A 72,089-nucleotide genomic window follows, 5' to 3' on the forward strand; every position below is an offset into this window, starting at 1 on the left:
GCCCTTCTTTAGAGTGTCCTCTAACCCTCTGGAGTAATGTGTGGGGTGCACAGGTGAGCTGCAGTGGGTAGGGGAAATGTTTACAGCCATCTGTTTTAGTTCCACCTGCAAACAGCTAGCACTGGATCCATCCTTATAACACCAAGAGTCACAAATCAGAACAAAGCAGCAGACCAAGAAATATAATTTACACAGCAGCAATAAAACTTAAAAAGCATAATATTCAAAAACATTAGAAACCTTCAATGGAGCAACCTAGGCCAGTGGTGAGGTCATTCCAAACAGAAGGTTATTTAAAACACACCCACCCACCCACCCACACGGAGAGGAAGACCAGTAAAGGGGGAGCAACACAGATCTTCTTAGGAAGGTTTTTCCAATGGATGGACATGGGACAACAAAGAAGATACTCTTATTTTTAAACATTTTAACACATATTTAAAACCCATAAAATAACACCCATATTTCCTTTTAAAGTTCCGTTCCCATAATGTCCCACCTCTTCCAGGTTAAGGGGGTGTACTCAGGGTGCTACCTGAAGAGCCCCCCTCCCCCCCCCAATCCTGGAGCCAATACTGTCTCTGTGCAATATCAATTCATATGATTTCCTAGGCCTGCAGACAAGAGAGTAGTAAAAAGGGCTTTAAACAGTCCTTAAAATGTATCTTCAGCAAAGGGCTAAATATTAGCTTCCCTTGACAACTGGCATGTTAAAAGACTTCACAGCACACAAGCCCTTTATTTATCAGCAAGTGTAAATGGGTCAGCATGTGCCGATGTTGACAGGTATTTGGGTCATTGCCCTCAGCCTGAACTGCACCTGCTTGGTGATGCCTTCAAACAGCAGCAAATGTAATTCCCAAATTCACTTTCAACAAAAACAAAATGTGCTGCTATATAAACTGGAGTCAGGACAAGAAGAGGCTTAAACTTGCTCTCAAAAATGCTCTGACTTGAAAGCCCCTCCCTCATGTCCCTTCTATAAGGCAGAAGCAATTCATTTTTAATGACTCTGTTTTAGGTTCTGCAAACGTTACTAAATTTCTTGATGCTTCGTAAAAGTGTTGACAGTCTAATGGGCTGTGGACACAACTAATTATCCTGATTTTGCTAGGGGCAGATTAATTGCTTTCAATTTAGTCTCCAATTGCTCTAGGTGCTCCAAAGGTAAGTCTGAGGTAGAAGCCATCTGAATATGAGTCAGATTAGCAATTCCCGACTCAGCTCTTTTTCATCCTGGAATTCATGAACATATACATGGTCCCAGCTTTACTGTGTGTGGCAACATAAAGCAATACCTAGAAACTAGGGCTGTGCACCACCTCAGGCCAAGGCCCTGAATCCGAGGCAAGAAGGGCTGATTCGGCCTACCTCACCTCGGTTCCGGCTCAGCCCAAGGCACCCCGAAGCCAAAACCGATCAGCAACGAAGCTTCAGGGCGTCTTGGGCTGGTACAGAGTAGCACTGGGCGGTTCTTATCTGCTGCCATCATCGCCGCTGCCTCCTCGCTCCTGCCGGCTTCCAGCGCATGTGAAAATATTTTTCAGCAATTTTCAGCTATTGCAGGGGCTCTGAATGATTAGTACTTCTATGGCCACTGTAGTTTGTGGCCATAGAGGTACTAAACTGTTTAGTACCTCTATGACCTACTATCAGCTTCGGCTGTTGCACCAGCTCCGACCTTTTCTAGAGCTGGAAGACCTAGACAGTAGTGCATGCACTGGTAACCTCAAGGCTTGACTTCTGCAATGCGCTGTACATAGGGCTACCATTGTACCTAATTCAGAAACTTCAACTAGATCAAAATATGGCAGCCAGGTTGGTTACCAGTACATCTAGGGGAGAGCATATTACTCCAACATTAAAATCACTCCACTACTTACAAATTAGTTTCCGGGCAAAGTACAAAGTGTTGGTCATTACTTTTAAAGTCCTACATGGTTTGGGACCAGGTTACCTGCAGGATCGCCTTCTCCCATACAGTCCTCCCCGCGCACTCAGGCCTTCTGGGGTGAACTTACTTCAGTCAGCCAAAACTAGACTGACATCTGTTACCCAGAGGACCTTTTCTTCTGTCGTCCCCCAGATTGTGGAACGTCCTGCCAGAGGAGATTCGTAAAATTAACTCTCTCTGTGATTTTAAGACCGTTTTGAAAACTAGCCTTTTCCGGCAGGCCTACCCAGATGAATGTGAAATCAAGAATTTTTAAGATATATTGATTCTTGTACTAATGTTGTTCCCCGCCTCGATCCAAAGGGAGAGGCGGGTAAGAAATTATTATTATTATTATTATTATTATTATTATTATTATTATTATTATTATTATTGCATATACAACTCAGGACCAGGCTACCTGAATATGTTCTCCCACATGATCCTGCCCTTAAAATCTTTGGGAGAGGCCCTATTTTCGAGACAGCCACCTTCAGAAGCATGTTTGGTGACAACATGAAAAAGGGCCTTTTTAATGGCCGCTCCCAGGCTGTGGAAGTCCCTGCCAAGAGAGGGGCTCCCTCATTGCTGTCCTTCTGCTGGCGGGCAAAGACCACTTTATTCAAGCAGGCCTTTAGTATGTAAGTGGGTCTGTTGGGTTCTATGCTGTTTTTATTCTGTTATTGCTGTGTTTCTATTGTGTTTTAATGCATTGTTTTATTGTTTTAATCAAGTTTAATTTATGATTTTAAGCCAGTTTGGGTACCATTTTTCTTGGTAGAAAGGCAGGGAACAAATCAAATCAATCAATAAAATTATGTTAACATGTGAGATGGCCCTTAAGCTCAGGTGGAACTCTATTGCCAGATGCATACCAATATTATTAGTGGATACAGGAATATGCCACTGTAGTCTTCCTTTTGGTTGTATAGGCAAACAAAGAGTTTCATCAGACAAGTGTTTTATAGCATGCTTGTTGCTGGGCACTCTTGGATTTTCGCAGGTCCTTTTCATGATACCATCTGCCTTCCGCACCTTCTTCTCATTTTCCCATCGCAAAGAAAGACCCCGAAAATCTGACTTTTTTCGGCTATAGTAAAACATGCTTCCATTTCCTGCTGTGTGCAGGAGAAGCAGCAGGATAAAAACTCCCACTGAATGGGCCACATGGTCGTTGTTTGCTTCCTATTTCTTCCCCGTGAGAAGGAAGAGGAAGCTGCGTCCCTACTGTGGGACAGCCATCTGATGAAACTCAAGAACAAAGGCCACAGTATAAAGGCATGTTGTAATAGTACAATCCATCCTCCAACCGACCCTGTTAAAAAAAAAGCCCTGCTCTTATTTTATTCCCAAAGACTATGCCAATTTCACTAGAAAAAAAAGTATGTTTAGTTTTTAATCTGCACCACACAATCGCTTCAAGAGATCAAGTGCTCTGCTTTCAAACTTTCCTGAAATGTTCTATTTTCTTCAAAGGCTTTTATGCCCACTCTCTTAGGACACGGGCTTTTATAGGCATACAAGTTTCTTCTACTGCTCTTTTTCCTTCGCCTTTCCTTTTTCGTAACTGCAAATACAACCTTAAATGCACATCTTCCACCTATTCTTGGGAAGATTCCAAGGAGGATCATACACTTGAGGTCAAGCAGTAACTTGACAGCCCCATGGAGCAAATTCTATATCTGCAATGTAAAATTCTATTTTTCCCTTAATGGAGCAGAGGTTTTGCACAATCCATGTCATGTTCAATGCAATCATACATAATATAAGGAGATACATGTCAGTGATGCTTAGGTCTTGTGAGATTCTCCTGATGCAAACCCAACTAAATGCAACTTTTGCTCAGATTTTGCTCATGCCCTGACATCAGATTTCTAATAAAGTTAAAGTACTGGACACTTTCAGCTGCAAACTCGCATACTCACAACATATTTTCACACTGATCAGCTAGTAATTCAACAGATTTATAATGTGGCTTTTGAGTTAACTAAATTGCCTGTGGTGCATTCTGTCTCACATTAAGAGCACAATCCTATGTATGTTTAGACGGATGGGTGGGAAATACTGGGAATTCAGGAGTTTTTTGTGTTTTTTTTTTACGTCTAAACATGCATAGGATTGCACTTTAAGAATATTAATTCTGCAGGAGATCCCCAGATCGTTGTTTAGGCAGCAATCCTGAAGGTAATAGCTTGGAAGTAAGTTCCCATGACATTAACAAGACTACTTTGGATGAAGAGTGCAGTGTGTAAACGGGCTGAGCAACTTATGAGAATATCCAAAGGTGTGTCTTAGTATTTTTGCAGCATGCACCTGAACTGCCTTTGCTTCACTGAGTTCATATTTAAAATGAAACTTTTCTTTATACACGTAATAGATTTTAAGAACAAACAGCAAAGCAAGAATTCAGTACGGGGTGGGAGGAAATATCATGTGCAGCTGACAATGTTTTAATAAATCAAAAATAAATCTTCTCCCAGGCTTACTAGAACGCTTGCGAGTATTATGTAAGGTACAGTCACATATGTAAGTGGGTGTTTGGACAGCTTAGTCGCTAAACTGCCAAAGAACCCGTCCTTTTCAGTTACTACAAGATCGAGAAATACGCAGCACAGAGCATCTGTCAGAAGTCCTGTAACCAGCTTTTGTCCGAAAAGCAAGGGTTTTTTTCCGCTCAGCCAGCGAGGCGTGGGGGAAGCCTGCTTAAATCCCAAAGGAGACGTCTGATCCTTGCAGCCTGCAGGAAGAGACTGCTTCATTATGTATTGCAAGGCAGGCAGGGCTCCTTCTGTTTCCTTCCTAAGAGGCCGTCCCATATTTGGAAACGCTCCTTCGACCCCCAGCTCCCGTGCAATGTCAGCAACAAGGGATCACTAAAAAGAACTCTTTGTCAGTGGAAGAAGCTTGAATCACCGGTGGCGGAGCAGAACAACAAGCAAAACAAACAAACAGCAGTGTTTGTTTTATTCGCTGGCGCGCTTCACCCGAGACAAAATAAATGGCAAAGCCTCTTTTCCAGAAGAAAGGGACGCTTGCAGATTCAATAGAGAAGAAGCGACAAAAGAGGGTTAGTTGAAAGAGGAAAAATAAACAGCTCGGGTCTCTCTGTCTTTCTGCTGCGCCCTGGTTCAGAAGGCAGAACGTCGCCGCCGCCACCACACGCACACACACAAAGTTCAGTCGGCTGCTGCTGCTGTCACTTTTTGCAAAAGCAATGAATGCCAAGCCGTTTGCTTCTGATCTCCATTCTTTCCATCCTGTTCTCCTTACGCATATGCAGACCAACCCACCGACAAACTTGTCTAACTTTTTTCTCGGGGTGCGGGGGAAGGTGGTGAAGTAGCAGAAAGCAGGAAATCTCCCACCCAACCTTATCTACCCTACCTGGAAGCATATGACACAGAAGCAAATCCGGAGTACAAAACCAGCATTGAAGGATTGCTCACCTTTGCAACTCGGGGGGCGAAGGACCCACAATCGACAAACCAAACAAACGCCAACTTTGAGTCTTTCGGTAGGATTCTGGGAAAGCGTCACTTCCTAGAGGGGTAAATAGAAGACGGGTGGATTCCGAAACAGTTCCTTTAAAACTCAGCTCCGCCTCCTTCAATCTCTGGGCTGCTTGTGCTTCTGATGCAGCAGCCCTAAAAAAACTAATCCAGAGTGTTGCTCTAATCCCAAATCCATTTCCTCCCTGTACCATTTGAGACTTTTTCTTTTCTGACGTTCAAGGCTAGCTCCTTGTTTCTAACTAAGGATTAAAAACAATAAGATATTTTTTATTCATATAGTAAACATTTGTTGTAAAAAAAAGCATGCAAGTAATGGTGATAATAAATTATCCTGCTCTGGATACTTCTTCAGTTAAAAAATATACTAAGGATCCATCTATTGCCAGCAGCTTTCCCACTAGTGGTAAACAACAACGAAAGAGAAGTTACAGGAGCAGGGCAGAAATAGCCTTATATCAGATCCCACACTATTTCCTTGGGAAGCCCTCAGACTGGCCTAGGTATTTTCTCTTTTGATGGAACCAACTGGAGGGAAAATGTTAAGAAAAAAGCTATTCCCCCCCCTTACCACCATTGCCCACTCTGGGTGGCATGAGCCAGGAGGGCTTTGGAAGTGGTTGATGATCCACTTTGCTTTGCTATCCACCCCATTTATGATTGTTCTCTTAAGTTCACAAGCAACAGCATGATGGAAAAGATGCCTTTTCAGTGTGCCCCCCTGGCACTGTCTTGTCACCCACCTATAGATGGCCACGAAAGTAGTCCTCAAGCTTTTTCAGAACTGAAAGCCACCTTTAGCCCAAAATTATTTTTATTTTTAAGTGCATTTATTTTAAAACTGTGTATACCTGTCTCTCATAAATGCATCTATTATTTTTAGAGTATTTCTGTGGAGTAATGCATATAGACCAGCCATTTCCAATCTGGTACCCTCCAAATGAATTGGACTGCATGCTGGCTGGGAATAATGGGAGTTGTAGCCCATCTTGAGGGCACACGATTGGGGAAGGCTGATACAGGCCATAGTATCTGAAGAACTATATGAGTGTGTCCCCCAGCTTATATAACGATTGGGCTAACAATAGAAATGTCATGTTTAAAATGGCCATGAATTTGATATTATCCCCAGAAACAGACAGTTTTTGTATTTGCATTTTACTTCTTTTGTGGTTTAATTTTTAATGTAAAGTCTCCTTTATTATAAGGCGGCCTACAAAACTTATACATAAATAATCAAACAAACATTATGATGAGATAACTTTTCTAAAAGTGCCACAGAGTTGTTAAGTTTAGTCAAAGATGCTAATTAATATGGAAAAAACCCTGAATTAAACTTGCCACATAGCAAAAGAGTGATACCTTTGGGAATGCACGAGAACACAGCTCGCCTCCTAACAAGATTAAATAGTTAGCACTTCCTTTACTTGGCTTCTAGAAGTGAAATATTTGTGTTCTGCATGCTGTGATGCAAACTGCAGGAGTGTGATATGGAAATAACATCAAGACTGATATATTCTGCTCCTGTCTTGCTAATTTCAGATATTGGGAGGACTAGAAATGCGTTTTCCCCTTCTTCTCTGCAGACATTTTGTTGCAGGAACTGTTTACTGCCCATCCATGCCAATATGGAGATTCTTAAAACACATACCTACATACCTGACTCACACTACCTATACTTAAAGGATTTGGGAATTGATGTAGATGCTATCAGCATAGTACTTCCACAATGAACATTGTGTTCCCTGCTGAAAGAGTGTCAAATGTTAATGCAACATGCAAACACAAACATAATCATATGCACCAGTGAAATTCTTATGAATCGAATCTTGAATCTTTGGGCCTGTGGGCAGAACACATTGGCCATGTTCTAAAGTATTCTGACTTATTGTGATATAGCTAATGTGCTGGTGCATGCTGCTTGATTGCTCCTGCTTGATTGCTCCTGCTTGGCTCCTTCTGCAAGTGGGAGTGGCTAAACAAACTGTGGGCCTTTAGTCTATGGTTTGTGTATCATATTGTTTGAGTCTGGAATTCTGGCTTGTCCCAACCCAGACAAGCCAGAATCATAAGCCATGGTTTGTTCTTATTGTGATGTGTAAACATGGCCGTTGTGTCTGTGAGCTCTCTGTTGCCTGGCTGGGGATGATTTTATTAGTTATTTGTTTTATATCACCTTTCAGCAGAGTTTCCAGAGAGATTTACAAAGAAACAATATGCAAATAAAATCTAACATATTAAATAAGAAAAAGAAATTAAAATACATTAAAAAGGACCTGGGAGAACAAAATGTATTTGGTGTTAAAAGACCAATAATATTACTACCAAGTGAATCTCTCTAGGGAGGATGTTCTACAAATGGGATCCCACCACTGAGAGGGCACTCTGGTCTCCACCCATCTTACTTCAGGGAGCACCTGGAGGAGAGACTCCAAAGATTATTTCAATACACAGGCAAGTTGATATGGGAACAGTAATTCCTCCTAAGTTGTATAGTACTTCAAAGGGAAGCACCTGCACTATGAATTGTGCTTGGAAACGGACAATTCAATACTAGAAAGATATCATCCCACAAACTAGTCCCAGGAATGAGCCTGGCAAATATGGTTAAAGGCAGCTCCACATACAATGGATTACTGTAGTCTATCCTAGATCATACCAGAGCCTGGGTAACTCTGTCCAGCCTATTTCTGTCCAGGAGAGGCAACAAATGACTCAGCATCCTATGCTGATGAAAAGCACTTGTTGCCACAGAGGCTAACTGGATCTCAAAGCTGGATCCAGGAGGACCGCAGACTATGGACTTGATTCTGTAGTGGGAATGCAACCCAATCCAGAACAGGTTGAACACCATCTCTCTGAACAGTTGTACCACTTACTTACAGAACCTCTGTCTTGTTGGGACTGAGTTTGATTTTCTAGGCCCTCCCCCTAAACCTTTATTGACTCCAGGCTTCTCTTGCTTTATTTGTTCACCACAATTGAGCTATTCCTCTATTTCATAACCGTAAGAGATACTTTAAAAGTAAATAATCAAATATGAGAAGCTGACAGGCAACTACACCTCACTATGCCTTTGTACACCAGTTGCTGGTGGGGAACACTGGCAGAAAGGTGCTGTTGCACTCATGTCCTGCTTGTGAGTTCCTGGTTGACAGCTGGCTGGCCAGTGAGTGAACAGAATGTTGGGCTAGATAGATCCTTCCTCTGATCCATCATGGCTCTTCTTATGTTCTTAGGTTCATCCTGCCCTGGGCTCCTTGTGAGGAAGGGCAGAATATTTATCATCATGTCAGTATACACTGACGCATGACGATGTGCATGAGAAGCTTGCGCAGGAAAGAAACAAATGGTGAAAAAGGAACGGACAACAAATTATGCCAGTAAAGCAATGTGACCTATCAGCAATGTGACTGGTACTAGTTACCACCAATGGAGTATGAACTATGACATCTTCTGATCAGAGGTAAGATAGCATAAATAAATATTAGTTTAAAAATAGCTTAATCTAACCCTATTCTGAAAGTGCCAATTAAATGGAGTCAGAACTTGCATCTACATGATGTTCCTTACTGAAAATAACTACTGCACTGCTATACTTATTCTTAAATATTTATTATTTAAGAGATAAATGGAATACTTTACTACTTACTGTAAATCATGTTGCTGGCACTGATTCTTGCATAGCACCCATGCTGACAGTCTGTCCATTCCTTACATTTTCTCCCTCTAAACCCATGTCTGATTTTTCTTTTCATTGCAGCAGCTGTTGTTGCCATGCTGTTCATCCTGTTGCTATGATTTGCAAGGTTTGTGTATTTGCCAGACTGTGATTGTCTCAAATGAACAGTAATAACGTTCATTGCACATGTACCCCTCCCTCAGGTAACATATTCCATTTTCTAAATAAACAAGAGCAATTTAGCCAACAAAAACACAGAATACTCTCTTGTAGAAACTATGATTTGCACGATAGGCAAAGTAAAATATTATGATATTTTGCTACCTCACCTAACCTCATCTCGAAAATGGGAAACGGTACCTTTCCACAGAGGATTGAAATATTCTATACAATTCCATATTGTACGGAATGGAGGGATTCTATACATTCTATATTTTATAATGCAACAATAGTTACAGCCATTTGAGAAAGACATGGGTAATGCTGAGAATCTGAGTGCAGTCAGTGGTACTCCTCCCTGCAATGTTACACTCTGCTAGAGTGACCAAATACAAAAGAGGGCAGGGCTCCTGCAGCTTTAACTGTTGCGATGAAGAGGGAATTTCACCAGGTGCTGTATGCATACAAATGAAATTCCTTTTTCTATACAACTGTTAAAGATACAGGAGCCCTGTCCGCCTTTCCATTGTAAATTGTATGCACAGTTGCCATCTATGATTATGCAGGTATATTTGTAAATAAATAAGGTTAATGATCACTATTTATCCCTGTATATATATTGTGTAGTAGTGTGCGTTGGGCACTTTGGAACATTAGATTATTTATACTACTGCCTTCCTTCTTTTTGCATGTTTTGCTCCTTTCCATATGGTCACCCTACACCCTGCTTCACAAACCCTAAACCCTAAACCACTCAGCGTAGCCCAGCACCCCTCTTCAGTTATCGGACCGGCCCTGCTCTCACGTACTGTGACAAGAATTGCAGTCTTAAAAACAAACAAATAAATAAATAAACCAGTATCTCCGCCCTACAGCAATGAAAGGCTGCATTCCCAGGCACACTTGCTTGAGAGTAAGCTCCGCTGAAGACACTGGGCCTCACTTCTGAAGAAACATGTCTACGTTTCAGCGGAAAGCCCTTCCCTGCATTTCCCTTTTAAGTGGCTCCACAAACTCCGTGTTACCCTTTTAAGGCGCATGCCGTGGGAGCCTCTGGAGTCCTTTTGTTACTCTGTAACTTTTGCACGGCCCGGAGAGCCAAGGACGTACTGCGAGACTCGGGCCTGGGTGCGTATTGGTGAGGTGAACGGCAGATTTCTGTTCAATCGGGGGAGGAGAGAGGAAGAAACCCACTTGAGGCGACCCTCCATATGCTCCGCTTTAGCAGGAGTAATTGCCCTGCGGGGACGGGGTAGTTAATAGCGCCCCTTGCGAGAGAGGCAATCGCAAAACGACCCCACCTCCGCCCTCCCGAGCTCCTGTGTATACTATTGAACTTTGCCCTGTACCTGCTTTGTTGCTTGCTGGAGTCTCAGGCATGCACGGGCCCTTGTAGAGAGCAGTGGCAGGGTCTCCCCCGAACCACCCACGCCCCAGATCCCTTCAGTGTGGTTGGAACGTTTTCTGCAGAACAACATTCCATTCAGTTTACCTGAGATTCTTCTCTACCTCTTGGTTCCTTGCTGCTCTCTTCTACCACTGGAGAGTTGTGCCTCCAAAAATGCTGGTTTTCAACTCTGTTATCTAAAAAGCCTTCAGGGAAAAGGACGCCAAGTTGCAGTTTCTCATACTAATTCGAAATGTAATTACAATGAGATCTCTGCAAGTATTATTTCCATGGTTGTTTTTGATGGGGTATTTGGTGTCCTGCATGTTCTCTGAAAGGAGGCACTCCAGTTTTGAAGCATGGATAAAGAAGTTAATTTCCCAATGGGAGAAAAAGCATACTTGAAATTGCCAGTTGAAGGTCTTTCCAAGACGTGCCTCTTGTTTTAAAGTATTGTTATTTTATTAAGATATTGTTATTTCTTGTTCTTAGAGGAACAGACCAGGAGGGTCATGAGTAGAAGACATCACTGTCCAGACCCCCCTGTAAAATTCTGTGAATTAGGCAGGGAGATAAAGCCTAATCTGAAAACACCTGGCAAAGTTCTTTAACATCTTTGCAAGCTTTCAAAATTCCAGATTCAACACACTGGCTTTAATTAACGAATCAAGTAAAATATATGTTGCTAAGCTCAGCATGTTTGAATGCTCTGTATTTCTTTCTCAGAACTTGTGAAAACTGCTATTAGAAATGCCATACATTTCAATGCAAGGGGTAGCATCTATGCTGTGTAGTTCTAATTTTAGCATCATTTCTCAGTAAAAATAGAACTTGCATAATCCCAAAATGAGCGCCTAATCCTTACATAGCAACATATTGCTTTCAAAGGTTGTGTGGTCTTAATGCTACGTGACACTTTATATTACTAATGGACCAGACTTTGGCTTTCCAGTCACCTCTGCTCCTCTTTCAAGCTAGATGGTAGGATTGCAAACATTTGGAAGGGTATACTTGCTGTGCAGCTATACAAATATATTAAATTTATTTTCCTTAACCTAAACACTTCTGTTACACTGTTGTTTTCAAAATATCAGCTCTACAGTCCAGAATGTCATGTAAATGTCATATTTACCTGGAATAGCATGATTAATCAAACCCATCCAGGTAAATTCTTTATAAGTTAGGAGAATTCCATTCTATTTGAATCACCAGCACAATGCAGCAAGAACAGATTGGGCTGTTAATGGTACAGGCCATATGAAAGAAGTTATTCCCATTCTCGGATGTTTGAAGAAGCAGTGCATCAATCTTATTTATATTGGAAGAGCTAGTTATGTTAATGGAATGTATTGTATCTCTAGCGAAATCCATTAAGGATTGTCAATCTACCACCAACATAATCTCATCACTGACATTGGTGTTGGAATATGAATCCCTTTTAGCAGAACCTTTGTGTAGAGTAGTGCCAACTGAAGTCCACCTCCATAATAGAGGAGATAGGTTGCAAATGCTTTTTAGCACAGAGGCAGTTGAGGCTTGGCTTCCTGTGCATTGCCAGAACAGTCTCTGAAGCATATTAAAGGAGAGTGCTAATATTTGTTATGTTTGTTTGCATGATTCTTAGTTATATATTTTAGCACTTCTGGCTTTCCCCACTTTCTTCTACACTCTGTGCTTTTCCAATCTGTTCTTTACTTCTGTGTCTGCCAACTTGTGTTCCATAGTTGCAAGTACTAGAGGCAGAGAGAAAGCACCATGCTGTGCTGGATTTTCCTACCTATTTATTTATTTATTACATTTCTATACTGCCCAATAGCCGGAGCTCTCTGGGCGGTTCACAAAAATTAAAAACATTCAAAGTATAAAACAACAGTATAAAACCATAATGTAAAATAAAATATAAAAGCTCAACCAGATAAAAACAGCAGCAATGCAAAATTACAAATTTAAAACACCAAGTTAAAATTTGTTTATAGACTGTTAAAATGCTAAACCATGCCTAAAGCTCCAAGAATTAAGATGTCTGTATTTTCAAAGTTTTACAGCCATGGAGCATCCGTCACTGCTAAGTGCTTAATTTCCCCCGCACCCTCTTTGATTTCTTACATTGAATTCCTCTCATTTCACCCAATTGTTATCTTAAAACTAAAAGCATGTAAGTTTGAACACCTTCTGCTTTACAGGATAATTGATTTCCACCTGTGCAGGATTTCAACTGGTGGGCTGATGAATATACAAAGAGTGGTGCTGAATTCACGCCCTGGTATGTTTCCACTTGTTGGGGACAGTAGTAAGTTTAGTGTGTGTTGTGTTTGCATAATATGGAAGATGGGAAGGGAAAATGCAGAAAGGAGCCAAATTTCTGCAGGTATTTTTTGATGGTAAAATTAAAAGGCTTGTGGTGAAACCTTTTATGCATATCTTCACCAAGACATACACAGCAGGCATACCAGATGTGTTGATGAGAATTACTTTTTTTGCCTGTAAGAACAAAACTGTGTAAGAACAGTTTTAATTGTAAGCAGTAGCTTTACTAAGAATTATATAATCTGGAAAGCATTATGTAAAGAAGCTGTTGAAAGAATACATGGATGTTGTAAGTGGCGTCTGTTGTACGTGCATTTGATTCATAGCAATAAGAATAGGTAATGATTTAGTACCAAGTTTGAAGTATGGACTCTGAAAAGATCGCATATTTCATTCCGGTCAGTAATTTCTCTTTCCTCTGAGGTTTCTAGAGCAGGTGGACATCCTTGCTCTAAAGCTGATGGTTACATTTCCTCAGCTTTTTATATGTATGTTGTTGAGGGTGTTGAAAGAGATGTTTAAATAATTCTCAAGCCCATATCATAAATCCAATTATGTCCCAACGTTTTTCTTGGAGCTTTGTTTCATGTAAGCCTGATTAGAAAATTAGCATATTAGATTCATTTGTCAGGCCTGGCACCAAATGGATGAGCAGGTACCAGAGCCCAGGAGATGCTGACACCTCTTTATAGTTGTAATTTCAAAAACAACTAGGGAGAAGGAGAAGTGCTAGGCTTGGTGGCTATAGCTGCCATGTTCCTTCCCCCAGTGCCTTGGGGCTAGAGGCTTTCTGGGAATAAAGCGGATGTGGCTGCAGCCCCCTGGTCCAGTGCTACTCCAGTGCAGCCCATTGTGTTGTAGGTGGTGCGGAGAGGTGTACTGGACATAGTTCAATGTGATGGTTCAGTCCTAAGCATTTTACTGAGAAATAAGTTCTACTGAGTTCAGTGACAAGGATATATACCCTTTCTGGATCTAAAGTGGCTTCACAAATCAAAATCTAACATGGAGCTTGTCTGCAAGAAAGAGTGAAGTCATTCTAGTACTGAATCTTAAATAGAGGCTCTTGACTGAAGAATGTATCTAGACCCATAACCCAGTGTCAGGGCAAGAAGATGGCAGATAGTTTATGTTGAGCCCAAAGACCTGAACTATTCCTAGAAGCTGAAGATTGAAAGTGGGGGGTGGGGGGGATGCAGCACATGTCTGGAATGGGCAACAGACCAGGCAAGGTTGTAGTAAAACGAAGGAACATGCTGGATGGATAGAAGGTACTATGAAGCAGAAGGAGGCAGGGAGGAATTGGATGGGTAGGCCCAAGGATGTAAAATTTCTACAAAGGTGATACTGGCCTGGTTCAGACAATGCATTAAACCATGCTGCTTAACCACAAAATGGTTAAGGGAATGCAGTGCATTCCCTTAATCATTTTGTGGTTAAGCAGCATGGTTTCGCGCGTTGTCTGAACGAGGCCAATGAAAGAAGGAACTTGATACTTCTGCAGAGATTCAATTATTGGTCTGTTGTGAGCCATCTGAGTTCAGATGTGTCAAATCAAAACCCCTGTTTTGTACTGTTTTGCTACTGTACTCTAAGGTTGAGAGAAAGAAAGCATCATCCGATAGGGGGAAATCACATTTCCTTACTATCGCTTTCCCCCCACTTTTGTCCCACGATACCTTACTGTTGCTTTCCCCCCACTTCTGTCCCATGAAGTAAACAATGACCATGTGGCCCATTCAGTGGCTATTTTTATCGTGCTGCTTTTCCTTCACACAGCAAGAAATGGTAGCACATTTCATTAAAAAAATAACACAGGTTTACTGGGGTCTGTTTTGTGATGGAAAGAAGGCCAGAAGGAGCAGGAGATGCATTGGAGGTGGGCAGTAATGAGCGTGCAATAAAATGTTCATCTGATGATGCTCAGAGAGACCATTGCATTTAAACCTGTCATCTGACTAATTCTAGGCAACAATGGAGTGCCAGTTGCAGAAAACTTCCGTATGGAGGAGGCTACCCTACCAGATAAAATCACCGAGGGTCAAGTCAAAGTTCGTACACTCTATCTGTCTGTGGACCCCTATATGGTAAGTAGATGTACATTTGCAATAAAACCTGGAGAGTCACTAAGAATAGTTGGCCAGCCATACCTTTTAATGTCAACTGAATGATGATGTGTTACCCATTTCAGTTTGGGATTAGGGCTTGTGTACTGTTTATATTTGGGTTTTTTTTTAGCCTACCTAAATGTCATTGGCCATGATCCGAAGTCTTGAGCCTGTGTGTACAAGAAACTTGTGCATATACTTGTGCATATTCTTGGGACTTTTCTTTTTAATTTCTTTGGTGTGGTTCATTCAGGCTTCCAAACTGAGGATAAAAAACAGTTTGGTGATCACAGCAGCCATTTCTGAAACCAATATATGTCTGAAATCAGAACAATCGTATGTGGCTGCGGGTGAAATTCTGGATCACACGCTGCTTCTGTCATGAGAACGTAGGCAAGCATTTACTATTGGAGCATTCTGTATTAGGAATTTGGTGGCATTTCTTCAGGCTTTGCTGCAGATTTTGAGTTTTTAGTTTACCCCAGATTGTACTTTATGACCCAGAAGAAGAAAAAAGCAATTCGAGAGGTTTAGCTATTGTAACAAAAACAAGTAAGTCTTGTGGCACCTTTTAAAAGTCTAACAGATTTGTTATGGCATAGACTTCCACGGACTTGAGTCCGTTTGGATGAACTGAAGCCTTAGTTTACGTGTGTGTGTGTATTTTGTGTGTGTGTGTGTGTATTTTTGTATGTACACAACAGATGCACAATTGAAAAATATAAACATTGGGGCCACAAGGTTATAAAATGGAAGACATACTGTCTGCAATATTTCTATGCAAAGCTCAAATATAGGTACAGTGTCACATGAAATGTGCTTTCTCCAATACATGTGATAAAGTTACAGGGAATATTTTAGAGCCTCACAGGTTCTATCTCTCCTATAAGTGAAGGCTTATGCTTGTATGTGCTAATTTTGTAAAAGAAATGCACAGAAGCTTATCTGTTCTATAATAAGTACTGAATTCTGACATTCTGCTTGGTTATAGGTGAGTCTCAGAACAGGATTGCTGAATGAACTTATTTGTAAATAATCCCTCAGAGTAGAGAAATCCAAATTATTCTATTACTCATTTATTAAAGAAATAGCTGTTTAGTTAAGAAGGATGGTATAGAATTTTCTTCAGTGTTATAAAACTGAGCCTTGAAGGTGTGTGTGTTTTATGTTGTTAATATAGATAAATTAAAATATCCCTGTTGTGGAGAGAAATAAATGAAGAGAGAATCAAATATCTCTACAAATGAAACAGGCTTGTGGTTGTTATTAACAGATGTTCAGAGTAAGTAGTGTTTCAAAGGAAAGTGTTATCTTACAGCGGTGTCGTATGAATGAAGGCACTGGTGCTGACTACATCGAGGCTTGGAAGTTGTCTGAAGTTGCCAATGGTGGAGGAATTGGTTCTGTGGAGGAAAGCAAAGATGTGAATTTTGCTGCAGGAGACTTTGTAACTTCCTTTACTTGGCCCTGGCAGACCAAGGCTATTCTAGATGGAAAACAACTTGAGAAGGTATCACTCTTGCATGTTAACAGAAAGATCCAGTTAATTGTTCCATTTCATCTTGGAGTAAAATAAAGATGGTTTATACTTTGTGGCCTTCCAGATATTTGGTCTTACAGTTCCCATCATCCATCACCATTGGCTGTGTTGGCTGGAGCTGATGGGAGTTGTAGGCCAAAACATCCGAACGGTCACAGGTTGCCCACTCCTGATTCTTAGGAAGAGAGGAAGCTGCCTTTCCATGTCAGACTATTGGTTCCTTTTTTATGAGGTGTTTTAAGCAAATCATTCCCTCCCTGAAAATGCTTGTCCACCTGGTTGGAACTTACTGTACAGTGCCTTGGGAGGGTACTACCCTTCAAGGTGGCCTAAAAATAATGTTACATAAAACAAAGAAGTAATATATAAGGGATGAAATCTTGCAGGAGGTCTGTTTGCACAGAGTAGTGTGGGGAGTTGCCCTATAGGAGTCAGCAGAACACTCCCTTTTCTCATAGGGCTGCTGCCAGGCATCATATCCAGGCCATTTATTCCATAGCAGGCTTTTCCATCTTTCCCTTAGAAGTACTTACAAGCTTGATCTCCTGCACTCCTCTGCACTACTGCTTTTCCAGAACACGAGGGACCTGGGGGAAGCTTCTGGATGTTTGTAGGGGAAGGGTAATATGGCCTGACTCCTACGAGGCAGCTTTGCATGCTGCTCTGTGCGAGCCCTGAAGGAATTCACCCTAAGGATGTACATACTTTCAAGGTGCTTCTTGATTTAAAAATGACTAATAAATCAAAAGGCCTGGGCCAATGCAAGATTTCCAAAAGTGAGAAATTGGACCTACCAGGGACAAGGTTGTAGCAAGGGGAGGGATATAGTGGAGGCAAGTTGGAGGCAATTGCTTGGTCTTCTTGCGCTGCCATAAATCTGCCTGAAATTATGTAGATGCGACAGGCAAGTGATCTGATTGGATTCTGAAGGGGGGGGTGTCCATGTTTATTGCAAGGGGTATTGGTAGCTTTTAAAACAATTTGTCTCTGTTCAGATTGACCCACAGCTTGTAGATGGACATCTTTCAAATTTTCTGGGTGCAGCTGGCTTGACTGGTCTGACAGCTTTGCTAGGAATAAGAGAGAAAGGACATGTGTCTCCGGGTGCTAACCAAACCCTGGTGGTCAGTGGGGCTGCAGGGGCCTGTGGCTCACTGGCTGGGCAGGTAAGCAGGTTGAAGACGAGCCAATGAAGGTACCTTAAGATGTGCCTTTTGAGATGAGTCATATTAGCTGCAGGCATAATTGTTTTATCACTCTGATCTCCACAGCCCAGAATTCCTGTGATGTGGTAGCTCCATGCTTCTACAGTGTTTTTCCTCCAAGAACCTCCGTATCATGCAGAAGGATGCCATACTAAGGCCTCTTTCTATGCCAGTGTCAACCATTGGGAAATGGAATTGGTGCTGGTGTTGAGAAGAGCTGCAGCATAGGCTCACCCCATGTAGCCTCAGGCTTCTCATATTACCCCAGTAGTGCAGGATGGGGAAGTGCTGCAGTGGCTCTCACAGTGCTGGAGTCACATAAAAACCCAGCCTAACGTTCAGAATTAATAAAGTATGTGTTGAAATCAGTTTTAGTTTTATCAAAATCTTGTTTGGCCTTGGTGAGCAACCAAACACCAGTGATTGTCAGATCCATGCCCCTTCACCAAGCAGTGAGATTGTGTCCATAACCCCATGGTGTGCATCTGAAACACAATGCAAGGTCAAGCTCAGTCCCTTCTTAGGCCTAATTTGTGTGTGTGCTTGCTGTGCCTAGCAAGTGCAAAGCTAAGCCAACATACCTTTGCCTCCCTTCTTTAACTCAGAACTGGAAAAAAGAGACAGAGCCTTGCTTTGGCTCTGTGCTTGCCAGGAGCTCTGAGTACCTGCCAAGTGTGGAACCAAAACAAATCTCAGGCTTTTTCCCAACTTTGGGATTGTGGGTATAATTTCCCCCTTCCCCTGCTCCAGGGTTTGGAGGAAATCTATGGCGGGTCACGCTCACCAGAGGCTGGTTGAGCACTTTCCATAGTGACCTTGGTCAATGAAACTGAGTACCCTTGGTTTAAATCCATCTTGCAGATAAGGCGAGATATCCATGGCCGGGTGAGATATCCATGGGAGTGAATGGTGCTGCAGGCTCATAACTTGGTTGGTATTGTATGGAAGGGCTGATCTATGTGATTTGCAGCAGCCCTTTCTGAAGCCAATCACAGCTGCTGTGTGTCTGTCCCCATGAGGCATTGGTTTAAGCACTCAGTGTCTCCATGTGACGACAGCTGGGTCACAGCCCTGCCAGTGACCCGGCACACTCCTAGAGCTGATCTGTGGGAGGGCTAAGATGATGTGCTCTTGTACAACTTACGTGTCCAGGCCACGTCAATCAGTGACCTGAAGCAAGGTGCAGATTCCAGGGCCCCATTTTTCCAGCTGTACTGATTTCAGTGTGAATAGTTGGGACAAACCCAAGCTCCCCACTCCCACCCCACCCATTTCTAGTATACGTCTCTTAATAAAGGTCATATTTAGGCATGGTAGACCTCTGTAGGAATTATTCCACATCTGAGGCTTGGCTCCTACCACCCTATAAACATAGCCAGTTGATTCTGGCATGTACATTCCTAAGGGTCTATGGACAGCAGGAGGTGGCTGTTGGAGGACAATTTGAAGGTGTTCCCTAATTCAGGGGTCGGAAGAAAGTAGATCTTCAGATGTTTTGGACTTCAACTCTCAGAAGCCCCTGTCAGCATGGCTAAAGATCATGACTGCTGGCAGTTGGGGTCCAAAACATATGGAGATCTACCTTCTGCTCACCCTTGAATTAGAGGACACTTTCAGTAGAGGATTGTCCTCCGAAAGCTCTCCAAAATAAAGGACTGTCCTCTGTAAAGTAAGATGACTTGCCACTCTATTTCTTTCAGAAATAACCAGTGTGGAATGTGGGGGGAGGGGAGCTGCATGGGTAAAGAGGGGCTTTAGCCTTTGCCCTATCATCATCCTGATTAGAATCAGCCCCCACTGCACCTGCTATTTGCAATGGGAGGAAAGCTCCCATTGACACTTTACTCTCATGGCAAATAGCAGGCACAAAGGTGAATGGGTGGGGAATTCCAGTTAGGACTGTGATAGGGATAAGGGGTTTAAAAAACTCTTTCTCCAGCTCCACAGTTCTGACCTAGCTCAACCACCCCACCACACCTGTACTGGCTAGTTATGGAAGAAAAATCAACTATGTAAAAGTGAACTATGCAACATGTCTAGTTTGGCCCAGAAGGAGAAGGAAGGACATACCATGATTATTTTGTTACTTAAAGAACAATGAAGGCAAACTAGATTTTTCTTTAACCTGATCGTGCTGCAAGACAAGTTATTCTATAGTGCTAAAGTTTACCAACTCTGATGGTCATATGCTTTCAAAGATAGGTTTCCTGGAGGGCTGTTCTAAAGTGATCGGTATTTGTGGCACAGATGAAAAATGCACCATTTTGGTCTCAGAAATGGGGTTTGATGCTGCTATCAACTATAAGAAAGAGAATGTGGCACAACGGCTGCATGAGCTCTGCCCAGCTGGAGTGGATGTGTACTTTGACAATGTTGGTGGAGACATCAGTGATGCAGTGATAGGTCAAGTGAGTACACATTATCCTGTTTGTCTGTACCGTTCATTACTCCAGATTCTGCACAAACTGGTAGATTTTACTGTTAATCTGTCTGGTTGATGAAAGGTATGATGAGTCTGGGGTTAGTAGCCAAAACTTTCATCTGGTAGCCAGCAAAAATACAGTAAGAGTGCTTCTGAACACGTGCAGAGTGCCTTTTCCATTCCACCCAGCAAGTGGCAGCCTGACCTCAAACAGGATAAAGTAATACTTGGAAGAGCAATGATTGCCCAGGGCTTTTGTTGAAACATTTGCTTTAAATTTATTTAATTCTTTGGAGACTATGTGTTGTCCTCTTGTTCAGTGGTACATATCTGGGTTTCCAGATTTAGAGTACATTCTAGCTGTGTTCACAGAGTAATGCTGGCTTCCAGTTAGTTTATGGACTCACTTGGAAAGGGTATTATTAACCTTTAAAGCTGGATATAAGGTATCTGAAGGAACACCTCCTCCCATATGCATCTCTCCAGATGTTAAGATCTTCAGTTGGGGCCTAGTCCCAAGTGCCATTGCCATCCAAGGCAAAGCAGGTGGTGACATGCAGCAGAGTGTTTCAGGAAATCTCTGCCTCTGAAGTCTACTAGGCAGCTGGTAAACCCATGTTAATAAGGAGGGCATTTTTTTTTTACCAGCAGTGATTTTTTTACAGGCTATTTACAGTTCTTGGTATTAGCTGGATTATTTCATGTCATTGCTTTAACGATTTTTTTTTACTGTAGTTCTAGAAGGAGCTGTAAAACCCACCTTTTAAGGAAAGCTTTCATGAAATGAAGGTGTCAGAAGCTGGAGGGAGGAAATTGCTCCAGCTGTAGTAAAACGTACTTAATAGTAAATGTCCTATTTTCTGTATTGTGAACTGTCTCAAGTGCAGTCCCAAATAAAAATGCATTGATTTTTAACTACCACAAGAGCAAGCTGGCAAGTTCCAAATTTTAGAATAACTAAATCTAAATAGCAGTATGCCTATACTCACATCCAGCATTATTCTAATATTTCACTATTAGTAAAGAAGTCTCCTGTAGAAACACCCAGTTACAGCTTGAAGTGTTCTTGTGGCACATTTTCCCTAATTGGAAAGAAGCTTTCTTCCATTTGGGGGTTGTTGGTTGGGCTGGTGAGATGTATTAGCTTCACTGCAGTTAACAAGTCACTGAGATAGAGGGAGCGTTGAGATATATATGTTGCTTTTGTTTTTTTTCATTTAGAAAAGAACACATTTCTGGTTTTTGTAACAGAATGTAGGGCAGATGAACTGAATGTTCTTTAGCTCTGTTTCATAACACATAATAAACACACACTGTTCCTTTGGACTGTTCTCTTAATTGGTATGATTAACTATTTGCCATTTAATGTTCTATCACATGGTTTTTCAAACTGTGTTCTGGGGAATCCTGGGGTCTCCTGGAAGCCCATCAGGGTTCCTCATTGAGAAGATCGGTAGTGGTGGACACATTTCTCTGCAAAACAGATTGCTTTGCTGCTAGGTTCCTTTAAGCATAGCTTAAAGCAGCATTGTAACCATGGCTCTGTATTTCCCCTTGCCATCCTGCAGTGACTGCCCCATAGCGAAGGCCAGGGCTGGCCCACCCATGAAACAAGGTGAGGCACCTGCATCAGGCAGCGGAGTGATTTGCACCATGCCCTCCCTTGCCATGTTAGGAGAGCCTGCTGCCACTCTTAAATGGATACTCTGGAGAGCCCCACCAGCCACTCCCCAACCATGGCATTGCTGCAGCGACAGAGCAGCCAGTGGGCTTCTCTAGAGCAGCTGCCCAACCTCTGTTCCCCTTGCTGCACCCCATTCCCTTATGTTTTCCACCACTGCATCGAATGTATGGAGGGATGCGCGGCGGGAAAAAGTGCTGGTGGGGCTCTTGCAGCAAGTGCAAGGAGAAGGGAGGTGCGCAACACTGTAAGGGCATGGTTGCATGTCCTTTCCTGCCACAGTGCTGGCCTAAGGTTTACAGTCTTACAGTGGCCCCATTCAGAAGACACTTTAAACCACGGCTTTAACCATGGTGGTTATTTAACCAAGGTGAATAAGGCTTTCTGGCTTAACCACCATGGTTAAAGCCATGGTTTAAGGTGTCTTCTGAACACAGTCCGGCTTTCTGGCTTAACTACCATGGTTAAAGCTGTGGTTTAAGGTGTCCTCTGAATGGGGCCATAGAGTTCCTATGTATATTTACTCAGAAGTAAATCTCAATTGGCACAGTGGGACTAAGCAGAGTGTAAATATGGATTTCAGTCTTCTCTTAGCCATTGACAATATTAAAACCTTCCTGAAATCAAATACAACTTCAAAGCACTGTTTTGATAGGATTGTGCCCTTAACATTTTAAAATATTAGAGTGTCTCAGAGCCCAGTAGGAAGAGGAGGTGGTGGTAGCAGCCTTGACACTCAAATAAATACGCAGACCAGAGATATAGGTGCCTTAGGGCTGCCGTTCTGTGCACAGTTACTAAAAAATGTTTTGGGACCTCTAAGTAAATAAAGCATGGATAGGATCAGGCTGTAAATCCTTTGCAGTAAACTAGCTGAATCCTTTTCAGATAAGAATGTCTTGCAGACCAATCTTCTGCGTGTTTACTTGGATGTAAGAGCCATGATTCAGTGAAGCTTACTCTCAAGTCAGGGTGCATCAGATCTCAGCCACTGCAACTCGCTCACTTCTTGCAACACCTTCGGGCCGAGTTTGTTGGTGCAACTGAAATTCTAACTCCTAAATTGGTGCCTGCTTTGGTTGGGACTTGGCAGCAGCAGTAGCAGCAGCAACAACATTTTGGCATGGCTGATCCCTGCGGGAAAAGTTTGCAAGGATCAGAGGCTGAAAGAAGTTGTCCAGCCCAGCCCAGCCCTTTCTGGAGTGTGGCTCCTTCTTGCCAGGGACAGTACTTGACAGAGCATTCAGCTCCCATCTGCAAAGAGGCAGGAGGCTAACCAACTTCAGCTTTGTCCAAAAAAAAAGAAAAAAAAAAGGCAGAGGCTTTAGCAATATGTGCTGTACCACCATCAAGGCTACCCGTTAAATAAACCCTTTATTTGGTTTGTAGTACCCTTCCTCCCCCTGTAATTATGTTATTGTGTACAAACAAGATTTAAAAATAAACAAACAAACAAATGAACCATGGCTGGTTTAAAGTTAATTTGCAGGCGTGAACTTTGCTCAGTCAATCACTGACTTCCCCATTGCTTCTTTTGGAGCCCCATGAGACTGTAGATCAAATCATGTGGAGGGAGGGGAACTTCCACTGCCTACTCTTTACTTTTATTACCCTAGCTGAGGCTCCACCAGTATTTCTACCATCTCCTGCCTGCAGGATCCAAGGTGGTCCCTGGTTCCTCATTGGAAATCAAGTGCTGGTGGAAGGCATTTCATTGACAGTGCAAGCCTCACAGATCCCTCCTCTGAGAGGTGCATTGATAGTAGTATTTTGACGGTTCACACTGGACTGGTGGGGAATTGTGCTGAAACACAGAAAAACAGCCTGGAATCAGATAATGATAAAAATAAAAGATTAACTCAGAAAATACTGATATGTGATGAGTTAGCAATGATGTCATCTGGATTCTCCATAAAAGGTAAGTGAAAAAGGGATGCAAATGTGGAAGCAAGCATTAGAAAACATTTGGTTTCCTAATGTTTGATGACCACTCTCAAACTGACCCTGCAATGCACAACTACAAGGGCACTTGGGTCCTGCACTAGGGCACCGGTTAGGTCCCCATGTAACCAGAATGTGTACCCTAGGACACCTCCCAGGATTCTTTGTAAGATGCAGAAGTTGTTTTGCAGGAAACACTACATGGAAAGGGTTTCTTGAAGATAAGGTTTGAAGAATCATGCCTTTGTTTAAACTATAAAGTTTGTTCTTTTGAGCCATCCCATCTCTCAAACCAGTTACAAGTTGAGTGTGGGCTCTCCCACCCTAGAGGCCTTCAAGAGGCAGCTGGGCAGCCATCTGTCAGGAATGCTTTAAGGTGGATTCCTGCATTGAGCAGGGGGTTGGACTCGATGGCCTTTTAGGCCCCTTCTAACTCTACTGTTCTATGAATTACCAAGTCTGTTTTCCATCCATCAAATTTTCTAAGAAAACTATCTTAAATGGTTTCACATTTTTAGGAATGAAATATAGATTATAGATTAGAAATGTACTAAATATAAATATAAGGTATCATAATACATATTTCTACATTCATGCTGGGAAAGTATCATCTTTCATTCTATTTTGTCTCCAACAGATGAATCCAAATAGCCATATCATTTTATGTGGCCAGATCTCCCAGTACAATAAGGATGTGCCTTATCCTCCTCCTTTACCTCCTGCAACAGAAGAAATAATAAAAACACAGAATATCACTAGGTATTTCTCCTTAATCAGCCTAGTCTCCACCTGAATAGCGATATCACATCAACTGAGAGGTACTGCTAATGCTTTTTGTTAGAGAGAAAACTTTTAAGAACCTTGTGATGAAACATCTTTATGGATTGAGGTCAGCTAAATATTTATTTGAAAACAAAGGTCAATATTTTTAGAAGCCAATACCCAGGCAGCTAATAGATGAAGAAGCTGTTTGATCAAATGGAGAAAAATATCTTCCATGCCCTCTGAGGGAAACATGTCTAGGACATATATGCAGCAGCTAATATGCAACTTTTGTCAGTATGTGAAGCTGACACTTCTAGCATTTGGTGTGCTAAGTGTTAATTTCAGGTATATGCAGAACAAAAAAATAAGGTAGCCGAACTCTGCTTCATTTGTGACTATGTTAGAATACTGGTCTGCTGTCCAGAGGAGCTCAGTGTGTGTAACTAATAACTGAGCAGGAATGTTTTAGGGGGTGGGGGAGAAAACAGCAAGATAAGAACAAAAGTGAGGCAAGTAGGAGGAATGCAGCCCAATCTATTGCAACAGTAAGGCGAGTCTTTCCTGCTCAGAGTCCTCTGCTTTAGAGTTGGTGATGGGAATGCAAAGGATAGGAATCACAAATCACAGTAGAAGTTAAGATGAATGCAAATCCTTTTGTGCTTTCTTGAGTGGCACAGAGGTTCAAGCCTTGCTTAGCTACTCCATAGTCACATATATATTCTTGTAGAGCCCCTGTTTGAGCACATGCTGCTATATAATTTTAGATGCATCAGCAACATGATTTTTAAATTCTTTTGATCAATTGGATCAGTATTCCTTGATCCTTTAAATTAAAGTTCTTGCCCATTTGTGCACTTATATCTACCTGCAAGTATGCTGTGCTCTTGTTTCAATCCACTACAAAGATGGTGGACTCATATTTTCTGTCTCTTGCAATTATTTCTTAACATCGGCAGTTGTGTGGTACCCTAAGACTGCAATCTTATGCACACTTACTTGGGAGTAAACCCCACTGAACTCAGTGATACTTACCTTTGAGTAGGCATGCCTAGTATTGTTCTATAAAGGATGGATAGTACATTGGGCTAGAAAATCTAAGTACTGTCTTAGATTGGTAATTATCGTAGTGTTTCCCTTTTGTATGCTAAATTGAATCTGAAATGGCCCTTCTGGAATGTTTTCACAACTTCATCACACTCCATCAAATTTGCTACTCCACTCTGTGTCTGAAAGCTTCAGTTGGTGCAAAATGCGGCAGCTAGGCTGCTAATCAGTATGATATTGAGATGATAGTACCCCAATAGTCAAAGATCTCTGCATTGGTTACTATTGCTTTCCAGGCTTAATTCAAGGTCTTGGTTTCTAAGTCCTAAATGGTGTAGGGCCCTGCTATCTAAAGGACTACCTGTCTTACTATGAACCTATCTGGTTATAAAGATCTGCAGGGGAAGTTTTTTGAGGATGCTGTCACTTGAAAAGGCCCATTTGTTGGACAGATATGAAAGGGCTTTCTCCTGTGTCCCTCCGAAACTCTGGAATACTCTCCCTTCACAGTTCTGATCAGGTCACTCGGTTTTTCAAAAAGTTCTTAACAAAGACACATCTTTTAAAATTGCTTTTAGTGGTTTTAGTGTTATTTTTTATGTTTTAAAATAGTTTTATTGTTGATCTTTATGTTTTATGTTCTTACTGTTTTATTTTGATTTGCTGTATACTGTCTTAGTGATTTTTGTGGAAAGTTGGTATACACATTAACAACTATAATAATAATAATAATAATAATAATAATAATATGTCCATTCCACTCTTTCACAGGGAAAGATATATAGTTTTGAACTACATGGACAAATGGGCTGCTGGTACAATGCAGCTTTGTCAGTGGATCAAAGAGGGAAAATTGAAGGTATGATACAAACCTGAAGGTAAATGCTTGCTTGTGGTTTGCAGCAATGAGCTTGTTTCATAAAAAATCTCTTTTCTCATTTGTTCTGGTTACTGTATACCATCATGTACAAGTTATTTCATCCTCTGTGCAAAGAACACAGAACCCCTTTCAAAAATCACCTGTTTAGGCTATACAACCATTTCATCCAGAAAATTAATGTGGTTAAGAGAACGTCTTTTGATATTTCATTCCCCCAACACACCTTATACACCTTTTCTATCTTTCTTTCTTTTTTTGGTGAAAAAAAAAACAGGTTAAAGAGACTATGGTTGAAGGCTTGGAAAACATTGGAGGTAAGGAATCATCTGTTTCTCACAGTAATCTGTCCTCTACTACAGGACAGGGAGGGATCATAACTTAATGGTAGAGCACATTGGTTGTCCTTTTGCCAGTGGAATGGATACTGCTAGTGGATCAAATTCCTCCTCCTTCCCCCTACAGCCTCCAGATGGTAGAGGATCATCTGGAGCAGATTTGGCAGGAGGATGGAGGTGGACAGAATCTCCCATTTTGCAAGTGGAAGTCCAATTCATGTAACATTGGCCATGGTTTGCACTTAGAAGGTCCCAAGTTCAGTCTCCAGTTGAAAGATTGGGTAACAGGTAATGTGAAGGCCTTCTGCCTGACGCTCTGTAGAGCCATTGCCAGTCATGGGAAGTAATGCTGGGCTAGATGAACACAGAATCTGTTTCCTATGTACAACAACGCTATGCAATGTACCCATTTCTTAATCAATATAGGGGTTTCAATTTGCTCTGGTTGAAAACCCCTGCATATAAATCTATGGGAATGACTAGTCAACTAGAAATCCATTAGAAAGCTCCAAGCAGGTAGTAGCCATTGCAATCATTTCAGCAAGCAGTTCAGCTTAACTTTAGTTTTCAGAAGTCCAAAAATAAAGAATAGTCTGGCAGAGTTTCTAATTTGTTTTGTTCATTTTTAGTTTTTTTGTGTTGTGGGTTAATGTGTATCAACTTCTGCTACAATCCGTCTGTTTTGGCTTGTCCTGTTTGTAGACTAGTGTGCCAGTCTTCTACCTGATCTGGTCATATTAGCATTTTTTTTTTGCAAAAGAATATGAAGGATTGTTAGTTTTTTGGCATTTATTTTGTCTGGGATTGTGCCATGTTATCAGTTGAAAATACTGAAGTATATATGTACAATATTTATACTTATTTTCACATGTTCAAGGCAGCTAGAGTAAAATACAAAAACCCATATCAAACTTATAGATAAGCTGAAAACACAACAGATAAAATATAGTAATTCACAGGACTCCATCAGACTGGTCTCCAAAAGCCACCCAAGATAGGTGGTCCTTTTGGAAACCCAGAAGGAGCAAGGCCCGACTTCTATAGACAAGTCATTCCAGAGCCTTAAGGCATCTGAAGTGTAGGTCCTGATTTTAACTGTTGATTTTGCCTCATGTAATTAAATTAAACTGCTATAAGGGTTCATTTAGGCCCTAAAGGGAGAGGCAGTCTCTAAAGTATATACGGGACCCAGGGCATGAAGGGCTTTAAAAGTATGCAGAAGTGTCTTAAATTTGTCCCAGAGGAGCACAGGTAACCAATGCAGTTGCCATAAAAGTATTTGAATTTGTTCTTGCTTCCTCATATTCATCAGGCAGTGAGCTGTATGTAGTGTTTTTCACCAGCCTCCAAGTAGTCTTCCAAGGGGATTACAGTTCTCAAAATTACAGAGCAATCTGTCTGCTCCAGAAAGGGTTGGAGCCGGCAGCACAGGGGAGCTGATAAAAGGCACGAATTCCTGGGCCCTGCTGCTGATTTTTCAAGGAACAGAGCAGAATTCCAGAGGGTCCAAATCTGCTCCAAGTACCCCTATGCTCAAAGCAGGTGTAACAACTCAAGAGTATTAGAACTACCAACCTGCTTCATCTCTAGCAGTTTATCTAACTTAGTATTCCCCATCTGTTTTGGACTTTAACTCCAATGAGACCCAGCCAGCATGTTGGGAGTTACAGTCCAAAACATCCAGAGGGTACCAGGCTGGTGAAGGCTGGTTTAGCCTCATCTTGTCACCTACAAATCCCAGGCACAAGTTTAGGGCTCAGATAAATAAATATTTAGCTGGGAATCATCAGTGTATTGATGATACACACTCAAAGCTCTGGATAATCACGCTTAGCAGCTTCATAGAGATGCTGAATAGCATTTGCAATACTATCCAACCTGGAAAAATTCCCATGCTACTGAACTTAACAATTTTTTAAAAGGTAACGGTCTTCTATTTATAAAACCCTACCAAAGCTGAAATTATTCTGTAGGTAAACTACTAAAAAATTAAAAAAATATTTCTCAAGAAACTGAAACTGCTGGGAAGAGAACTGACCTTGAAGATTATAATCCAGGACTGTGTCTCAGCAGTTGCACTGGTGTAGGAGCTATTATTCAACAGGAAATAGGTATGCTCTCCAGTCTAATTGCAGAGTAGGTGGATGTGGGTTAGAATTTGGACATGGAGTAGATCCTACAGATCTGATAAATATGAAATATTTTTGAGCTACTGTAGACTAAATTGCTGTGCTTTGAAGTTTATAAGGGGGACTGGAATAGGAGGTGGTAGAGAATGGGATGGTAGGAGTAAAGGCAGCCATAAAAAAAAGCCAAGGATGAGCAGAGGAGAGAGGGGAGACAAGATGGGCAATTTATTTATTTACTGTATTTCTATACTGCCCAATAGCCAAAGCTCTCTGGCAAGAAGTAGAAATATGAAGAGGGATATATTGCTAAAGGATGGGAAAGACTACAGAGTAGAAGCAGGGAGTTATTACACCATTTTGAGCAACATAGTACTTGCACCATCCTGCTGTAAAAGTTGCACAAAAGATGAGAATGCAGCATCAGCTGGTAGTATTGCTACTACATGCCTGGTCTTAGGCTAGGACATCTGGGGGTCATGCCTGGGGCTACAACGCAGCCACATAAAAGAAATACATGCACACACATGTACTGATGAAACATTTGTGGATGTGAAATGTTTCTATAGATACTCACTGTTTTAAGACAATTGGACTTTCAGTTAGCAACATAGGAAGCTGCCTTGTACTGAGTCAGACCATTGGTCCATCTAGCCCAGTATTGTTGGCACTGACTGGCAGTGGCTCTCTGGGTTTTCAGGTTGGATCCTTTGTCTCGCCCTACCTTGAGAAGCCAGGGATCAAATCTGGGTCCCTCTGCATTAAAAACAGAAGCTCTACCACTGAGCCATGGCTATTCCCATTGTTAAACCTGGCACCAACATTGTTATCTTTTCGGCGCCAGGTCAAGACCTTTCTCTTCTCCCAGGCATTTAATAGCATTTAACAACATATGCTAAGTTTGTTTGTTTTTTAATGGACCCCAGAACTGTTGTTGTTTAAAATGGATACTGTTTTATATTGTTTTTATATTTTTGATGGTTTTAAATTTTGTATACTTTTTAATGTTCACTGTTTTTAACTTTTGTAAACCGCCCAGAGAGCTTCAGCTATGAGGCGGTATATAAATTTAATAAATAAATAATATATAATAATGTTTTCTAATTGTGAACTGTATATGTAATAATGTTTTCTAATTGTGAACTGCTCAGAGAGCCTTGGCTGTTGGGCAGTGTAAATATGCAATAAATAAATTCTGTAGGGCAATATCATGCCCTAAATATCATTCTGCTCACACAATGGGACTTGCCTCTAACATTTTGGAGCATATTTGGGGGGCATGCAAGGTTTTTTGATTCTGCCAGCAAACACCATTGGATTTCACCCACAGAAAGCAGTAATTGCTGAGTTCCTCTAATTTGTATGTAGGGGTGTCATTCAACCAGATGCAAAACTCAACTTGGTATATTATGAGCATCATGACTCTTTTGGTCAAGCTAACAAAGGATTTGCTCTGTATATGTAAGTGCATTCAGAAAGCTGCAATACAAGAAAGAAAAGTGCCATAATCCTTTTTTTCCTTTTTGTCTCTGGTAGCTGCTTTCCAGTCTATGATGACCGGAGGGAACATTGGAAAACAGATAGTGCTCGTTTCCAAGTAATACAGAATGTTTACTATTTCCCGAGTGTCAGCTATGGAGAAAAAGCATATTTTATTTGTACACATTTAGCCTGACCTTCTCCTTTATATAGGTACTTGTATGAAATGACCAGAAACAGAATTTTGCACCTTTCCTTTGAATACAGAGCTTATAGAAGTTGATGATAGTCCAGTTTTATATTCTTTGGGTTGGATCCAGATTTAAGCTGGATTACCTGCACTAGTGGAAGCGGACTTCCGCACTCCCACCTTCCCATGGCAGTATCTTCAACCCCCTGAAAATGCTACACAGAGTCAGGAGATCCTGCTGAAGGGGGTCAGCTGTGGTAGTCATGGGAACCCCAGAAAGCAGGTGGGGAGACCTTCCGTGAGCAAAGCCTTTCCTCTTACAGAACGCAGATCCTAGAGCCAACCTTTTGTTTTGGAAAAAAAAAAGTTTTAACATCTGGCACTTAGGCATCCTTCATAAGGCCTTCTGTTTACCAACTGTGATTCTAACAGAAAACAGCTGAGCTTTGATTCCAGGTCCTTCTTAGATGTTCCTTACATATTTTTTCGTGACACTTTGTAATTTTCTGAAGCTTATTTTCAGTCAGAATATAATATTGTATATTGTTCTTCAGTCTCAAGTGTCTGAACACTACTATTTCCCAGAGCAGCACTGTACTATGCTGTTGTGGTATAACTACTGGAAATGAGATGACAAACTGAATCTCTTTTGATAACAGCTATTAAACTTCTGGCCTCACCTTGTTATATATGTAATACATTCTCCTTCAGGCATGTTAACAGAACCTGTTTCCTTCAGTTCTTTATACTCTTTCCCCCCACAGGTGCATACATATCTTTAGTGTTTGAAATAATACATTTAAAGCAACCTATATTATTACACTTTTATGTTATTTCATGACCAGGTATACCAGAGCTGTTGTGATAGTGATTAAGGGATCGTGCTATGGACCAGGAAATCCCCAGTTTGAATCCCCCTTGTTAAGTCTTTATTAGGAATGAACTATACATTTAAAAGAGAAGCATTTAAATAATTTGTGAACACAATGCTATATTTACAGTTTTAACTAAAGACATGCTTAATTCACCTGAGGGGCTCGACAAATTCTTTAGGAGAACCCTATCAATGGCCACTTGTCCTGATGGATGTATAGTATCTACAATATCCGAGGCAGTATGCCTAGATATACCACTTGCTAAGGAACATGGGCGGGAAGGTGGTGTTGGATTTGTATCCTCGGCAGGATCTACCCTACTGCTTTATAATGGTATTAATAACTGTTGGGGCCCAGGACACATTCCATATACCATTTTCAAAGTGTTTGTGTGTTGCTAGTTGTCAGCTAGTTGGCCAGTGTGTGAACAGAATGCTGGACTAGATGGAGCCCTAGTCTGATCCAGCATGGCTCTTATGTTCTTAGGGTTTCTTTTAATTAATTGACACATAGGCTTTCTACACAGCACTGTTAAACTACTGTATCTACTTTCGGTTTTGTCACAGAATTGAGACCAGAGAAGCGGTTCCTTTCATGCATTTCCACTGCATAACCTTTAGGTGACACTGTGGTATAGTGCAATAATGCAAATACGCAAGTGAAAACAGCATTTTCTTTCTTTTTCAGAAATAATACCCTATTTTGCCAGCTCTAAAAACAACTTGCTAAAAGTGCTGTTTACAAACAGCAAAACTGGAAGGTTGTGTCATTATTATTATTATTAGTATTAATATTTATTTATATAGTGCCATCAAGTTTTCATGGCGCTGTACAGAACAAAATAAAACAAAATACAAAACACCCTCCCATATGGCTTACATTCTAAAATCACAGTAACAAACAAACAGAGAGGGGAAAGGCCAACCAGCATGGGGGACAATAAAACAAATAATAAAAACTAGTATCGTCACACTACAGATTATAAGTTTTTGAGAAAAGAAATGTAAAGAAACCTGTAAATCTAAAGAACCTGTAAATAATTGAGAGTAGAGAGTGTGAAGGAAGGCTGGGGTCCACCAAACACCCTGCAAGGTAGGCTGTGGACCAATCGCCCGGTAACCAAGATCCTCACCTCCCCAACCCCGTACCAAGACAGTATTATCCAGCCTTCGGAGAATAACCACACATACCACAGGCTAAGGACTGAAGCAGTTTTATTCACACACACTAAATCTAACACGTAAGGCCCCAGTCAAAAGCACAAGCAAAGGAATGTAAAGCGAAGGGAGAGAAAGGGGAGGGGGGAATGGAGGAAGAGGATTGAGGTAGGTTTTAGCAGCAAACACTTAAAACATTAGCCCACCATAAATCATGCCACAAAGGTGACAAGTCCTCCCTGGAGAGTCGAGACACTTAAAACACACAAAAAAACCCTTTCTAAAACCGAGCTCTAACCCTGCTCACCAGGGATCTCCCGATCCACACGTATGTAGTTCCAGGGAAGATGGATGGCCCCTGGTTGCCCACTCCCTTATCCCTTTTTGGGCCTGTCAGTACCACAACTTGTCCTAACCAATCCCAAGCTGCATTCAGGCCTCCAGCTCCCCCTCCCTTGCGAATGGGGCCCCTCCCCACCAGGTCGTTTTTCCTATAGCGGAAGCGAGTCAGCACCCAATTGGACCTTGAGCCAGGCTGATAACTTCTCAGGTGCTGTCATGGGTGCGAGGGGGTGGGGGAGAGTTCAGCTTAACAAGCTATTTTCTCAGAGATGGACCATGAGAGCTATTCTTATAACCTCCCCCCCCTCCCTGTTGGGAGGTCTGAGCAAGACTGCAGCCATCTTGGCCATTCTTCACAGGGAGTGACAAGTACATAATTAATGCCCCATTTATTAAAAGCTCAATATCATTGAGGTGAAAGTGTAAAAAAACACATGTATACAGTTGTGTAGCTGCTGATTTGTTAGTATCTGATTCTCTGGAAACAAAAACAAAAAATACTTGCATAGGCAACTTATATGAAAGTAACACATGTGTGTAAGCATGAAGATTGCTGTTTAGCTGTTCCTGTATTACTCAAATTGTTTCTAGGCTGCAGTCCTATACACATGTGGGGGTAAGCCCCACTGAAGTAATGGACTTACTTCTGAGGAGACATGCACATGATTGAGCTCTTAGGTGTTAGTATCAAAATTCACTGAGGTAAAATTGGAAGAACATGAAATTAGCAACTATAAAGGTTGGAGGAGTGCCATGCAAAGCCTTTTATTGGTGGTAGCAATTATGTTGGAATTTCAAACAATTTGGAGGGAAAAACAAACACAGTAATAGTGTCTGCACAGGCTGAGCCCATATGCTCTGTTATGTGGTAGGCTTTAAGTGCATATGTAGAAATTTTTGTATTCTAGGGCTTACACACATAGATTCACATGCATTTACACCCCGCTTACTTTAGAGAAAAACACCCCATTGGATCTATAGAAAACATTCAATGGGGACAGTATGTGAACTGCCCCTTACCTTTCTGCCATGTATTTGCTCAGCTTAGCAAATATCCCGTGACAATCTTGCAAAAGTGATTCTACATGTGGTATATTTAGCAACATAGGAAATGTATGGTTAAGCAGCCCAAAATATGCATGTGAACCTGTTGTCTCGCCACTAGCTTAAAGTAGAACATATCTTACATAGAAGAGAACTGATTAATGTTATAGTGAAGGAGAATCCTTTAGAAATAGGTACTGAAGGCAGAATTCCGTTAAAAATATATATAAGGTTGCTGCTGAAAATGGCGGTTGCAGGTTAAACCACTCCTGGGTAACACATGGGACAATTTATCTTGTGTTCTGTTTTCATTACACTGTGCATTTCCACATCACTAGCTACTGCTGGCTGAGATGGAGAAATAGTCATCAGAACACAGGATAAGCTGCACTACATATTAGAAGGGGAGAATTTGATATTGGGCTGCCATTTTCAGTACCAGTTCTTTGCATCATTCTGAGCATAAAAAATAATTTTAAAGTAAGTAGATATGCACTTAATGGAACATTATTTCCCACTTTGATTTTTGAACAAGATGTACTGTATAGTATTGTTTTATTACCTATGTGTGCACTCACATTGTAGTTCCATTCCATTACCATATGTCAAGAGCAAGACTATATATGTACTTTAATTTCATCATGACTTCATACATGGTAACAGACCAACAAATTAGGCATGCTCCATAGCTAATCAATTGCTGATATGCAACAGTTGAAAAATAAATTAACACATATAAAACCACATTCCTGAAAACTGCAAGGAACTTTATGAACCTAGTAATACTTGTGGTTTTTCCAACAGCAGCCCCAAGGCCTTTTAGCATATTAAGCTGCTCGAAAAGGCCGTCTAAGAATTTAGAGTGAGGAGTCACTGGTATGTGGATAGTACCCACATACCAGTGCTACCTCATCTGGCTCAGGTGAGAAGGTAGAAGAACAGAACTGGTGTCGGGAATTAATGATGAGCTGGATGAGGGCGAATAAACTGAAACTTAATCCTGAGAGGGCAGAGGTGCTTTGGATAGGTGGTTTCATCTGCTCTTAGTATTGTTCAGCCTGTTCTAAATGGGGTTACACTCCCCCAATGGATCAAGTTAACAGCCTGCTCCAAGTTCCAGCTTTGTCACTGGAAAGCCAATTTATACAGAGCACCATTCCTCATCTGAGAGTTGTGTGCCAGCTGTGGCATCTTCTGGACCGAAATAGCATTGTCATGATTATCAATGTTTTTATTGGTCAATGACCGTAATAAAATATATTCATTCAATGTTTTGATAACATCCAGGATTGGTTACTGTAATTGGTTCTTAGGGTGGTACACACTAAAATAACAATGCAACATAAAAATACTGCTCCTGAAGACTGCCCAGAAACTCATTAGTCAATAATACAGTTGCCATCATATGGGATATAACTCAAGTGCTTAGAGCTGAACTGGTTGTCCGAAAATTTCCAAGCATAATTCAAGGTTTTGGTGCTGACCTCAGGATGAGTACCTGTCTCCAGATCAAGCTGTCAACGCATGGAGGTAAGCAAGTGAGACCCTGCTGTGCTTTTCCCTGCCATCTGAAGGAGATGGCTGGTAAACAGAGAGGAGGCTCTTTAGCAGTGGTATGCCATTTATGGAACTCCACCACCAAGAAGCTCACCAGGTATCTACTTTGCTAACTCTTTAGCACCAAGTGAAGAACTTTATTTACCCCAAGGCCTTTTAAACTATGGGCGCTAACCGTTATAACTACTGCTTATTATAACTGGTGGTATTGTTTTTATTGTATTTTATGTTGCATTGTTATTTTAGTGTGTACCACCCTAAGAACTAATTGGGAGTATACAAATTCATATTTTTAAAAGCCTACATAGTTTCAAAACCGGTTTTTAAAATGGGTGTGGGGAAGGGGAAGGGTCTGCTCTTAGCAGAAAGATGGAAGGGATTATATATTTTTAGGCCCTGAACGGTGACTATGTTCTGTTACTACTGTCCAAATAGCGGCTGCTTCCATATTAAGGTGTGACACTCCATATGTAAACACTGAAAAATAGAATTACAGTTAATCACCATATTCTCCTTATGATCTTTGTTTAGCAGTAAAGTGACAGCAATTCAAAACAAATATTAACAAATATAATAAAGAAGTAGCTCTTGAGGCAGGTGCTGTAGATCCGCTTAAGAGGGGTTGGTAAAAGTCCTATTATAACGCAGTACAGAAGTAATTTCAGGACAGCTCTAAGCCTCCACATTCAATTGTCCAGGTTGCACTGGTATCAGTCATACAAATATGTAGTTCACAGCTTCACCACATAACAGTCTAGGTGAAAGGTTACTTCAATTCCCTGTAGAGGAGCTATTAAGAACTTTGGTAGTTTTTCATTTCCACAATAAAGGTTCTCAGTACAGAGGACTGGAGCGTCCAGGTCCTGTAGACCAGAAGGAGGGTTAGTCCCACAATCCAAGTTCTCAATGGAGAGAGGAAAAAAGCTGTAATTCCATATGTCTGCAGCAGGAAATAGCAGGAAAATACCTGCCAGAAAAATAGGAGTGCCATGATTAGGTGGGTAGGCACAGTCCAATACCATTTGGCACGATAAAGATGGGAGCTGAAGCAATGCCCTTGGCAACGCATCAACAAACACCAACATGTATATGCCATCAACGGTAGGTTAAAAAACAGCACCTGTCCCAAAAAAAGAAAAGATAGTTAGACTATTTTCACAGGATATGTACAGAGTAAGTTAGAATGTGGAAGTTACAAAAGCACATAAAATTGTTCTAAGCACTGGTATATGACTTCATAAAGACAGCTCTGCTCCTGGGAATCCAAGCTAGGTCTCAATGAGAGATCAGTGGCGAATGAAGAGAAATTAGAAGAGAAAGTTTGGTGGCAGGTAGAAAATGCTCCCCGTCTACTGAAAATTGAAAATGCTCGCATCTTCTCCATACAATGATTTCAGAGTATTGTGCTATCTCATTTGTATCCTGCAATCCTGCACAGTATTTATTGTTTTCTGTAATTCTGTGAGTCTCAGAATTGAAGTGGGGAAGGATTGTCTCGCAACAGAGATTAGCAATTTGATAAGGAAGCAAAGTTGACAGGTTTTTTTAACACACACACACGGATTAAGAGGAGATGTGGTGTTGCAGCGTTGGAGAGCAGAAGTGGTAGTCATTCATATCTTTGTAAATGCCACAGTTATGTGCCTGAAAATGGCAAGTTACAAGTTTCAAAGAAAGAAACCCAGCAACAATGGTAGATTTACTGCTAAAGGAGTAGGAAATCAGCTTTGCTGCTGTTCACTAGTATTTTGGTCTAACTTGAAGGAGCTCAAGCTTCTTAGAAAAGTTCTCTGAAGATTAAACACGTACAGGAATGCTGCAGGCAGGAGAGAGCACGTTTATCAGTGATGTCACAACCACTATTCCATAATTTGCCCATGACAGACAGCCACAACCCACACAGAATTTTTCAAGAGCTACATGAATGCACTTTCAACTCTTCTAGATCTTCTCAACTGAAGGATACAATTACAAAAGGTTTATCCAATTTGTGTAACGGTATAAATATGGTTTGGTTTGAAGAATTGTTATAAATAGATCTTCTGCAGTGTGAAAAGGTAATCATTCCCCCCCCAAATCAGACTTACAATGCACCCTTTCCTGGAAAAAGAAAATCTGGACAGTCATACATGCTTGGATTACATATTTACCACATGGCGCTGCCCTTAAGGAGTGTTCAGAACTTCAGCTAGTGAAAATACAGCAGCCAAAATCTGCTTCATGTAAGCTATTAGTTTATGGGCACAATTGAAGGTGCTAGTGATTATACTGTTTCTGTGCATCCTTGTTCCCATAGCAGACTTATGCTCTATGTCTGTTTTCCATGGTCACAGTGAACACCCTTAAGGAGGAAACAGTATATTTTCTATCTCCTATGCCAGTTTATCCAGCAGTTCCAAAGCCTGTAACACTATGTATGGCCTGGTGGCTTGCAAACCATGGCTGCCTGCAAAGGCTCCTGGGTGAATGGCTGCTTTCTGCCTTTAAGCTAGCAAACTTATTTTGCTTCTGTACCAGTCAGCAACATTCCTTTGTGTTATGGGAAAGATGACTCAAAGGACAGTTACAGTGATCTCATGAGAACAGTATATGGTATACTAAGGAGTTGCGGTCAATGAAACAGGCTGGACGTCGGCTAGAGTGCAAATGGCGCAAGACTCGAAGCGAAGATGACCGAGCACGCTGTAGAGTGCATAATCGTTCCTATTGCGTGGCAGTGCGGGCAGCAAAGAAGGCTTATTTTGCTGCCTCCATTGCGTCCTCGAGTAGCTGTCCAGCGGAGCTCTTCCGGGTGGTCCAAGGGCTGCTAACATCATCCCCAGCAAATGGGGCCCTGGCTCCATCAAGGACCCGCTGTGACCTTTTTGCATCACACTTTGAGGACAAGATCGCTTCTCTCTGCAGCGAGCTTGACGTTTTTAGTGCAGCTCCAGTTGAGATGTCCGATGCCACCATCTGCCCAATTTTGTGGGATCAGTTCCAGTTATTGCGGCCTGATGATGTGGACAAGGTGCTTGCAACAGTGCAACCAACCACTTGCCCTCTCGATCCCTGTCCCTCCTGGCTTATAAAAGCAAGCCGAGGGGGTCTGACTGGGTGGGTCCAGGGGGTGATAAATGCTTCTCTCCGGGAAGGGGTGGTCCCTGCTGTCTTTAAGGAAGCAGTAGTGCGACCACTCCTGAAAAAGCCCACCCTGGACCCGATGGTATTAGGCAACTACCGCCCAGTTGCTAACACTCCTTTTTTAGGGAAGGTACTTGAGAGGGTTGTAGCGGAGCAACTGCAGGCACTCTTGGAGGATACTGATTATCTAGATCCATTCCAGTCTGGGTTCCGATCTGGTTACGGGACTGAATCAGCCTTGGTCGCCCTGATGGATGACCTTTATCGAGAGAGGAACAGGGGGAATGCAACCCTGTTAATCCTGCTCGATCTCTCGGCGGCTTTTGGTCCCATAAACCATAGTATCCTCCTGGATCGACTCTGTGGGATGGGCATCGGAGGCACTGTTTTACAGTGGTTCCGGTCCTACCTACGGGGTCGTTTTCAGAGAGTAGCATTGGGTGATCAGTCCTCGGCCTCTTGGCAATTGAGCTATGGAGTGCCGCAGGGCACCATCTTGTCCCCAATGTTATTTAACATCTATATGAAGTCGTTGGGAGTGGTCATTAGGGGATTTGGAGCTAAATGCCATCAATACGCTGATGACACGCAGCTCTATCTCCCTGTGACAACTGAATCAGGTGAGGCTGTGCAGGTCCTGGACCAGTGCCTAGACTCAGTAATAGGCTGGATGAGGGCCAATAAACTGAGACTGAATCCTGGCAAGACGGAAGCCCTGTGGGTGAGTGGTTCCCGAGTCTGGGAGACAGGCTCATTGCCTGTTCTGGATGGGGTTGCTCTGCCTCTGAAAGAACAGGTTCGTAGTTTGGGGGTACTCTTAGACCCATTTCTGTCGTTGGAGGCTCAAGTAGCTGCTACGGCTCGGAGTGCCTTTTACCCTCTTCGGTTGGTTCGCCAACTACGGCCTCTCCTGGACAGGGATAGCTTGACCACGGTGGTACAGGCATTGGTAACCTCAAGATTGGATTACTGCAACACACTCTATGTGGGGCTGCCCTTGAAGCTGCTCCGGAAGCTGGAGCTAGTGCAGAATGCTGCAGCTCGGCTGTTGTCTGTAGCTGCCCCTTTCCAGCATGTAACTCCTCTGCTGAGGGAACTGCACTGGCTGCCTATTTGCTACCGGGCCAGGTTTAAGGTTCTTGTACTTGTGTACAAAGCCCTAAACAACTTGGGACCAGGACACCTGAGAGAGCGCCTTCTCCCTTACCAACCTGCCTGGTCACTGAGGTCATCTGAGGGCCTGCTCCTGATGGTTCCACCTAGATCCATCCTCCGAATGGAATCCACCAGGGGAAGAGCCTTCAGTGTGGTGGCGCCCCTCCTGTGGAATTCCCTGCCTCTGGAGGTCAGGCAGGCGCCAACCTTGTACTCCTTTCGGCGCCTCCTGAAAACATCTTTATTCCAAGAAGCCTTTCTTTAACATGCAGCCTTGGATTACTGTTATTGCTTCTTTTAAATTTTGTTTTAACTGTTTTTATTCTGTTGTTATTTTCATTTTACCTTGTACACCGCTCCGAAATTTTTCAATGGGGAGCGGTATATAAATATTCTAAATAAATAAATAAATAAATAAAATAAATGTCTTATCTGTGTAGCCTGGTACTATACATAGATTCCAGCCTCTTTATCCAATTAGTAAGTGCACCTGGGTGAAGAAGATAGTTATGTGTGCCAAAGAAATGCCTAGTTGTGCCTTGTTTATCAACACATGTAACCTTATGCTATAGATGCTTATGATGAGAAGAGTTGCTTTGTTATTAATCCCCATGTATGAGTAATCACTCTCTGAACTTGGGGGCAATGCCAAGTTCAGTTATACTATAACTGTTCCTGTGCCCAGAAGTGGGTGTCTAGATTTCGCCGAAGGGTCTTTTGTGCAGGAAGCTTTCACAGTCTGTTCCACCTTTTTATGTAGAATATGCCTATATGTGCTGAAAACTATTCTAGTAAAAAGACTGTCTTCGTGTAAGTAAACTTCTGAGTCTGACTACTTTCTTGTCTCCTTGGAAACCCTGAAAGAACTTGTAAGCTCATGGCTGGAGCTTGGCAGGGGGAAACACACTACAAAACCCTTTCTAGATAGGGGCCAGGTATTTCCACAGCAGTCTGCCTCTCTTTACAGCAGGGATGGGTAACTTGTAGACTTCTACATGTTGTGGCCTACAACTCCCCTCACCATTGCTTAGGCTAACTAGGAGCGCCATCAGTTGAGCGTTTTATTGCATGCTCGTTACTGGGCACTCAAGGATTTTCACAGGTCCCTCTCATGATGTCGTCTGCCTCTCATGTGCCTCCCGTCCCTTCTAGCCTTCTTCATGCGACAAAAACACACACACCCCAGTAAGTCTGAATTATTTTTTGAGATGGAACTTGCCGCTATCCCCTGCTGTGTGCAGAAGCAGTGCAATCAAAATGGTCCACTGAATAGACCACGTGCATATTGTTTACTTCCTCTTTCAAAAGAGGAAGTAATGAAGGACAAAAGCGTGGGCGGAGAAGCGACAGTAAGGAAACGCGATTTTCCCCCATGTGATGACATTCTAGGGATTTTGGGAGTGGTGTTGCAGGTCTCAAATTGCCCAAACCTGCTTCATAATCATCAGAGACCTTAATCCATGTCATTTTGCTTTCAAAGGCATTGTTGATTGGGACATGGGAGAGGACCTTTTCAGTAGAAGCAGTAGCAAAGCTGTGAAATGCTCTTGCTTGGGAGAGTTAGTTGGCTCCCTCATTTTTAGCTTTTAGGCAAGTTGCCAATACCTTTTCATTTTGCCAGTTATTTGGATTGCTTTAGCTTTGCACCTGCTGCTACAAAACAGGTTTTAGCTTTGCTCTGTTCTAAAATTCTATGGAGACTCTTGTAACAAAAAAGGAGGATATACATCTTCTAAATCAGGGGTGCAGAAACTCAGGCCAGTGGGCCAAAACCAGCCCATCTGAGTTCATTTGGCCCTATCCCTCTTCTCCCCCAACCACTGATAGTTTGGTGTTTCCCCAGCTTTTGTGCGGTATTTCCCCATTCTAAAGGTTAAAATTTTCTAAGGCTTAGTTACTGGCAGTAAGAGCTTTAAACTACAATAGGCTGGGATTTTTGGTATTTTATCCCTACTCCTTTTGTTTCTGGCCCCACCCACTACTGGAAAGCAGCCCCCAAGAACTTTTCTGAAATAGAATTCGGTCCTCGGGACAAAAGAGGTTCAACACTGTTCTAAATCAATAAATACTTGCCCTTTTGTTCTGTACCATGGAATTAGCAATTACACTGAAAATCAGATTTGATCTGAATGAGCTGTACAAAAGTGTGCAGTCTAACATATCATAGTCATCTGGCATCAAAACAGGCACATCACTACATTTGAGGGCATTATTTAAAATGTTTACGGAAAAAATGTCAAGCTATTTGTTAAGTGTTATATATTGAAAGTCCTACCTGCATAACTCCGACTAGGAAGGTTATACTGCCTTGAAAGAAATGGCCATCAAGAAATACCCCAAAGGAAAAGCAGAAGCCCATATGACCATCTATCATCTCACCAATAAACCAGGGTCCTGTAGGGTGGAAAAGCATTATACTGAATGTGATTACAAGAACACGTTGACGCCTCCTTTGTCTGAGTATCACTTACAAACACTTAAAACTAGTCACTGTTACAAAAATAGATAAATGGGTAAGATATGTTTGTAAATAATTCCATCTGATAAGCAGTAATATATTCAATGTATAGGCTTTTTAGCATAGGCAAAAAATGAAGTTTAATTTTATTGTATTATTTTATATAGTCTTCTATGATTTCTGTTGTTAGCCCTGTTGAGTTTCACAAGGAAAGTTGAGATACAGGTATTTTAAATTAATTAAATTAAACTGTTATTTGCAAACAGATATTTCCTAAGGGTTCAACTACACCAAGCAGAATATTCCATTATGAAAGCGGTATGAAAGTGGTATATGAAAGGCAAGAGCCACACTACAGCTTTTTAGAAATATTGAAGTGCACTGCAGGATCTACACTACTGCTTTATAGTGGTACCAAAGTGCACTGACAACTGTTGGGGCCCATGGCACATCTACACTAAGCAGGATATAACATGATGAAAGTGGTACTTTTAGTAAACCACCCAGAGAGCTTCGGCTATGGGGCGGTATATAAATGTAATAAATAAATAGGTATATGGTATGTATCATGGGCTGCAACAGTTGTCAGTGCACTTCAATACCACTATAAAGCAGTAGTGTGGCTCCTGCCTTTTATATACCGCTTTCATACCACTTTCATAGTGGAATATCCTGCTTTGTGTAGATGAGCCCTAAGAGTGCTATGATGTAGAAGCTAGATATGGATCTCAGTTTGCACCCCGGCTTTGTAAAATGAGAGTTGTTAGGAGAGAATAAAATGAGAGTTGTTAGGAAAGAACATCTAAAAATGTAAAGTTGCTAAATAAGAAATGCCATATACGTGCTAAAACTGGAACAACAGAAAAGAGCAGTAAGGATTGAGAAGGGCACTTTTTTTTTTTGCACTGTCTACCTTACAGGTGAATGTGAACTCAGCTGTCAGCTAGATCTCATTTTTGTGCAATGTTGGTGTTTTTATAGTAGTACAAGGCCTAGCAGTATGCCTTTCAGTAGTGTTAAACAAACAACCAGGACTCTCCACTCAATATCACTGATGGTTAGAAAAATCTGTAGTTTGCTAAATTTTAAAATATCCTTATCTGGTGTCCTTCATGGTGTCTAATAATTATCTCCTGCAAAGTGTATTCCACAAATCAATCACTGTCACTCTATTTTAAACTACTCTGACAAGTTTTGGTACCATATATGGTTTTTGTTCACATTCAAGTTGAATGACATGTGTTACCCCGACTGCAAAACCATTTTTAAAAAAGTTTAGATTTAGAGTTCTATTGAAAAAAACACTGAATAAAAAAATCTTCAGGGGTTTTAAGCTAGGAACACTATTGGGATGTCAATGAAACCATTTTTCAGTGTTGTTTGCATCTTACCTAGAACAGTATACAAACTCAGCAGCAGGAACCAGTAATATAAGAAGTTTGTTTTGCTCAGGACATGAAGAGAAAGGGTGGTCTGTACTGCTACACCCAGAGGTTCTAAAATGGAAAGAAATTTTCAGTCTTAAAAAATGCTTGCTATTGTTGAAAAACATACAGAGCACCTTTTACAGAGTGATAAAATTCCACAGCAAAGTTAAATAATAATAGCAATAATAATAATAATAAATTTATTTCTTACCCGCCTCTCCATTTTGATGGAGGCGGGGAACAACAGTAAGCATAAAAAACATAAAATACTGATTAAAAACATAGTATACATTTTTAAAACTTCCTAAAAAAAAATCCTAAAAGCATCCTAAAAGTTAAAGGGCAGGTTTATTCACCAAAGTGAATGGGAACTTGTGCATAGAAACTTCCTGGTGGTGTGTGCAAAGATATTCCATCCAAGCTGTGAGTTGCATATTTCACATCTTCTTAATATCTTTGAGTGGTTACATTTCAAAATTTATTAGCATTGTATACACTGGGCCAGGCAAGCCTTTGGTGCAAAATAGGAAAAAATAGCATCCCATTGCAAAAAAAGAAGAAGACAAGGAGTCAATATAAAGATTTTATTTAAAAGGCCTATTTACTCCATCATGGCTGTCAGCGGTGCTGCATTGTTTATATGACGCAGCCACCAACTTGCAGCCCATCGGGCTTGAACCTTTAAACTGCACTTTTTCATGGTGTGGTTTTACTGACTTTTTGTTGTTGTTGTTGCTCCAAAGTTGCTGTGTTGTTTCTCTGGCCTTAGCTAGACCTAAGGATTATCCCAGGCAAATGGAGGGTTCGTCCCTGCCTCCTCCCAGGATCCCCTGTGTGTCATTTGGATGCACAGGGATGATCCCGGGACAATCCAGGGATATAGGCCTGGTCTAGCCATGGCCTCTGTCTGACGGTGGTGACCTCAATTCGGGTTAAGCCTCGTGGGCATTGCTGGGGACAGATCCAAGCCCAATTGTGATTCCCCACCCCCGCACCCAGGGTAAGTGTAGGAGCATAGGGCTTGATGAGTCGAATGGCTGCCAGCGCTACAGTTTTCTGGCCGGATAGTCTGCACTCCCTTCTGCTGTCTATATTTATTGGTTCCGCTTTGCAGCAGTGATGCCGCAGCATTTTGAGGGAATCAAAGCTGCGTTGTATAAACAACCCCCTGATCTCTGGCACGTTGACAGTCCTTGCCAATTAAAGTCTTGGTTTCTTCTGCATGGGTATGACTTCAATACATAACAGTCCAAATAGCATTAGGACACATAAGTATGCAATGGCAGTTTCCCCCCCAACATCACTCTTTTTCCTGTGGCTTCCCAAACCTTGACCCTAATCTTCAAAATGATGTAAACTTCATATTTGGGTAAGTGTGAGGGATCGGCAGGGCTTGCAGTCTTTTACACAGCACCCATCAACCCCATCCCTGCATTGCCAGGGCCAGATACTTTATAACAGTTTTGACAACTCTATATGGAGTAAGTCCTCTGCCTCAACAGTTGTCAAAACTGTTATAAAACGCTTTAAAGCAGTAGTGTAGATCCTGCCCTAGACTCCGAACACTAGGCTGAGACTCGCTGTGCCGGGGCAGCTGTGAGCAGCAAATAGCAGCATCAGCCAGCCCAAGTTAGACAATCGTGTTAATCACTCTGATGGGAATAACCAGGAGAAGGGATGAGGGTGGGAAAAGAAGTTGCTAGGAGGAAAAGCTGGCCAGTACTGGATAAAAAGGGGGGAAAGGAGATAAGTGGGGAGAAGTAGGAGAAGAGACTAAGACACAAACAGAGAGCAAGACAGGAGTAAGAGAGGCAAAACAGGAGAGAAGATCAGCTTTTTACATGGAAAACCCCAACCTCTGCTGCTCTACACGCCTGTCAGGAGCTACTTTACTTACTGGAGAGAGAAGAGATCTACCGCTCTTCCTACATTGACCATTTAAGAACAAGCTCCAAAAACAAGCTGCAATGAACTTTACTCCTCCAGACTGGAGGAGTCAGTGTTTTCTCAAGGAAAGGTACGAGGAGGGAACAGTGGAAAAAGGTTTAGCAGTTGTAGGCGCTGTTTCTTCTGCATTTGGCAAAGACAAACTGGGGGTGGTGATGGTGGGATTATTTACCTGCAATGGTGTCAGTCCATGCTGTAAGTGAAAGGGGAGAGAATTCTCCAAAAGAATGAGCTATTCCCCGATTGTTTTATGTTCTTTGAAGACTTCCAGTGTTGTAACTAGGAGGGTTTCTTTTATTAAACTTTTGAGTTAAAGCTTGTTTCTAGCTGCCTCTCTTCGAGTCAATGGACCAAGGAGGTTTGACATGCCTTTGCCACAAGACCCACTCACAGTAAACATTTATAGACTGAAGGAGGAATAGGACAAAGTTTACTTTTAAAATAGTTTTGTGCCAATAACGTACACAGATATTACCTTTCAGCTGTAACCACATTACAATATTAAAAAAAGGGGGGGGGACTCAATGTCAGCGAAGAATTAACACCTGGGAGATTTAACTGAAAGTTCACATTTACACATTTGTTTAGTTTAAAGCATTCACTTATCCATTAAGTAAATGTCTTAAACCAGGTACTGGTCTGTAGCCTGTTAGGAACCAGGCCGCGCAGGTAAGCTGCTTTCACACCCCCACCCCAGTGTACCTGGGTACAGGGCACCATCTCGCCTGCCCAGCCGAAGCGAAGCCAGGACGCGGGGGGGGGGGGGGCAGCGGCTTCGGAACAGCGCACCCGACCGGAAGCCACTGGGAGAGCGACTTCCGGGCGTGCTGTTCCGAAGCCGCCCACCTGCCCTATTGTCCTGGCTTCGCTTCAGCTGGGCGCCCACCCAGCCAAAGCAAAGCCAGGATGCTGGAGTGGGGTGGGTGGGTGGGGCTTCCCAAAACCATTCCCCTCAAACCCCCTCCCCAGTCCGTGGAAAAATTATCTTCCACGAAACCAGTCCCTGGTGCCAAAAAGGTTGGGGACTGCTGTCTTAAACTAAACAATATGAACATAATGAATAAGAAAGGGGAAGGAGAGAGGGAAGGAAAAGATCAAGGTTATATTTTAAAATAATAAGCTCTTACTTTTAAGTGTAGGCTTTCCTCGGTACCGGAAAATAATCAACAGGACAATTTGAATTACAGTGGTTATCACAAACACTGCTTGAACCTGAAAAAGAAAAAAAAAGCATTTTTTTTATTATACCAAGTAAACTATATATAGAAATCAATGTGGTGGGAGAACAAACTGCTTTTAGCAGCATTTGTAAATTGAAGACAATAGAGCACAGAAAAATCTGAGAATCGAAGATAAGCAATAGTAAAACAGCAAACTCAAAGCAAAGTATTCTTTGAATTTCATTTTTACTTCTGGAAATGATGGGTGAAACTTACCTTTTCAAGCAGGTTTTGGGGGATTTAAAGTTCCTGTGGCTATTCTGTGTAACAGAATTTTATTTTTTACATTGTTTTGTTTTAGCTGATTTTATTATTTTTAATTTTTGATAGTGTGAGTTTTTTTCAAAACAACTGACCCCCTTGCCCCCCCCCCCACACACAGTATACAATATATGCAAAAGTTGTAACCCAAGAGTGCCAAAATTCCAAAATGGTTCTTTTTTCTTTATGACCGAAGACTGGCTGGCTATTTAGTGTTCTCTGATTGAGAGGGGTAGAATTGCACATGAAAGGATTAATGGTGTTGGAAACTTCCTGAATACTTCTTTCCAAATTGCCAAGTGTTAAGGGGATAGGCTGAGAGCTTTCTCTACAGATGACTGAATCTAGCAACTTCTCTACATGAGATTTTTATCCTGTGATTGAGATTGCTGGTCCTTTACATGACACTGACAACCACCAGAGCCTCCCCTGTGCTTTCTGACCTTTATCCCAATTTTTTAAAGATTGGGAATAATGAGCTATTTAAATATTGCAAGCTGAATTTCTCTGTGTAAAGAACTTGTGCTATAACAGCAGTATATTACATCGCCATCTAGAGGCTGTATAATGAAACATATAGAACTTGCGAGGGAGACTGGAGCAGGCAGGGACCATCAGAGCCTGCTTCAGTTGGACCCCCACCCCACAAAGGGCTAACATCTTCACCTTGTGGGGAAGAAGGAGCTGTTGGTTTGCCCCTCCATTGGGAGATGAGAGGACGGAGTAGGGCCTTCCCACCAGCCTAAACAGTCTCCTTAATTTCTATTTATTTTCTCCCTCTTCCCTCCCCATCCACTTTTCCTTGTGTCTCATGTCTTTTTTTTTAGAATGTAAGCCTGAGGGTAGGGACTGTCTTCTTTATTGATACATTGTAAGCCGCTCCGAGAGCCTTTTGGCTGAGGTGTGGGATAAAAATACGCTAAATAAATAAATAAATAAACTTGCAGATAAAGGAAATTCTGGGGGGGGGGGAGTAGAAGTGTATGTAAAAGGGCCAATCTTAATCCCGCGAAGAATCCAGAAGCAGAAGCCCCAGTAAAATCGCAGGATAAAAAGCTTTTGCATAGAGAAGCCCTAGGAGTTTGCATGTTTATGACAGTTTAAGACAAAGACAGAGAGCTGAGTTTGGGATCTATATACATCTCAGGATGCTGACCATCTCCCTGGAGATCTGATGAGGGAGCAGTGGATGTTGGCTATCTAAGAATTTAAGCTGTGTCTGTTAGAGCTGTGTAGAAACATTTGTTTATGTATCTATACTGAGTTTGAGAGGACACAACAATGAAATTTCGTAAAAATGTAAAACTCCAGGGGAATACTCACCCATATATAATGGTCAGTAAGAAGAAGCCAAGATGCCAGAAGGCCAAACTTGAGGGACAGATTTTCTTCCATAGCAAATGTATGGAACTGAGTAGCACTCTTACCACTGACATCCTAAAATATGGAACACAAGGAAGAAACAAGATTTTAAATAAGTGGTAGCAATGTGACTATTATCATTATTGGTAAAATGCCTATCTTTATTATGGGACAGGTGTGTATGGAAGGCAGACTTGCCTACTTGCAAGGACCCCAGGACCCCTTCCAGCTTGGCCATCACATATTGGGGTGGAGGCTAGGGCTTGCCCTCGTTGCAACAGTGTCCCAAAATGCAACACTTTATTTTTCTCAGTATAAGTGAATAGTTGCCATTTACTCCTCTGGAAGTAAAGAGGTACACTCAAAGCAGGCCCAGAGTCAGCACTTGGCACCGTCAGGCAAATGCCAAAGTCCAAGGACCCAATGTGGATGATGTGAACACCATTTATTTTATTTTAGGACCTGAGAGGACCACTGGGCCACGTGGCTGAAGCTGCCACCATCTTACTTCTCTCAGAGTGCCTCTGGGTCCAGCCCCTGATGCAGTGTCACTCTGTAATGCCACACTGGTGTACAGAGGCATTCTGGGTAAGTAAGATGGTGGCAGCTCCAACCACACAGCCCAGTAACTTGTCTTTTTAGTGCTAGGTGGTGCTTAGAAGAGTTGCCACTGCTCTCAGTGATGGCCCATCACCATGTGCCACGGCTCATCGCCATGCCTCCTCTCATGGCGGGTGGTGCCATGAGGAATTGCTCCTGCAACTGCCAGTCCCCACCACTGCTCTCAACAGCTGTTTTGCTTGTAAAGTCACTGGGCACCTTGTTCAGGGTCCTCTAAAACTGTTTCTGGTGACCCTAGTCATTAGATTTAAGCCTGATCCTAACTGTGTAGCCCCATTTCTTGGTTATGTTAGAGGGTGACATAAACACTGAAAAACAAGCTATATATATGAAATAAAATACAACCAACTGTACATTCTCTCACCTGCCCTATTTGCTGTATCTCTCCTGTTTTATTTTAGTGGGGCTGAGCAACAAGAATTTGCCCAAGGATGCCCACTGAGTGGTCAAGGATGAGCAGGGATTGACCTAGTTCTTCAAAGTAAAAAAATGTTTAAAATATGTTTTTCAGCTGAAGGCTATCAAAAGTATGATAAAATGATAAGCAGTAGCAGAGAGCTCACCTGAACTGTTACATCTATCTGATGAAACCCTTGACTGTAGTCTTTGGGGGCCCATTTCAGTGTGTAAAGTGGTCCAGATGCCTGAACAGCATCACCCAAATGAACACCATCAATACTAACTTTGACAAACTCGATAGGAGACGGAGAGAAGGCCAAAACTCTAAGTATAAAAGAAATAAACTTGTTAAGATGATATCACTACAGTTACATTTATAATAAAAGTCATTATATTATTTGTCCTCATACAAGACTGTATAAGTGACCCCCAATGAAGTGCCTATTCCCTGAGGCAGAGATGACTTTGGGATGAATAGGATGGAGAATTTGGAAACAGACATAAAAATGTGTTTATGGAATTTTTAGAACACCCTGTAAAATATATTAAAGGATTATCCTAATACATTGTTAAGATACTTAACAAATTGGTTAAGGCAAAATGACCTATTGAACCAGTCATTTACAATACATTCACATTTTAAATCACAGAGGGAGCATTCCTATGGCTCTCCAGACAGAGTAGACAGGTCCCTAGACAGGATAATTTGGATTTCTGGATCCAAGGTCAGAGACATTGCTCTGACCACAGATCTAGGAATCCCTGGGCCCTTCCCTTTCTTCCTCGGAGACAGTCTGGAGAGAACCGCACTAGCTGCCTCACTGAGAGGGATAAAGGGGGCATGCTGGAGGGGAGGGGACTGGGGAAGCCAGGATATGACATATCCTGAGGCCTCCCGAGTCTCCTCCCTTCCCGCTCTGATGCACTCTGGCTAGATGGGCAAAAAAGCCCATCTAGACAAACTGCAGAGTGGAGAAGTTCAGAGGCAACAACTGCCTCCACCGTTCCACCCACTCTACACAGGATGCCGGTAAGCATCTGATTTCGGAGGCTTACAGGCATCACCCCCTTACTGTGTTAATGAATGAATATACAGATACACTCAACCACATATATGCAAGAGAACATTTTAAACAACATTTTAAACGTCTGAAAAAATCCATTTACCTGATGTGGGTAGAATGAAGGATTCTTTGTAATGGTTCATGAACAGAGCTACTATAGAGAAATGATTTGGGATTGGTGATAAGAACTGCAGGCCATTCTTCAAACTTCAGATCAGCAAAACTGAGGAGGTCATGATCAAAAGCGAGAATCCGGTACCTGATGTTCAACAATTAAAACAATACCTTTTAAGTTACCAAAGAATATTTTAAATTACAAGATTTACATTATCTGGTGATTCAACTTCAATTATTTATCTATTATTATTATTATTATTATTATCGCATTTTATACCGCCCAACAGCCGAAGCTCCCTGGTTTGCTTCCATTTAATCTAGACCCTCTGTTTTCTCAAGAATCAAAGTTGATGGCTTAGTTTGATCTCTTGTACCAGCCAGTATTTCTTCACCGGTGCTTTCTATAGTTATCAATTAGATTTATTTTTATATCAGTGAGAGAAGAACAAAGCAATCCAAGAGAATTTCTCACTTTGCACATATGGGTTGTTTTGGCCAAGCGCAAGCAAATGATCACACTTCCCACACTTTCTCCACCCACACTTCCTTAGCTGCAGCCCTGTCTCCTACAATATTTTAATTATTTTATGTATTGAAACATTTGTATCCTGCCCTATTATCACTGGGGTCTCAGGGCAGTGCATAGAGAAAATCAGAACAGTATAAACATAAATAATTTGCACAGCTAAACATGCATTAAATCGTTAACAAATTAAAACCGGTAGAATTTTTTTAAAAAGCAATAAAACAAAATCAATTAAAACTATGTGTAACCATGGGGAATTTAGCCCTTGAAGGCATTGATAAAAAGACATGTTTTAACTTGGCGCCAAAATGAAGCCAGTGTCGGTGCCAGTCAGGCCTCCAAGGGGAGGGTATTCCATAAGCGGGGTGCCACAACAGAGGAAGTCCTCTCCCACGACCCACTATGGGGTCTAAAAATGATGACTATGTATAATGATATGGGTATAATAATAATAATTATCTGCATACATTTTCAGGATAATTTTTAAAAAATATTTACAAGACTTGAGTTAGAAAGATCATGAACTCTGTCTTTCCTGCCACCTTTAGGCTGTCTCCAACTGGGCAGAACAGTGGCTGCACATTTTGCCTCATATCTTCGGCCCTACAAGGACTAGAGGCTTGTTTTTCCTTTTAAATGAAAGCTGAGGATCTGGAGATTCTGGGGCAGTCTCAGCTCCACCCCTTTGCCCCTTCCTGCTTTGCATGTACACTCTTCTTTGGTGTAATTAGATGACCAATAACCTTTCAAGTAAAAAAGGATCCTTGTATTGATTTCACATTGCTATAAAAATGGAACTATAAATAGCTAAAACCTTTTGCAATGAAAATTTACTTACTTCCTATTATCCTTCCAGTCTCCGAGCTCCAGTTCTAAAGTGCCATGATGGTGACGAGTATGTAGGGCGGGGACCAGACCACCCAATGTATGGAAGTGCCCACACAAATAAGCTGTGGCGGAACTAATTAAAAGATTATTATTATGATTGATTTTGGAGAAGAAATACCATCCAAATGCTATCTTAACAAAAGCAGTAAAAATAATTCAATTACTCCTAAGCTTCTTATTAAAAGAGTAATTAACACATTTCCGCTGAAGAAAAGAGATATTACCGCATTGCCATTCGTATTCCTGGAGATCTAGAGATGATTGATGAGGTGGGATAGTGGCCAAACCAAATGCTGTGGTTACTGTCACGACTTTCTGCCACCAGTGAAGACAACTCTTCCATTTTATTCTGAAAAGAAAGAACAACAGTAAGAGTTTTAGTAGCACGTTGGTTACCAAGAATTAACTTTCACATGGTATTTTTTTGACACTATCAATCTGCTGCTGGGGTTCAAAAGACTCCTTTTAAATTTCTAACTAGATATAAAGTGAATGATTTATTTTGATATGACCCCAGTTTAATATCATTTTTTTTAATTGGAATCACACTCCAAAACCAAAAGCCATTGAGGCGCATTGGATGGTTATTTAAATTCCTCATTGGGCTATCAAGAAACTCTCCAAAAGAAAACAGACGAGAAAGCAAAAGCGAAAAAAATGCCCAGGTGAAATATTAGGCTCACAATAAATATCTGAAAGGTTCAAATGTACCCCAATAGACTAATAAGGTTTTTGTTTTCAAGATAACATTGCAAATAATAGAAATTTGCATCACAAGCGTGTTAACTTATATGTCCAGTTAACATCACCTTGGAGCAGAATTAATTCTCTGTGTTATAATTTGTTCCTGGGGTCTAATGGACACCTGCGGTGCTTTGTAATAAGGCTGTTTTACCATTTACATACAGGAATGTACAGAAATAAAATTACAAAAACCAGAAAAAAAACTACTACAATGTTCTTGAAGTGGTAAAATCACACACCAAAAATTTAATTTATGATAGGGAGGAATGAATACCACAGGACAATTGATCCCATAATTGTTGAGGAGCATATAGAGTATAAAATGGTTCAGGGTTGCTAAAAGGTTCTACAAATATTTCAAACAGCTACTGGGATCCCACAGTAACCCCACCAGCTTGCACACATTGACTGCGTTCAGATGCCGCAGTAGTCAACAGTTGGTTAATATTCAACTCACAGTGGGTTATTTTGCGGGAATTCCCCACATGATCAGAGAAATAACTGTGAGTTGGTTATAAGAAACTGTAAGCGGATTATTAAACCGTGGTGTGATGATTTAGCTTGTCCCCTGCCCTTCCTCCTCTTCTTAGTCCTCCCGCTTGTATCCCATCATCCCTTGCTGCTGAAAATAGAGTTCTGCCAGCTGATGAAAATAACATGTTGTGTGCTCTCCACACAACATGTGGAATAAAAAGCAGGGTATGGAATAAAAAGTGGTATCTGGAATGTGGATTGTGCCTAAACAGTTATCAGTGACTGCAATACCGCTATAAAGCAGTAGTATAGATTTAACTCTAGCATTGAATAATTATTTTACAGTAAAGACTTCTGTTCCTGAAATACAAAATATTCTCCTCTCACACTTGGCCACTGTTCAGTTTCTATACCAGGGCAAGGAGTTCTCATGAGTTTCCTGAGTCTTTTGAAAATTATCTACAACACCAAATTGAAGTACATGGCATAAACTTGCACGAAGGATAAAATTCTGCAGGGAAGGCTTAGACGTCTTGTCTTAGCTACTGAAAATGCTCGATGAGTTTTTGGTGACTGCAGTGATACTTTTTGTCCCACATCAGTGAGATGACATGTCTGGGGATGGTTTACATGCAGAAAAAATATGGGCAAAAATTAATGTGTGTATCAGCTTTGAGTGCAATCAAACATTTGGAGCAATACACCATCATCAAATACGCATGAGTCCAGACAAAGAAATTAGGAGGAAGGCAACACACAAAAAGGGACACCAGATTCCCTTGTAGGTCTATGATTTGACCTTGACTGTTTATCACTTGCCTGATGACCACAGGCTTTATCTTCAACCTAATTCTCTATTATATGAAAAAGTCTGGCTTTCCATGCTCAGGTAACCAGACATTTTGCTGAGTAGACTCTGTGTACACATGTCTTTGTGCTTTGCAAAGGCCCAGCAGGTCACTTCAATGTCAGTTGTGTAAAGTTGTAGCCATGTGTTACTTCACGCTGAGTTTACACCAGTATCTGCTCCCAAAAGGTGATGACTGCTCAAGTTGTTCATGAGTATGTTTGGCTAGCATGGACTTGGGAATGATGGTGATTTGTAGCTAAGTTATCTGCTAGACCTGCTGTTTTATTTTGATGCTTAGATGTCTTTTCGGTTGTGTGGTTGCCTTTGAAAGATGGCTTAAGTATTTTAAAGTAATAAAGAAAATGAAATGTTAAAACCATGCATACTTGAAGCTGCTCTCCCCACTAAAGTGAATGGGCAAACCTAATCTCAAAGAAGCTATATTAGAGTGCATATGAAACTTTGGAGTGGGTTTGATTTTTAAATGCTGTCACAGGATTTTTTTTACACCCACTTCAGGTCCATCATAGGACAAAGACGGGATATAATTAAACAATGATCCCAAAAGATCAGGATTTCACACAAGTATGTTTGTCTGCCTGTCTTGCCTGGTACTTCTACAACACTGACTTCTTCCAGCTCATCCTTCATACAAAGCAGTGCTATGATTTAAATGTTTTATTTATTGCATTTATATACCGCCCCATAGCCAAAGCTCTCTGGGCGGTTCATATAAGATAAAACATTTAAAAACAATATAAAAAAATTTAAAACCACAAAAACATGCAACATGCACATACATTTAAAAACACTATATGAACTTTAGAAACGATGAGCCAAAAAACCAGACTCAGGCTCATTACATCTTGGGAGAAGAGAAAAGTAACAGATTGTGTCAGCAAACAGAAATAACATAAAAAGTATTTCAGTCTGCACTAAAAACATGCAGAAACAATAATTACCAAATCAATAAGATTTTTTTTTTAATTTTGTTACCAGATTTTTGCTACTATCACTGTGGACATGCCTTAAAACAGTTAAATCAGTCTTGGACTTGACAACAGAATGTTAATAGCCTGAGACTTTCAGGTGAAACCCCTCACATGGAAACTAATTGTGATGTTCATTCTAGGCTGTGAGCAGGGGTAGATTTTGTGTAGTTAGATAAACACTTTTCATATTGGGTTGTTTTTAGATTATGTTTTTGTAGTATTTATTTTTATTTGTATTATTGTGCTGATTATGGTTTATATTGATTTCACTCATGTTATATTAATCATGGGTTTCTGTATTGTGGGTGTAAGACTCTTTGACACTGCTTATTGTATTGGAAAGCAACACAGAAATTCAATTATTATTAATAACAATAGCAACAATTCCTAGAAGATTGCTATGTAATACAGATAAAGGGGTAGGGGGGCTATGTTTCCCAACTCAGAATGATATAATGTAGGTTTCTGTGTGAAAAGAAACAATAGTTTGTTAATAACATCTGGGGATGCAGGGGTGCCTCTCTAGAGACCTCATATGGGGCAGCATAAATTGCTTTGTTGAAGTGTTTGTCTGCCTCCACCTATGTTCAACTTGTATAATTGTAAATAAATTCAAATATTCCAAAATGCTATAAATCACCAGTGATCCCAAACCAAGATAAGCACTACACCCCTAAAACTTTTCATTACTTTTCACTACTCAGGGAAGTGGGGTTCACATAACAATATGAAGAAGAAAGGAATATTTTAGAGATCTCAAGGGGCTGAAAATAGGAAGAAATCAAATCCATGATGGACAGTGTCAAAAGACAAATTACTAATCTAGTCTTCAAGGATTTCACACAGACATCAGATTGTATGCAGGTGTCATGTAATACAAGATTTTACTGGCTGCATAAGGAGACAAACTAGTGCTGTAATGCACTCTCTTTTTTTACATTACCTCATTTAGTATCCCAAAGAAATTGTAGGGTCTCTTGAGGCCTGGATTGAGAGTTGCATCCATGCAGATGAAAGAATATTTGCCAAAAGGTGTGGTGTGGATGTAATGGAAGGAGCCATCCTTCTGCCAGGCAGAGTATTTCCTGCCAAAAATAAATAAATAAATGGGAATACTGAGGTCAGAAAAGTCTAGAAGAAAGAAAAATGTGAAAGATTCTACTAAATTCTACTAAGAGTCCTGTAAGGTTGAAAGAATTGGATACAGAACTGCATTTGTGCTGAGCTCAGCCGTACTCTTGCTTTAAAACAAGGTAGGCAATGATATGACATAATGGGCCACTTCAATTCTTCCTCTCTGTTCTCAAAGGGCCAAGACAAAGAAGTGGAGCTGCAGTGAAATCATAATAGCAGTAGCAAAGAGAGACGAATGGCACAAGTGAACCGAAGACTAGGCTGGATGACTGTCCCCTAAATACTTATTTGCTAGGCTACTTTTTATAGTACATATACCTTGTTTGAATAGAAACTTTCTGTGCAAAACAAAATCGAATCTCGTTCTAGACTTCTGAATTCAGCATGGTACACTGACATACCTGTAGTAATTCTTGACATTCTCCAAGCTTGGAACATTGAATGTATCTGCAATAAAAATGGCAAACAATATTTTGGACCAAATTCAGGATCAATCTAGAAATGGAAAAAACAGTGATCTAGGTTCAGACAAGTCCAATGCAGTATGAACGTGAGATAAAGGATCAAAGCCTTGTTCCAGTCTAACCTGGGCAACAAGATTTACTCTAAAAACCATAAGCCAAGATGTAACATTACTTTGGAAAAAATAATGATAATGTTTACTACGTATAATGTTCTCACTAGGCACCAAACACTACAGAGCACAAGCTAAACAACTAAATACTATTTGACCTTCACTGATTTTTAAATTACATTTTACCCTACTTTCCAGCCAAGATTGGCTTCCAAAGTGATCTACAGTTAAAGTACACATAAGGTCACATTTGTTATCATAATAATTATAATAGGGATATAAGGAATGAGTTATAGGGCAGTCTACTGTTCTCCACTGATGAAGAAAAAAGAAAAATCCCAACTCTAAATTCTTGACTCATTTATTGTGGACCGCTTCTGTAATGTTCATTCTAGGCTGTGAAAGGGGGTAGATTTTGTGTATTTGTGGATTACTACTTTTCTTATTGTATCGTTTTTAGATGTGTTTTATTGTGGTTTTAATTTTTGTGAACCGCCCAGAGAGCTTCGGCTATTGGGCGGTATAAAAATGTAATAAATAAATAAATAAATAAATGATGTTTTTATAGTATTTATTTTTATTCATATTAATGTGCTGATTATAGTTTATATTGATTCCAACCCCTCTTCACCCATTTATAGTAATCATAGATTTCTGTAATGTGTATATAAGTTTCTTCAAGACTGCTTTTTGTGGTTGGAAACAACGCAAATTTTAATAATAATAATAACAACCACCACAACAACAATAATTACCATGATTCCCTTTTATGTCTATCCATTTGGTTATCTCCATGACCTTCGTCCTTTTTAGGATTGTCTGGTAAGTTTGCCACTCCACCTCAAACTGATCAGACCCAAGTTTATCCTTTGTTTTTCCATCAGTCAGGTCACCTGAAAATGAACACATTTTACATAACACATGGAAGAACTACACAGTAAAACAATTCAATGAAACAAAATAGTGATCAAGACAGTAGCTCATCTGTGCTTAGATCCCAGGGTGTGCTGCAACAGACGTAATGGCTAAATGCAAAATTTCCCTTTTAATATCATATATAAAAAGCCAGTACTAGTAGATTCCACTCCTTTCTCACACTAGTGTGATAAACAAACAGAACCCAAGGTGGACATTTGCAGATAAAGGAGTAAGGCTATGCAGGTAGGTGGTGCTCAGTGTTACATTTGAGTTCTTCAGATCAAGACAAGTAGGCTGCAATATGGAATACAGTCAGATATGTATGTGCAAGATTATCCTGCCCCTGATTCTGGGCTCATTAGTGCTTGAAGCAATAGGCATATTCTCTCCCCACCCCCATTCCTAAAATCACAACTCACTCCCAATCGGAATAAGAGTCTTCCATTTCACTATAGGGCACAAAATAAACTGGCTCTAATTAAAGAAAAGACTGGGGTAGTGATAGAGAGGGAACCTGTGTTAAACAACGGGCCATCAGCCACAACCTGCTGTTTAGGATGCTGCAAGATGAGTGAGTATTGGTATGCCTTGAGAACCAAGCTCACTCTCACTCCTTCCTTGCCCAGTAGCATAGCCAGCTTTCCAACATTATGGTGGTGCCTAGTTCCGTGTGTGTGTGTGTGTTGTGGGGAAGGTAGTCCCTTCTTAATTACAGTCTTTTAACTAGCACATATTTCTAATTCTGAGGTTAGTGAGGAATGGTAGGCAACTGTTCTTTATCTCCGGGATTTTCCTCTAAGGATCCATGTTGTCCAATATTCATAGGATGCTACCCAGTATTCATAGGAAGCTACTAAGTGAGCTTGTTTTCAAGTGTAATGTCATCACTACCCAAACGTTTTGCATCACTCCTGATCTGGCATTCTCATTTATTCAATGTCTATTATTTGTTACTCAATGTCTATTATTCAATCCCATTTCCTGGTAAAACCCAACCCCAAAGCAGCTTACACCAGGAGATGTTTAAATATTCATTATAACATTATAAATAAGCATAGTCCAAGGTTTATATTTTTAGTTTGTTCCCCATTGTTTCCCCAAGCTATCCAAACTTAATACTGAGATGGTCCCCAATGGGCTCAGAGATGGATACTGATGAAATTATTGTAAACTGCCCTAAATCCATGGGAAAGGACAAGGTATAAAAATAATAAAGATAAATCAACAAATCATTAGAGCCACTAGAACAATTAAGCAATAAACGTTTTCTAATAAGAAAATCCTGGGTCAGTCTCATAAATATACAGAGGGAGATAGCCAACGTTGCCTCTACAACAAGGGACTGGGAACACACAAATAAATTGAAGTTCAATCCACATAAGACTGAAGCAGAGATCTGACTGATAAAGTAGTGCAGGAAGGAGAAGCATAGGAATGATTACTTATAATGGAGTTCAACTCGAATAGTACAGGATTAATTCCTGTGCTTAGACTTTCCCTAATTCCCTGATTTCTAGCCATCTGGGAAATTCCTAATGGGGAAATTCCTAAGTGACAAGGCTTGAACTTTTTTTATTTCAGATCCACACGTACCAAACATTATTCATGATTTCAGAGATTCAAGCCTTGAGCACTTTCTACAGAGAAATTAGAGTAGGAGGAGAGGGATGGGGAGAAGAACAATATCTCACCTGTTACTAATGTAAGTGCAGGTTGAATTACAGGAATTGCTTCCACACAGAACTTTTCAAAATCAGAAGCTCGTGTAGGATCCAGAAATTTACTGATGTGCATATCTGATACCTACCAGGAAACAATATTAATAGCTTAATTTCATAACCAGCATTTTTGCATGCCTCACACACCCAAAGACAGCCAAGAGAAAGTTTCCTTAAATGTATTATATTAAAATAGAAATCACCAATAGCTTTACATTTTTATTTCCAGAAAAGAAGGTATCTTATCACTTGCTCATGTTAATGTAGTTCACCTGACATATTCACCATCAGACGAAGACACACCCATGTAACATTTGCAAACAAATTAATGTCTAACAGTATGTTACCGTATTGAATAGCTTTTACCTGTTGCAAGCACCCAGGCCAGGCCAAACCCAACCCATCAGCCCATTAATATAGTTTCCTGGTCTGTTATCAGAGCTAACCATTTACCATTGTTCAGTGACTTCATCCCCCTCCGCCAGACAATTTACCTTCTTTTTCCTAATGTCTTAAAAATACAGTATGATTTTGGAGAACTATACAATTTATTGATTATCATAGATATACATGATCACAGTTAATAGATAAGATCATGGCTGTCTGATGAGTTTAACTCAAGGCAATATTGCCGGGTGTTTTTTGCTCTGTCACTGGCAGGGAGTTGGCTCCAATTTCAGTGGGGCTGTGAGTATGCTCTGGGTTTCCGTCAGAACTCTAAAGGTGCTGAACTCAGTCCGAAACTGAGGTCAGCAATTCGGATGGCTCCTTTAGAATGTTGACTGAAACCCTGCGCGGATGCACATTCCCATTGAAACCGAAGCCACCAGCTTCTACTAGTTAGGTTTCTACCCGGGATTCGCGGCGGCAGCAGCAGCACCACCAAGTTGCCCCGCCAGCCTTGACTCGCCTGAACTATCCAGAAGAGCTTGTCGGCCTGAGCCCCCGGCGCCGGCTCGGAAGCGAAGGTGCGGGCTTGGACCCCCGCCTGAGGTGGCCCCGAAGGGCTGTACCAGTCCACCAACACCGCAACCAGGGCGGCCACGAGCAGCCCCACCGCCAAGCGCAGCATTTTCTCCCGGGCCCGTAGCGTCCACATCCGCACCGCGCGTACCCTGACGGAAACGGGCGGTCCCCGTTCAGCGGAGCAGCGTGCCGCTGATTTTGCCGTTCGCTTCCGCGTGTGTTGGTGTAGAGGGCACAGCGGCCTCCCACGACTCTCATAATGTTTGCTTAGGCCTTCCTCTCCTCGTCTCTATTGGAGAGCACGAACTTCTCTGTCAGAGCTCAGGAGGAGAAGGAAGAAGGGCTCGGCCAGTAGGTGGCGAACGCACAGCGCCCGTTTAGGCTCTGTTATGCCAAGAGCAGCCGGATAACGGGCAGTGAAGGTTATGGCCCCGGGCTCCTTTTCCCATGTGCGCCCGGGCCCTTAGAGCACGTATGGCAGTGGTTCTCAACCTTCCTAATGCCGCGACCCTTTAATACAGTTCCTCATGTTGTGGTGACCCCCAACCATAAAATTATTTTCGTTCTTCTCTACACGATCCATTGTCATGGGATGGTTTGTTAATGAAAATAATACATAACAATAGCTTTAATAATACAAAAGATGATACATGACATAGTTCAGTCAATACAGTTTCCTAAGACCATTGGAAATATGTGTTTTCCGATGGTCTTAGGCGACCCCTGTGAAAGGGTCATTCGACCCCCAAAGGGGTCCTGACCCACAGGTTGAGAACCGCTGATGTATGGCGTTTGCTTCTGGTTCCGTGGCAGCAGGACTTGAGGAGACCTGCTGCTGCCGTGTAGATAGCGACGAATGATAACGCAAATGGAGAAGGCATGAGAGTGGAGAGCCCATGGACACAATTCAGAGAGCGCCTTGAGGGGCACACCCAGCATAGTTTCATGCCGCATTGGTTGATTCTGTGTTGAAGTATTGTATTAATAGGGACGGTGTAAAAGCCGGAACGGAACGGAACAGGCCGGAACAGCCCCATTATATTAAAAAACCATACCAAAAACAGTGGCATGTGTTAGCAACACTTGAGAACAATATTTTAAGACTAAAACCATACCAATATTATATCACTATTAACCCCAGAACTCCCAAAACGACGTCCGGAACAGAATGGGATGGCCGGAACGGCCACTAGGGAACGAGCGATATCAACCAAACTCACCAGACATGCATAACTAAATGGCAGGGATGAAATAGGCCACAAAAGTTGCCCCGAAACCACGTTCAGATACCCGTTCCGGGCAAAAACGTGTATTGCGCAAAACGGGCCATAACGGCAGCTTCCCAATGAGATAAGTGAACCAAACTCACCAGACACACATTACTAGGTGGGGCAAATATAGAAAGCTCCAAAAGTTGCCCAAAAACCACGTTCAGATACCCGTTCCGGGCAAAAACGCGTATTGCGCAAAACAGGCCGTAACAGCAGCTTCCCAATGAGGTAAGTGAACCAAACTCACCAGACACACATTACTACGTGGGGCAAATATAGAAAGCTCCAAAAGTTGCCCCGAAACCACATTCAGATACCCGTTCCGGGCAAAAACGTGTATTGCGCAAAATGGGCCGTAACAGCACCTTCCCAATGAGGTAAGTCAACCAAACTCACCAGATGCACATGACAAGGTGGGACAAATATAGAAAGCTCCAAAAGTTGCCCCGAAACCACGTTCAGATACCCGTTCCGGGCAAAAACGCGTATTGCGCAAAATGGGCCGTAACGGCAGCTTCCCAATGAGATAATTGAACCAAACTCACCAGACACACATTACTAGGTGGGGCAAATATAGAAAGCTCCAAAAGTTGCCCCGAAACCACGTTCAGATACCCGTTCCGGGCAAAAACGCGTATTGTGCAAAACGGGCCGTAACGGCAGCTTCCCAATGAGGTAAGTCAACCAAACTTTTTGTATGTCTCTTTGCACATGTGCTATGCAGTGGCTCACCTGTCCCTTTCCCAGCAGACATGGTGCCTGTACAGCAGTGGATTGCAAATGAACTTCTCAAGCACAAATCACTTCTTCCACGGCCAAGTTTAATGCAGAGACAGCAGCAGAGAATAAAGAAGCAAATAAATCAGAGAGAAATTAAGCAATTCAATAGTCCTGTTTCTAGAAAACCACCGAAAGGAACATTTTCTACAATCCAGTTCTTGTCTTCAGCAATACAACAGTATTACACTTCATCTTGGTCTTTGTGCTTAATGGGTGATCAGTGCAAGAAACCAAAGGAGGACACCATGGTTCTGTGCGAGGGAGCATGTCAGGACTGGCACCATCATTCTTGCCTTGAGATAAATCAAGCTTCTCGTGGTATATTCAAATGTCCAAAGTGCTGTGAGAAATGAATAATCTACACTGTAGGCAAAAATTTATGTTAACAGGTGCTGTATGTTAGCATTTACATTTACACACACACACACACACACACACACACACACACACACACAGAGAGAGAGAGAGAGAGAGAGAGAGAGAGAGAGAGAGAGAGAGAGAGTATAGATATTATGTACATTGTTTTTGTTCTTACTGTTTGTGGTTATTTTTCTTGTATTCATGTTTTCATAAAGAATATGACTAAAGAAGCATATATGTTAATAAAGCTTCAGAACATCACAGCCAATGACAATGGGTTATACTGAATCAAACAAATGGTCAACCTAGCTCCCTCTTATTCACATGGGGCTAACCTATTCAAGACACCTAACATACAATTTAAAATTGTGTGATTGGCTTTTAAAAATAAATTCCATGTTTGGGGAGGGGAGGGGTACCTGTCAAGATTGTGGAATGTGGGCATTAACGCTTTGTCTCCTGGTGTGATAAGGGTGACCAGATGACCCGGAAAACCCGGGAGACCTCTGGAAAAACGGAGATCTCCAGGGCAACCGGGACTGGCACCCAATTTCTTGGGGGAAAGGGCTGAGGGGGAAGGCCTCCATCAGCCCTGGAAGGGGTTGGGGGCTGCGTTTTTGGACTTCCTGGAATGCAGCCTCCAGTACTCCCATGGCAATCCTCAAAAGACCTGGGCTTTTTTGACAGAACATTTATATCCCACCCGCCACCCAGAAACGCATGGTGAACTACAATGGCCTTTCCCAATTTTGTAATAACCCTGTGGAATAAGTTAGGTTGAAAGATGTGAATAGCCACAGGTCATTGTAAGCTTCATGATGGAATGAGACAGCCCAACCCCAACAATGCCATCATAGACTGATATTTTAAGCACATTACCAAACCACATGACAACTATGGGCTTCTGTAGGAAACCATCTTTGCAGAACTTCACTCTGGATTCTGAGAAAGTTTATTAAATGTTCCAGTTATTACAATGAAAGTAGTTTATTTGATTGCATTCACACACATAGAAGTTGCCTTTCGAGGCAATTTCCCGACAATAGATAGTGCCTCATTTTCCTCACCCATAATTTTCTTTTCCAGCTAATTTTGGGAATATGAACTATGGCCCGGAATGGGTAACAGAACCTGACTTTCATGGAAATTTCAGAGGTTATTATATCTGTCCCATCTAGTAATGTGCTTCTGGTGAGTTTGGTTGACTTACCTCATCGGGAAGCTGCCGTTACGGCTCGTTTTGGGCAATACAGACTTTTGCCCGAAACGGGTATCTGAACGTGGTTTCGGGGCAACTTTTACAGCTTTTTACATCTGTCCCACCTAGTAATGCGCATCTGGTGAGTTTGGTTGACTTACCTCATTGGAAAGCTGCCGTTATTTTGCCCGGAACGGGTATCTGAACGTGGTTTCGGGGCAACTTTTGGAGCTTTCTATATTTGTCCCACCTTGTCATGTGCATCTGGTGAGTTTGGTTGACTTATCTCATTGGGAAGCTGCCATTACGGCCCGTTTTGCGCAATACGCGTTTTTGCCCGGAACGGGTATCTGAACGTGGTTTTGGGGCAACTTTTGGAGCTTTCTATATTTGTCCTACCTTGTCATGTGCATCTGGTGAGTTTGGTTCACTTACCTCACTGGGAAGCTGCCGTTACGGCCCGTTTTGCCCGATACGCGTTTTCCCCCGGAACGGGTATCTGAACGTGGTTTCGGGGCAACTTTTGGAGCTTTCTATATTTGTCCTACCTTGTCATGTGCATCTGGTGAGTTTGGTTCACTTACCTCATTGGGAAGCTGTCGTTACGGCCCATTTTGTGCAGTACACGTTTTTGCCCGGAACGGGTATCTGAACGTGGTTTTGGGGCAACTTTTGGAGCTTTCTATATTTGTCCCACCTTGTCATGTGCATCTGGTGAGTTTGGTTCACTTATCTCATTGGGAAGCTGCCGTTACGGCCCGTTTTGCCCGATACGCGTTTTCCCCCGGAACGGGTATCTGAACGTGGTTTCGGGGCAACTTTTGGAGCTTTCTATATTTGTCCCACCTAGTTATGTGCATCTGGTGAGTTTGGTTCACTTACCTCACTGGGAAGCTGCCGTTACGGCCCGTTTTGCCCGATACGCGTTTTCCCCCGGAACGGGTATCTGAACGTGGTTTCGGGGCAACTTTTGGAGCTTTCTATATTTGTCCCACCTTGTCATGTGCATCTGGTGAGTTTGGCTCACTTACCTCATTGGGAAGCTGCCGTTACGGCCCGTTTTGCGCAATACACGTTTTTGCCCGGAACGGGTATCTGAACGTGGTTTCGGGGCAACTTTTGTGGCTTATTGCATCCCTGCCATTTAGTTATGCATGACTGGTGAGTTTGGTTGATATCGCTCGTTCCCTAGTGGCCGTTCCGGCCATTCCATTCTGTTCCGGACGTCGTTTTGGGAGTTTTGGGGTTAATAGTGATATAATATTGGTATGGTTTTAGTCCTAAAATATTGTTCTCAAGTGTTGCTAACACATGCCACTGTTTTTGGTATGATTTTTTAATATAATGGGGCTGTTCCGGCCTGTTCCGTTCCGTTCCGGCTTTTACACCGTCCCGTATTAATATTCTTTTAAAATGCATTTTGTCGTGCCACTAGATTGTATTTTAGTGACTTAAGGCATGTTTAGGCAGGGGCAAAAGTCTTACACCTCCAAGCATTCCCCAACCATCATAGCTGTTTGGGGAATGCTGGGAGTTGTAGGGCCTTTTTGTGTCTAAACATGCATAGTGATTGGGTTCTTATAGGTTTTTTATACAACACAGAGGACTTGGTTAAGGGGGATTTAAAAATATCACAAATACAATAAAATAAAAATGAATTTTGGTTTGAATACCACCAGCCTTCCAGGCCATATTGCAACCTACTTTTGATACTCCTGAGAGTTTGCAGAATGGTTGGAGGAGCTGTATAGTGTATGAGTATGATGGGGAGGAATACCAAAAGCCCTGCTAAGTGTAGTTAGTCATGTGTGTGTGTAGAAACGAACAAATACCGACATAAATATTTATGTATTTATTATTTACAGTATTTTTACCCCACTCCTTAGCCCCCGCACTTACAAAGCTTAATAATGAGTTGCTAGATAGACCGGTCTTAACAGTCCAGTCCTATGTTGTTGTTTGTTGTTTATTCGTTCAGTCGCTTCCGACTCTTCGTGACTTTATGGACCAGCCCATGCCAGAGCTTTCTGTCGGCTGTCGCCACCCCTAGCTCCCCCAAGGTCAAGTCTGCCACCTCCAGAATATCATCCATCCATCTTGCCCTCTTCCTTTTGCCTTCCCCTTTCCCTAGCATCAGCCTCTTCTCCAGGATATCCTGTCTTCTCATTATGTGGCCAAAGTACTTCAGTTTTGCCTTTAATACCATTCCCTCAAGTGAGCAGTCTGGCTTTATTTCCTGGAGTATGGACTGGTTTGATCTTCTTGCAGTCCAAGGCACTCTCAGAATTTTCCTCCAACACCACAGTTCAAAAGCATCTATCTTCCTTCGCTCAGCTTTCCTTATGGTCCAGCTCTCGCAGCCATAGGTTACTACAGGGAAGACCATTGCTTTAACTATGCGGACCTTTGTTGTCAGTGTGGTGTCTCTGCTCTTAACTATTTTATCAAGATTTGTCATTGCTCTCCTCCCAAGAAGTGAACGTCTTCTGATTTCCTGGCTGCAGTCAGCGTATGCAGTAATCTTTGCGCCCAGAAATGCAAAGTCTGTCACTGCCTCCACGTTTTCTCCCTCTGTTTGGCAGTTGTCAATCAAGCTGGTTGCCATAATCTTGGTTTTTTTTTTTTTTTTTGAGGTTTAACTGCAACCCAGCTTTTGCACTTTCTTCTTTCACCTTTGTTATAAGGCTCCTCAGCTCCTCCTCGCTTTCAGCCATCAAAATGGTGTCATCTGCATATCTGAGATTGTTAATGTTTCTTCCTTCGATTTTAACTCCAGCCTTGGATTCGTCAAGCCCAGCACATTGCATGATGTGTTCAGCATACAAGTTGAATAGGTAAGGTGAGAGTATACAACCCTGCCGTACTCCTTTCCCAATCTTAAACCAGTCCGTTGTTCCGTGGTCTGTTCTTGCTACTTGTTCGTTATACAGATTCCACAGGAGGCAGACAAGATGACTTGGTATCCCCAGACCACCAAGAACTTGCCACAGTTTGTTATGATCCACACAGTCAAAGGCTTTAGAATAGTCAATAAAACAGAGATGTTTTTCTGGAACTCCCTGGCTTTCTCCATTATCCAGCGGATATTGGCAATTTGGTCTCTAGTTCCTCTGCCTTTTCTAAACCCAGCTTGTACATCTGGCAATTCTCGCTCCATGAATTGCTGGAGTCTACCTTGCGGGATCTTGAGCATTACCTTGCTGGCATGTGAAATAAGTGCCACTGTCCGATAGTTTGAACATTCTTTAGTGTTTCCCTTTTTTGGTATGGGGATATAAGTTGATTTTTTCCAATCTGATGGCCATTCTTGTGTTTTCCAAATTTGCTGGCATATGGCATGCATCACCTTGACAGCATCATCTTGCAATATTTTAAACAGTTCAGCTGGGATACTGTCATCTCCTGCTGCCTTGTTATTAGCAATGCTTCTTAAGGCCCATTCAACCTCACTCTTCAGGATGTCTGGCTTTAACTCACTGACCACACCGTCTGAGCTATCCCCGATATTATTATCCTTCCTATACAGATCTTCCGTATATCCTTGCCACCTTTTCTTAATCTCTTCTGTTTCTGTTAGGTCCTTGCCATCTTTGTTTTTGATCATACCCATTTTTGCTTGGAATTTACCTCCGATGTTTTTAATTTTCTGGAAGAGATCTCTTGTCCTTCCTATTCTATTGTCTTCTTCCACTTCCGCACATTGCTTGTTTAAAAATAATTCCTTATCTCTTCTGGCTAACCTCTGGAATTTTGCATTTAATTGGGAATATCTCCCCCTATCACTGTTGCCTTTTGCTTTCCTTCTTTCTTGGGCTACTTCCAGTGTCGCAGCAGACAGCCATCTTGCCTTCTTGGTTTTCTTTTTCTTTGGGACGTTTTTTGTTGCCACCTCTTGGACAATGTTGCGAACTTCTGTCCATAGTTCTTCTGGGACCCTATCTACTAAATCTAGTCCCTTAAATCTATTCTTCACTGCATATTCATTAGGAATATTAGTGAGCTCATATCTAACTGATCTGTGGGTCTTCCCTATTCTCTTTAGTTTGATTCTAAATTGTGCAATAAGAAGTTCGTGATCTGAACTACAGTCAGCTCCAGGTCTTGTTTTTACCGTCTGTATAGATGTCCGCCACCTTTGGCTGCAAAGGATGTAGTCAATCTGATTTCAGTGTCAGCCATCTGGTGAAGTCCATGTATAAAGCCATCTTTTAGGTTGTTGGAAGAGAGTGTTTGTTATGCACAGTGAGTTGTCCTGGCAAAATTCTACCAGCCTATGTCCCGCTTCATTTTGTTCTCCTAGACCATGCTTACCTGTAATTCCAGATGTCATTTGACTACCCACCTTGGCGTTCCAGTCTCCTGTAACGAAAATAACATCTCTTTTTGGTGTATTATCCAGTAGGTGCTGCAGATCCTCATAGAACTGATCTACTTCTACTTCTTCAGCATCTGTGGTTGGGGCATATATTTGGATCACTGTGATGTTAAATGGCTTACCCTGAATTCGAATTGAGATCATTCTATCATTTTTTGGATTGTATCCAAGCACTGCTTTCGCCATGAAGACTACTCCATTTCTTTTGTGATCCTCTTGTCCACAGTAGTAGATCTGCAAAAAGTAAGTTCCATTGAGTTCAATGGGGCTTACTCCCAGGAAACCGAGTATACGATTGCAACCTAACAGTGCAATCCCATATGTGTCTAGTCAGAAGTAAGCCCCATTGAGTTTCATGGTGCTTACACTGCAGCAGAGAACCGAATGCACATCATAGAAATCCATACCCAGGACTCAAGTATGTGGAAGTTAGCCTAAGGGACACGCGTTATCTAAATTGACTGTGGTATCCTCCTCAATAGACTCAGTGGGATGGGCATTGGAGGCACTGTGTTACTGTGGTTCCGGTTGTACCTGCAAGGTCAATTTCAGAGAATAACATTGGGTGATAATTTCTCGCCCCTTGGCAATTAAGTGATGGAGTACCGCAGGGCACCATCTTGTCCCCAGTGTTGTTTAACATCTATATGAAGCCTTTGGGGGTGGTCATTAGGGGATTTGGAGCAAAATGCCATCAGTACACTGATGACACACAGCTCTGTCTCCCTGTAACAGCTGAATCAGGAGAGGTTATGTAATTCCTAGATCAGTGCCTAAACTCTAATGGGCTGGATGAGGGCCAATAAACTGAAGCTGAATCCTGGCAAGAAGGAAGCCCTTTGGGTGAGTGGTTCCCGAGTACAGGAAATAGTCTCACTGCCTGTTTTGAATGGGGTTGCGCTCCCTCTGAAAGATCAGGTTTATAGTTTGGGGATACTCCTAGATCCATCATTGTTGCTGGAGGCCCAAGTGGCCATGGAGTCTTGGAATGCCTTTTACCAGCTTCAGCTGGCTCGCTAGCTATGGCCTCTTCTGGACAGGGATAGCTTGGCCATAGTGGTATGGGCATTATTAAACTTAAGACTGGATTACTGCAATGCACTCTATGTGGGGCTGCCCTTAAGACTGCTCTGGAAGCTGGAGCTGGTGCTGAACTCAGCAGTTCGGCTGTTGTCAGGAGCTGCCTCTTTTCAGCATATAACTCCTTTGCTGAGGGAATTGCACTGGCTACCTATTGGCTACCAGGCTAGATTTAAGGTTTTTGTACTAGTGTACAAAGCCCTAAACAACTTGGGACCAGGATATCTAAGAGAGTGCCTTCTCACTTACCAACCTGCTAAGTCATTGAGGTCATCAGAGGGCATGCTCCCAGTGGTTCCACGTGTCCTGTGGCATCATTGAAATTCATTAAAAGAGCCTTTAGTGTAGTGGCCCCTTCTCTGTGGAACTCTCTGCCCCTAGAGGTCAGGTAGGCACCAACACTAGGCTGCTTCTGGTGCCTCTTGAGAACATCTCTGTTTCGAGAAGCCTTCCCCAGCTGACTAGCCACCTTTTGTTTTTTTCTGGCTCCTTTGTTTTTAAATTGAATAAATTTAATTTTTAATTTACTTTTTTAATCTTCTTCCTTTTACTGTTTATGTATTCTGTTCACCATTCTGGAATGTGTGTTAGATAATTGAGTGGTATATAAATGTTTTGAATGAATGAATAAATAAATAAATAAATAAATGGCAGTTGTGTTTAGGAACTAGGTCACAGCTGAGTGTGCCTGATTCTGCCCTGGATGGGCTGAACTACAGTTCCAAGAGTACAACTGGGTCTAAAGCTAAGGAAACTGGGGTTCTAAGGGCATCTCTCCATTAAGGAACCCCCCCTACACACACACACCTTTACCAGGCTTTTTTTCTTGGGTTTTTCCATGTTCATTATGAGCTCCTTTAGACAGTGACCACTTCATTTGTAATTGAAAACTTCCCCCTAGACAATGCTCCATAAAGTTTAATAACGCAGCACCATCTAGTGGTGAAATTAATCCCATTATTATTTTAAATACTGCATTATCTCTGTTTTTTAAATTTAAGGTTACCAGGGAAAAACTTGGGACACTTATTATTATTATTATTATTATTTATTTATATAGGAGGTTGATGGTGTCATGCAAATGACCCACTTACTTTTGTAGTGGCCAAACATGAGTGTGCAATAAATCGCTCATGAGGGGAAGCCCTAAGTCTTATAGGCGGGAGAGAGATTAGACACTGAAGATAATCAGAATCAAGACAGAAGAAGGGTTCTGCAGTGATTTATTTAAGACATGTGCATAGCCCAGGGGTTAGCCAGTATGCTAAGTAACAATGGATCACTTCTCAGAGCAGTTCACTGATTTATTTAGCCATGGTGTGCCAGGTGACATTTTGAATATGCAGCACTGAGTGGGGATTGCTATGTCACACGAACCCGGACACCAATTGTTACCTGAAGTTTAAATGACCCTACAACAAACTAAGGCTTATGTGTGGGTTGTTTAATCCTCAAATAACTCTTTGTGGCTGAGTTCACATGACACGACAATCCCAGAGTGGGAGGTGGCATATTCAAAATGTCTTCCACATGCACCATGGTTAATTGTCAGTTAAACAATCACCTATGAGTCCATCCTGTCATGCAAAGGTCATTGACATAAAGGGGGAGGCTTCCTATAAAGGAAGCTAATCTAACACATACACACGCAGGGTAGAGTTAAAGAGAGTGCTAATCTAACACATACACACGCAGGGTAGAGTTATAGAGAGTGCTAATCTAACACATACACACTCAGGGTAAAGTTATAGAGAGCGCTAATCTAACACATACACACTCAGTGTAGAGTTATAGAGAGCACTAATCTAACACATACACATTCAGTGAAGAGTTATAGAGAGCGCTAATCTAACACACACACACAGGGCTGAGCTAACACATCTCTCTCACACACACTCCCAATCCTCTTTGTTTCCCTTTTCCAAATCATTCTTGTGAAACCATTCTATCCTGTCAAACTACCACAAAGATTTCATGTCAAATATAAAGGGTTCACTTAAAGATGGGATCATGGGTGAATCTAAATAGGGAGGCTGGCTGCAATCCTTTCCCCAGTTTCACTAAGCAAAGGCTATGCTTAGTTGCTGGGCTCCTGACCAAAAGCTAGTTTAAAAGTTAGAGCAAATCTTTACATACAAGCACTTGATAAAGAACCGTGTCAAAGAAGTGAAGGCTACAATATGTAGGGAAAAGACCTCGAGGAAATAGAGCAGAATTTAAAGATACCTTTCTAGGGATCCTGTTGGAGTGTACTGAAGATAGAACTGGGATTTGAAGGAACTCCTATCATAATTGCAGAAAGAAGCATTGAAAAAGTCTATGTGCCAGCCTCTACTTTGGCAGAAATGGGGACTTGGACAACCAGAACCAGGTATTCCAGAGAAAAGGTTTAACAACACTAGGTTCATAGAATAATAGA

At 41.7% G+C, this 72,089-nt stretch overlaps 2 protein-coding genes across 3 annotated transcripts; one reads left to right on the forward strand and one right to left on the reverse strand.

Annotated features, from left to right (window-relative positions):
* The first annotated feature begins 10,329 nt into the window (after positions 1-10,329).
* On the forward strand, positions 10,330-31,380 carry PTGR2 (prostaglandin reductase 2). Of its 2 annotated transcripts, none has more exons than XM_063117642.1 (10): positions 10,330-10,411; positions 12,854-12,933; positions 14,946-15,064; positions 16,404-16,595; positions 17,621-17,791; positions 20,029-20,238; positions 24,512-24,633; positions 26,455-26,542; positions 26,838-26,877; positions 30,561-31,380. In XM_063117642.1, exons 2-10 carry the CDS (start codon positions 12,897-12,899, stop codon positions 30,623-30,625), a joined length of 1,044 nt encoding a protein of 347 aa, XP_062973712.1. In that variant the 5' UTR covers positions 10,330-10,411; positions 12,854-12,896; the 3' UTR covers positions 30,626-31,380. The 2 variants fall into 2 exon arrangements, with proteins under 2 accessions (XP_062973712.1, XP_062973713.1); XM_063117643.1 differs by having other exon boundaries at positions 10,374-10,411; positions 12,878-12,933.
* Positions 31,381-35,933: 4,553 nt separating this feature from the next.
* Positions 35,934-59,725, reverse strand: TMEM62 (transmembrane protein 62). The gene is made up of 13 exons (XM_063117644.1): positions 59,614-59,725; positions 57,760-57,897; positions 56,832-56,877; positions 56,240-56,381; positions 52,461-52,585; positions 52,187-52,309; positions 50,809-50,964; positions 49,806-49,965; positions 48,583-48,696; positions 46,906-46,990; positions 43,796-43,900; positions 42,222-42,340; positions 35,934-36,788 (listed from the first exon to the last, which is right to left on the reverse strand). Exons 1-13 carry the CDS (start codon positions 59,714-59,716, stop codon positions 36,462-36,464), a joined length of 1,743 nt encoding a protein of 580 aa, XP_062973714.1. The 5' UTR covers positions 59,717-59,725; the 3' UTR covers positions 35,934-36,461.
* Positions 59,726-72,089: the final 12,364 nt, after the last annotated feature.

This window comes from Elgaria multicarinata, chromosome 2, assembly GCF_023053635.1.
Source record: "Elgaria multicarinata webbii isolate HBS135686 ecotype San Diego chromosome 2, rElgMul1.1.pri, whole genome shotgun sequence".
Classification (NCBI taxonomy): Eukaryota; Metazoa; Chordata; class Lepidosauria; order Squamata; family Anguidae; genus Elgaria; species Elgaria multicarinata.

What these genes read in the sequence shown, in the direction of transcription:
- TMEM62 (XM_063117644.1), bottom strand. Translation starts at nt 59,716, where the DNA reads ATGCACATCAGTAAATTTCTGGATCCTACACGAGCTTCTGATTTTGAA. An exon ending in GACTGGAAGGATAATAGGAA is followed by an intron (nt 50,965 to 52,186) that starts GTAAGTAAATTT and finishes GTTGAACATCAG; the next exon opens with GTACCGGATTCTCGCTTTTG. An exon ending in AGGAAAGCCTACACTTAAAA is followed by an intron (nt 43,901 to 46,905) that starts GTAAGAGCTTAT and finishes TTTCCATTTTAG; the next exon opens with AACCTCTGGGTGTAGCAGTA.
- PTGR2 (XM_063117642.1), top strand. Translation starts at nt 12,897, where the DNA reads ATGAATATACAAAGAGTGGTGCTGAATTCACGCCCTG. An exon ending in GTGGCTCACTGGCTGGGCAG is followed by an intron (nt 17,792 to 20,028) that starts GTAAGCAGGTTG and finishes ATGCTTTCAAAG; the next exon opens with ATAGGTTTCCTGGAGGGCTG. An exon ending in AAAACACAGAATATCACTAG is followed by an intron (nt 24,634 to 26,454) that starts GTATTTCTCCTT and finishes ACTCTTTCACAG; the next exon opens with GGAAAGATATATAGTTTTGA.